Source organism: Larus michahellis, chromosome 1, assembly GCF_964199755.1.
Source record: "Larus michahellis chromosome 1, bLarMic1.1, whole genome shotgun sequence".
NCBI lineage: Eukaryota > Metazoa > Chordata > Aves > Charadriiformes > Laridae > Larus > Larus michahellis.
The window spans coordinates 150,424,191-150,487,817 of record NC_133896.1 but is presented as its reverse complement, the minus strand read 5'-3'; the positions used below and the strand labels follow the sequence as shown (position 1 = coordinate 150,487,817).

General features: G+C 38.9%; 1 protein-coding gene across 5 annotated transcripts; it reads right to left on the bottom strand.

Annotated features, from left to right (window-relative positions):
• Positions 1–3,318: 3,318 nt before the first annotated feature.
• On the bottom strand, positions 3,319–57,056 carry UBE3A (ubiquitin protein ligase E3A). Of its 5 annotated transcripts, XM_074608348.1 has the most exons (15): positions 56,530–56,912; positions 52,534–52,623; positions 48,145–48,212; positions 40,720–40,866; positions 39,983–40,101; positions 36,543–36,587; positions 25,663–25,973; positions 19,999–21,254; positions 12,258–12,402; positions 8,365–8,570; positions 6,055–6,219; positions 5,513–5,668; positions 5,345–5,418; positions 4,297–4,440; positions 3,319–4,060 (listed from the first exon to the last, which is right to left on the bottom strand). In XM_074608348.1, exons 5-15 carry the CDS (start codon positions 40,000–40,002, stop codon positions 3,940–3,942), a joined length of 2,643 nt encoding a protein of 880 aa, XP_074464449.1. In that variant the 5' UTR covers positions 40,003–40,101; positions 40,720–40,866; positions 48,145–48,212; positions 52,534–52,623; positions 56,530–56,912; the 3' UTR covers positions 3,319–3,939. The 5 variants fall into 5 exon arrangements, with proteins under 5 accessions (XP_074464449.1, XP_074464459.1, XP_074464439.1 ...); XM_074608358.1 differs by lacking the exon at positions 40,720–40,866; XM_074608338.1 differs by lacking the exon at positions 52,534–52,623.
• Between the last annotated feature and the right edge of the window lie 6,571 nt (positions 57,057–63,627).

Here is a 63,627-nt window from a genome sequence, read left to right as displayed (position 1 = left end):
ATTTTTACACTGAAAGGGTTGTTAAGCATTGGAACAGGCTGCCCAGGGCAGCGGTTGAGGCACCATCCCTGGAGGTATTTAAAAGACGGGTGGACACAGTGCTTAGAGATATGGTTTAGTGATGGTTCTTGTCAGACTTAGGTTGATGGCTGGACTAGATGATCTGAAATGTCCCTTCCAACCTAGACAACTCTATGATTCTACGATAATAAGGCACAGCTCAACTATTCAGCCTGACTGAAGTATCTTCATTCTGAAACTTCTTGAGACAATCAGGAAATTTTTAATCCCCTGGTGAGCTTAAAAATTTACTTGGAGGTACTAGGCAATAACAATGCTAGGGAAGCACCTTAAAGCAGATGCTGTGGGGGCTGTCCTCCTCCTGAGCATCAGCAGCGTGGAAACCTGTGCCCCACTCCACAGAGCAGAAACCTGGGCAAGCGTCTGGGTGGCCCACGCTGCAGGCTATCTGGAGGCTCAGCCCAGCAGGTACATCACACCCGTGTGGCAGGACATGTGGTATGAAGCTCCTGCTTCAACAGTGAAGACCGCTGTTGGATGTCTCATGGCACGGGTTGACTACTGTAACACAGAGCTGCTTGGAGGCCCAGGCTCATTGCCAGCCCATTCCTGCATCAGCTTTCCTCAAAGCACAGGGCTGGAGAGGGTCTCCTTGGCTGCCCACAGTCCTGTCTCAGGCTACTGCCTGCTGAATCGAAGAAACCCAGTTAGAAGTTTACAAAACACTATTCCTTAGTTAGATGAACTCTTCTCACTCCTGACGGCTGTTCCTGAAATCTTTTTATCAACAAGAGCCTTCATCTTTGAAAAGGTGATGCTCTGTTCTTGCACTCACCTGCCAACGTACCTTTAGAGCTAAACAAAACTATTCCTTCACTCCTAATAAAATCTGAAAAAATACCATATTTTTTCAGTACTTAAGATGATTCTTTCAGGGCATCTGGCATTACTGTCATTTGAGGCTCATGATACTAAAAAATACAGCTAAAACTCTGATGTCCCCTTTGCACTGAGGTTGGAAGCATTTTGGCAGTCTATTAGGGTGCAGAAGGAAATGCTCAAAGAGGCATTTGTCACTTGTCAAATGAGACAATGCTGAGATGCGCAAAATACTTGCTTGTTAACATATTAAGGACACCCTGAGGAGAGAGCACCAGCATCCTGGCATCAGACTGCTACCTTGGAAGAGGAGTTTTCTGGCTCACTTGAGAGGTATTTCAGTGACCCATAAGTACACCTAAGTTTTTGAGGTAAGTTTCATGGACCTAAAATTTGCTAAATGCTATGAAAATGTGAGGGTGAAAGACATTCTGTGTGTACCTGGAGCCCAGAAAAAACAACCCAAACAAACAAAAACAGCATTTTTCTCCACTTTGACAAACCTTTCAAGCAACAGAAGACTGACTGGAACTTCTGCAGGGCAGGAGGGCAGCTTGCAGCTACAAGACCTCAAGATTTATTTATTTTAAGCCTTATCAACTGCTGCTGCTGGACAATTAGCACATTTATAACACCACAAATGAGATAAGGTTTCAATACAGTGGCATTTTGAGGGAGGCGGTATATACTTAAATGGGAAATCTGTCAAATATAAAGTACTTGTATCTTACCTGAGAATGATTCCTTGAAAAATCACTTATGCTTTTAAAGGCCAATACAATTATGTATTATTTTAATCTTAATGCTAAAGGAAGACAGAAAAAGCATATTTACAATGTCAACAATTCAGTCAGAGAACTTTGTATTGCTATCCGATTACGCTGTCTGCCCAGCTTTTGGACCTATATAAAAAACCAGCATGAATTTCATACACTTGTCAGCTGGGTATAACCACCATCCATAGCTACATCAAAATAAAACAAGGTACAGGGCGATAGCTTAACAGCATTAGACTACTGATGTAGTACATACCACACAGCATTATCATGATGTGGTTCATACTTGTAACAAAACACCTCAAGGTTCTCGGCAAACCTTGATCTCACCACTTACAGTCAAAGACGCCCCAAACCTGAAGGAAATTGGCAAGAACTGTTGTTAACCGCCCTACTGAGAGGCAGGGGATCTATCTTGTTTTTTCCTCTTCAAGGACAGGCAACGAGGTGGACATTCAAAAAGGCATACCCTAAGTGCCACCTCGAGATCCAAGACCAGGGGCCAGCCAGCGCCTCTCCCTCCCCAGCAAGTTCCAGTCCCCAAGTCCAGACCAGCAGCTTGGATTTGAGAGGGGAAGACAGCTGGATCCCGCATCACTAGAGCTCACTTCTGGTGAGTTTTACATACCTGTAACCCTCAAATTATGCTGTACTACAACGTTTTCTAATTAAATGATTTAATATCCAATTTGTCAAAGTAAGGAAGTCACTTGTTTTCTTTTTCACTGAACCGTGGTGAAAAAAAGGTCACCGTTTTATTCAGCATCATAGTTACATAACAGTTGTCTGTTTCTATTACTAGAAAGAATTTATTAAAATAGTCCTGAAAGACATCTTTTCTTTCTCCAATGATTTCAAAACTATCCCTTTTAATGCCAATTCCACACAGTCACGGGTTTGATCGGTAGTAGTCAGTTATAGCAGTTGTCAAGGCACAAGCTCAGCTCTGCACATCCGCTGCAGCTTGTATTATAAAAGAGATATGCCAGCTATGTCTTCTCTTAAAAACGCATGATCCCTTTATCAGAATATTGCAACAGGAGAAATTAACATTAAACACAGACTACGAAAGGTAAAGGATTTATTTCTGATATGGTTTGTAGAGTTAAATTAAAAACCTACTGAATACTTTATGTAGCAGATGAACATAACCTTAGTACTTGCTTTCTAACAGTTTATTTAATGGTTGGAAGTGTACAACATGAAGTAGGCCTTACGTTTAATATTGTTCAATTTTGCTTATTGTTAGATGATATTAAAATACAGTAGCCATCCCTTTAGATTATGTTGCAACACTGATCATGTGCCTTGATAAGTAGGAACAACGATTCATTAAATAAACGGTGATGACATAACACGTAGGGAAGACTTTGGATTGTCTATTTAAAATGTCAACATAATAGGCAGTTAAGAATAAAACTTCATTTTAAGTGCACTTCCACATGCTTTGTTTATAATATAGCAAAAACTTCCTATCTTTTTTCCAAACACTTCACTCCCTACTCTAAAGCTGTTCAGTTGAAAATGCACTTTCCCCAGTAAACTTTTTTTAAAAAAGTAACTAAAATTTCTACCCTTTCATATGCTAAGAAATGTTTCCTAATTAAAAACACAGTTTATTACAAGACATGTGAAGACAACATATAGTGAAATGAATTTTAATTGTTGTGCTGTGACTAAAGTAAAGTTCTCAAGGCTGCAATTTAACATTCCAAGTTCTCCCTTCCATCTTTATTGATTCTTAAGATTTTGCACAGAAACTCTTTGGGGGCTAGAACAGCAGTAATTGCATCACACTGTTTTCCAAGACTTCAAGTTTCAAAAGCAAACTCTTCAAAAAGTACAGTTCTTGATTTGATTAGATACAGGGACAAAAATATAGCACATACTTGAAGGTTACATGGTCTACAAATGATGGCAATATTTTCCTTGGGAGAGTACAGTTTGTTTTCTTGTAAATACTCAAAAAGGCTCAACTTCAAGCAGTAATAAACACAAGCAAAAGTGATTTAACCCTTAAAATAAATATTCAGGAAAACCTCTCTGTACATACAAGTGAAAGAATATGTAACACTTTCACGCTAAAAGAAAAAATAAAGATTTTGTTCATATAAGCAGCTGAAATCTGCTGTTCCAGCCCAATGTCCCCAGTAAAGAAGGGAGGCACAAAACACAGGTGACTACTGTAGCTCACTATCTTATGGCCTTTTTGGACAGGGACATCATCACCATCATTTTTTTTTAATCCCTTTTGTTATATTTATTACAGCATGCCAAATCCTTTGGCATATGTGATGGCCTTCAATAATCTTTCTTTAAGCTTTTCTTTGCTTGAATACTCCGGAAGCAAAAGTACATTAAAGCATGTGTGAGATGTAGGTAACCTGTGGGGAGAACAAAAAAGATGAATTCAGGTTTGGGAACATGCAAACTGCATGCAAAGAAATACAACGCTATTTCACAAATCCAAGGGAATGAATTTAAAGAGAAAATTTAAAGAGAATCTACTTCGCTTAATGATTCAACTTTCAGATTTAACTAAGCTAATAAATTAGAAGCACAGAAGTTGCTTCCATTTATAAACAAAGAAGCATAATGTAGATTTTTTTTTTTTTTTTACCTCTCTGTATCTGGGCCATTTTTGGCTATGATCATCTTTAATTTTCCAAGACCTCCCACCGGGGCTCTGTCTGTGCCTGTTGTAAACTGTAAGAATAGTCTTTTCTGTTCATCTGTAAATGAATGGACTATTTCCCAGAATTCCCTATCAAGGAAGAAATCAAAAAGTAAGTAAAATGAAAACTTTCTTTGGTATAAACAAGACTTTCAAAAGCAATCAAACTTTGAAGGCTTAGTAATTCTAATCAACCTTAACATCAGTTTACAAGTTGCATTCATAAACCAAAACTAACGTATTTACCAATGGATGAAATTCAGAAGTAGAAATCAGAAGTATGACCAAAACACTGCAGTTTAACTGTTTTTAAATGTTAATTTGGCTGGTGAGTGATCTGCAAATATTCCTCCTTTATTTTATTATTCCTATTTCCTGAGGAATTATACTGGTTCCACTACACTGTCCATTTCTACCACCTTCTTAAACACCACAAGAAAGAAACGCAGCTGCTGTCAAAGGTTTTCTACCCTAGCAGGAACTAGTTAAGTAGTTGGCAAAGTCAAGAAGACCAAAGGTGCACACTTCTCTGACTCTCGTCTTCAGAGGTCTCTAATCAAAGGGGACAAGAGGGTAAAAACATTTTTCCCCTCTTAAAAACACTGAATTTACTTAATTTCTAGTTAGAGAAGAAAATTCTGCACATGCGACCTTTTCACACAATTCTGTGTTTTATTTTTTAAACAACAACAGAGCAGTGGTAATTTACTGAAACAGCCCTGTTTATGCTGGGAATTATTTATCTATATGATATGAGAGAGGCAAAAACCCAGGGAAAAATCCCTCTTAAGCTTTACCAAAGTTCACTGGAAGCTAAAGACAATGCTTCTACTATCTGCTCTTTCCTGATGACAGTACTTGAGAAAAGTGAAATTATACGTAAGACACTTGCATCTCCAGTACTACAAAAATACTACATCTTACAACATTGAATTCATTATGAAGAAACAGGCATGTGAAGTGCTTTTAATTTTTTGGAAATGAGAAAAATTACCTAATAATAAGAGAGTCTCTCGTATAGCCACCATCATATTCTGTAGTTTCTTCTAGTGCTTGAAAATCTAAATTCTGTAAGAAGATGACATTTTTAACAATGACCACTAATTACATACTTAGGATCAAAAGAGCTCCACTTTTTCTGGTGTAAATTCAGGATTCTTACCCTACTTCCACAAATAAGTAATTCAATTTCCTCTGGTCTAAATAAATATTTCAAAGGAGATTCATTGGTCACCATGTGGAATCCTCTCCGAAAGGCCTTGAACTGCTTTTCTACTGATTTATTGAGTATATAGTCAGCATACAGATTGACAAATTCCTGTAAGGAAACAATCCCAAAAAAAACCCTTAGTACTTCCACACATGCCACTTGAAGTATCTCCCAAAGATATAAGACCCCAAAATACATCTAATTCTATAATTCTACATAGATTATCTGGGCTCAGTTTCTACTCAGCAATAATAAAGAGCAAGTCTCAAACATTTCTCCAACAGGTCAAACACGACATCCAGAAGCAGTGTACGCGTGTATCAATGCTTTCTTTAAAAGAGAAGCCTTTTCTGCTTACAACTACATTGCTATGGCAATTTCCAAAGGCTTTTAAACTTAAATATAAGTGAGACCAAACCTTTATAGAGTCCTACATAATTCTGCACGGAATATCTGAAAATTACAGATTACGTTAAAAGAAATCATGAGCGTACCTTTCTATTTTCATTCGTAATAGGAATTTTATCACCGTTTTCCTTTAAATCATGCATCATTGGATTGCCAAAGAGATCCGTATGAGATATTTGAAACGTTATCATCATATCATCTTCCACACTTCCTTCATACTCTAGTAAGTCTCTCAAACTCTGGTAAAGAACCTAACAGAATAAGAAATATGTGTGTGTCATAAATAAGTTTCAACAGATTTCACCGAGTAACACCAGAAGACATGAAATCATCTGCCTCAAAAAGGGTTGTTACATTCTATGACACAAGTCACCTAAGATCTCCCCTAACAGTCCAAATAAAGGTATATTAAGATCAGTGTTTGTAAAAACAACCAATAGCAGATATTAAGGAAAGACAAAAAAGAAACACGGCAATAAGTGATAACTCCCTTAGAAGAGTCTACCAGTACCCAGGAATCTTCCTAAATGACACGGTCTGACCTGTAGCTTAAGAGCCACTGATTACCTCCTTCCTCTTTTAACTCTTTTGAAACTGTATTTGCTTTTGGCGTCCAGAACATGTTACACTAGTAAGATGAACACATAGGTGTTAAAAAAAAAATAAATCAAAGAAAGCACTGTATTTTATATCAGATAAAATTAAGGCAGCATGCTTTTATCTCCTAAATCTTGATTTAAAATCTGAACAAACTGGGAAGTAATCTTGAAACAACACAGATGGGGCAGTCATTAAAGTAAGAAAATGCACAAAAAAAGTAATAATCACAAGTTAGGTTAGAATTTGCCAAGTGAAACCTGAAATTATCTGTAAATTTGCTCTATTCAAAGGAGCAACCAGCCTTCCTCCCTACCATGCCTTAAGAAAAGCCCAAGATTCTCTGGGAAACCAAACGCTATATGGAAAAGGAACAATTCTTTGGCTGAGACAGAGGTGTAGGACTCAAAAATTCAAAGTGAAGGTAAAAGCAACAACGTATTTTTATAGTGAAGTAATAAAGTTACCCTCAATGTTTTAATTACTGAAAGTTTACATGTAAACCTCATCCTATCACCACCTGTATCCTTTTGACTCTTCCACAGCACCTTTAAAAAAATATCTTGCATTGGAAATTACTGGACTTCGAACTGTTGGTGGTGAGGGCTAGTGAACACCTTGTCCTCCATGCCCTATGGCATTAGCAATGGAAGGCTCGACTACTCCAAGCTTCATTTTTGGTTTCAGAAGCTCTGAAGTAAGTGTTTAAGTCATATTAGAATATAAAGAGTTTAAAAGGGATTATTTTAAAGTAAGTCAGTGTAGGTTTCAGAGGAGAAACATAAGAGTAGGGGAGAAAAATTAGAAACTGCTCTGACTGCCTTGTTCCAGAAAAATAAATGCACTTTTTCTGTCATAAAAAGCTTTGTGTAATAAAAGTTACAGGAAACTGAAAGCATTGTGTATTTCTCAACACCATTTTACAGACAAACTGGTCAAAGTTGGCATGCTGTTACACACAGCCACCCAAAGCAGACTGGATAACCTATTTTTTGATTACATATGCCTCATTTTCCAATTAAACAAAAAAAAAAAGGCAAGTTTTTTTTTTTAAACACTATCGTTTTACTCAGTTTTTGATTAGCTGAAGATTTTGCGTAACTGCTTGTGAAAAGGGAAACGTGCTACCATTTGAAATGAAATGAAGCATACTAATAACTCACACCAGCTAGCATGAGGAAAAGCTACTGGTGATCTTTGATTGAAGATGGAGCAGGGCCAAGACACCCTGCACGCATCCTTCTATGCTCTAGCTACTCAAGCATTTGTGTATGGGAGAAGGGGCTGGGGAGGGGTGGGGGAAGATGGGACACTGACCACTGCTCCCAGACTGTAGGGATATTCATGAACTGCCTTATCTGTCTTTTGGTTTAGAGAAAAACCAATACAAGGACCACACTTTTCCATGTCTACTGTTACTGTCACATTTTTTGTAAAAATCAACTTCTACAAACAGATATAAACAGCCTAATTTTAGAAGTCGCTTTGGGAAGGTAATAACAGTTTATGCTTAATAGTGCTTAGTGATATTAAGCAATTTAGGCAGTATGTAAAAAAACAGAACAAAGCTTTATAAATACCCAGCCCTATTTGTTGACTTGACAATTCTGCCTCCTCCAAACCAGATGTAGTAAGAGGTTTTCTTGCTTATGAATTTATTTTAACAAATACAGACTCTTCACACAAGTCACTGTTGTTTCACTTCCGCTTCTGACAGTGATCTTGTGTTTAATTTAAATGTAGATTAAGGTATTGCATGGAAAATGCATTAATAAACTCAAAGAACATAATGAACTTACAGGATGAGAGTCTGCCAGATCACGGAAAGTTCCTTTTTTGCCCATTAGCTTCCTGTAGACAACCATGGGAAAATGTACATCCAGTATACAGTTATTGTAAATAGCCAGACCCAGTACTATGCCAATCAGTGTAAACTGACCCTCAGTTTCAAAAGAGGACGGATTAAACCAAAACAGTTTTGTAGATTCATCATATGTGAACATCCCTGTAAAAAAAATGATGTTGAACAATTATGGTTACATTTCAATAAAAATTACAAGTAAAACACACCATTATAAACCCATTTGCATTAGAATGCCTCTAAAACATGTTTAGCTTAACGTACATTGAGTTTAACAGCAAAAAGAGAAGCTACTTACCTTAGAGTAATTGGAGCAGCTCAAAATATTGTTACTCACATTACCACTAAAAGCATGCAGGAGACTTGTGATATGACGTCCTGCAATGCCCACTGAAGCTGTACATACACAACCTTTCATGCCCCTTCCATTACTGAGGAAGCAGCAGCACATTGTCAACACAGATGGTAACTTTCATAAACACAACAGTGCAAGAAAAGAACACAAACCAAAAACCAGGTGGACGAAATAATCCTGAAGAACTCCAATTAAAGTGATAGCCTTTCTTCAAAGTTACATCAGATGCAGCCCTATTTCTGAACTGGAAGCTACAATGACGGAGCAGGGATTAACCATCATGTATAAACTTAGAGTTAGATACCTAACATATTTTTTTTTGTTCGTTTAAAGGTACTTGACAAGGTCCGCTGTTGCTGCAGCTACCACGTACATCCTAACTTGAGCGGAAAATGTAACACGGGACTGTTGTTTCACAGAAGGAGTTGCAATTTTAACAGCTCTTCACTGTTGAAAGGGGGAGGTTTTGCTTTGTTCTCCTACCCCTTCATCTCATTCAGCTCACTATTTCAAGTGACCAATTTCCTGCCAAGTTCAAAGGCTGAGTACCTTCACAGAAAGCTTCAAAAAACAGCTGAACTGGCACATGCCAGGAGCTGGAGGGAGCGCGTAGGACTGTACAGACAAGAGAAGGGCAGAGAGCCCCTTACCTGTACCAAGGCTCTTGTTCGTGAAACCAGAGTTTGTGTACAGGCTATAAACTATTTATATGAGTCCCCACAGTAAAACCCATTGCTCACCTGACTAGATACCAAAGCAAGATAAGTGCAAAACCCATACACATAAGGGGAGAGAGAGAGAGAGTCAGTCAGTCCACCCTGGACAAATATAGTCCCAGTGACCTGTTGCTTGCACGGTTAAGTATCACAATTTCCAGGCAGAACCTAAGTGAAAGTGCCCAAGCTCCTTCCTCCCAACACACCAGAAGTTAGATGCACGTGGTCAAGAACAGGAATTACATTTGCCACAAGGATTTACCTGTCAACTCTTAAGAGATATGCTTATTTACAGCCTATGGAGATGTACAACTTGATTACAGCGCCACACAAACAGACCCACAAAATTACTCCTAACACTGAAAATAGGATGCCACCTTCAGCCAAGAGATAAAGCCTGAATTCTCACTCAATGTAAGGAAATGAACAGCAAACTCATTCAGAGACACTGGCTATTCCCCAGAATTGAAGATTATTTATCTTAGTAAGGTACTAGGACAGGGGCAGCTATTAGGGGAGAACACAAATAACAGATGACACATCAGGTAAGCCAACTGGAAATCAGAAATGGATGAGCAACACAAGCATATATAGAAGAAACATTAAATAGAAGCCTGCATTCCATTTTCTGAATTGACTGAAGTAACTTCTGGATTACTGGCACAATAAAACCAATGACTTGTACTTTCTGGAAGGTGACGGAAGGGTTAAAATAGTCAAAACAAACAACTCCAGCAAATGTTAATAATGAAGGACTAACACTTTACCTAGATCCATATCTGGAAACACTTTAATGTGAAACACGGTATTTTATTCACTGACCAAAGTTTATTCACTGACCTATAGTACATTAAAATCATAATAAAACACTAAAAGAAACTGGAAGCTGCAATAAGGGAAAAACGATTGTATAGTGTTGCTAGGAATATTATATGAAATTATTCCTTCTTCTCTTTTACCATGGTGACTGTTGGTCATAAATCTAATAGTTTGAGTTATTGCCTCTTTTGGGTAAAACTTTAAGGTAGTTTAATATGAAAATACTTGAAATGTAATGGTAAAGAAACTATTACAGCAGTAAACATCACTCCACACATACCTATCAGAGGACAAACATTTTAAATTCCATTTAAGGGTTTTCCTTAATGTTCTCTGGTAAAGGAAGTGTTTGCAAATCAACAAAGTCACACTTGGTATATATGGTGTGTGAACTGTTATACTGCAGCGCATATAAATAGATGCAAAAGAAAAGACAACTGTGAATGAAAGCTACATATTCTGCCAAAATCCAATAAATGCTCCTTTTTTCCCCCCCACAAACTTGATATGAATATAAGAAGTGTACATACTTTTTTGTATTTTTGAATACAGAAGTAAAATTTAAAATATGCATGCACATCTAATCTATTACCCATCTTTACACACAGGAAGTGTATATACACAGGCTGGATTTTAGCTGAATCAGACTTCAATTACTAAACAGGAGTATTTCAATGTAGACACCCCACACAACTTCTGTTTAAATAAACTCAGGTTAAGAATGTATTTTGCATTGGAAATACAACTTTGTCCAAGTCCTAAGACTTCATTATTTTGCCATACTCTAATTTATTCCAAGTAACTTTGCTAATTCAGATTCCGAATCTCTGCAAGTTCATAGCAGTTTTCAGAGTGAGTAAGACTTGCCTATGGATCTGTATCACTTGTTACAAGAACTGGCTTGTGTATGGTGAAGGGCAACTGACAAGGTTCAGATTCTGTTGCAGAATTTGAAGACTTCCTCTTTAACCCGGTCAAAATGAATTCCTGTGTTCCTTCAACAATTTTCTAAGCTACAAACCCAAGAACAGCAGCTTCCTTTTTTAAAAAGGTTCTATGAACCCAAATTAACTAATGGCCATAAGCTGTTGAGCTTCTTTAATGGAAGCCATTACAGGAACTACAATGTGACATCGTATTTCACGAATTATGAAATTAGTACAGGAACCTTGTAGGTCTCATTTCTATTCTAACACAAAGTATTTGTAACATTTTAAAACATTTTAACCTTTTCAGAGCTGTAGACGAGCTGCATATTAAAAGCAGCAGGTCCTTGAACGTGTAAAGATGGAAGTATGTAAGACTGGTGCAGGGAGCAAGGGAAAAAACCACTAAGATGTAAATGTGACTGTTAAAGCACAAATATAAAACTTTGTCTCTGTGATGTATCAAATTACTCCTGGTTCTTAACTAACTACAATCAACTTTGACACTACTCCCACACTTTGGATCTATATCCCTTTTAGATGAAATCATTAGAAGAACTGAGACTATCGTGTTTTTTTATGCTGGAGGAAGGGGAGGAAATAACTCAAAAACTCACCATAGTCCTACTCTGGTTTTATTGCAGAAGCTTTTCCTCTTTGGTGTGATTACTAATTCTAGAAGCTAATCACAAAGCAAAGTGAGGAGAAAGGCAAGAGAACAAAGGAACCCTGCAAAGAAACCCTATGCTACTGATTTATATCTAAACAAGCAATGATAGCTTTCACTAACTATACACAAATAGGAGGATGACTGATAACATAGTGAGCCTCAATGGATCAAATACTCTCATGATCACCAAGAAACCTGGACAGCTTCAGAGAGAAGCAGCAGCAGATGTAGAAAGGCACTGCATCAACACAGAACAGCCCAGGTTGGAAGGGACCTTGAAAGATTGTCTGGTCCAGCCTTTCATGGGAAAAATATGATAAATTAGTAAATTATTAGAATACATACCAATATCTGGATTGAAGATTTCTTCCACAACCAGTTGAAAAAATTCTTTGGAAACACCTCCTTCATCTACCCCTTGCTCTCCTTCAAATTCAACATACAATTGCTTCTTCAAGTCTGCAGGATTTTCCATGGCAATCATCTCTAGCTATTGAGTGAACAGATAGAAGTATTTCATTAGTAAATCTGTTAAGCAGAAGAGTCAGTTGAGTATCAAATAATGAAATCAAAACTACCCTCCAAACCTTAGAAGAAAGCAAGTAACAGTAAAATATCAGAAACCAACAGTAATGCTAAATCAGTCTAAGCACGTATTAGAAGTTGGGGATTAACACAGCAAGAAACTTACCACAGATCTGATCTTTTAGCCAATTAAGTCTGTTAGCTTTCTCCATTTCTATTCTTTGAAGCACTTATTTAAAATAAGTTAGTATTGTGTTGCACAAAATTCACAGAAAACAGTATGAAAACAAGACGTATTACTGAGATAATTACATTCATCTGACAACGAAAAGAGACTGCAATCTGATCTACATGTTTGACAACGAACGGTTTTGTGAAGGGATTACAGAGATATGTTTTCAGAACCTTCATGTGATAATTTGCAGTGGAAGACAGAAGACAAGATTTTGACTAGCAGCTGCATCTCACAAACAAAGAGTTGGGGGAAAAAAACACCCCAGAAATAAAAAGACACTAATATTACAATCAAATCGATCCCCTTCCTGACCCTATCAAAGAAGTCTCAGAAATCTCTTGCTCTATTACTTCAGTGCCTTTAAACAGATCTACCGCATTGCTTCCAAGAAAGTGAACATTCAGTTAAGGTCAAATAGAAGGTCTGATATTTCATAGGAAAGGGTTTCATGTCTATACAGGAGGCCATTACAGATCTTTCACTTTCTTCCAACACAAATGTATCATTTCAATAAATTAAAAGTTATGCAAGAATATTTTGTAGCTGATAATAAATACGTTGCTTAAAAGCGTAAGCATATTGGTTAAACCTGTGCAGCATGATTACATTAAACATACCTATGTGCCAAAGAAAACTCAACAGCAGTAAAGTGAGGCACAGATGGATCTGTACATTCCTCTACAAAGACCATATTATTGGTGAGATTTGCCTCTAACCCAGGCTAGCGCAAACTGTACTTACCAGCACGTGTCCTTAATGTGCCAAACCATTTCTTTGTATTTCACTACCCTACCTTATCCAAACACACATGCCAACACATCCTTTACATCCCAGAATTTTACTGCAGAAGCATAAAAGGAAAACAGGAATAGAACGGAAAGGATAAAGGCAGCAATAATGACACCATCAACTCATAAAATGACACCACCAGCGACATACATTTTCTCCTGGTAACTGCCAAGTCAGCCAGCCACGTTGGAGATGGCACAGCAGGGGCAGATGGGTGACAGAGCTAAGGAGGTTAGCATAACACATTTGAAGACTTTGAAGCTCCTTATGCAAAAGGAGCACGTGGAGAAAGAATTGCACTAACTGGTATGGAAAACTAGTATCAGGAAGAGAGTGAGTTTAACTCCGTAGCATAAAAAGCTCAGTTTATAAAAAAAAAAAAGTGGCAAACCATGAAGACCTCAATAACAAGAGCAAGTCAGATTAGCTGATAGAGATATATATTAAATTACGAGATTAACTGGAAAACTTAGTTATGTACTAAAGCGTTCGGTATTCTACTGCCTATCATTTGCAATGAACTATTTTTGCTGATAAGGAGACCAAATAACACTTGATCTTTGAAATTCACTGTATTTTATCAACAATACTTCTGCAGCAAAAACATGCTGTAGTTCCCTCCGTTGTTATTCTCATCACGTTTCCCATAACAGTGTAGTTTTGCATCTTGCCTTTCATGTACATCTTAAAATTATGCATCTCACAGATGTGTAAAAAAATTTTGTTCCTGAATAGGAGGACAATGGAGCTTAAGCCATGTTCCAGATATAGCTGAGACTTTTTAAAAACAGAGAAGTAGCATTTTTAAGCCCGTAACTACAGTTATACATTCGAGAAATTCTCCTATTTGAACCCCTTCCACTTACAACTGGCACTAATAATGCTTTGGTTTTTTTCTCCCCAGTCATGACTTTGTACTATTTACCACCAGCGATTTACTATTTTCCAAGTTTTACGTATTTTGATGAATTCTGAGAAAGCAAGTAATGCCTCTGCATTTCTTTGGTGACAGCAATCCTTTGTCGTAGTGTAAATGCTTATGTTATAGAAATAAACTTAAGCTATGGAGAGTGCTCATATTTATATGTAATAAAACAATTAAAAAAGCCACTATTTCAAAATTATTTTTGTACTGAGAACTACACCACAATGAGTGACATAAAAGAAAAGCATTATTAAAAAAAGAGAAAAAAAAACCACTTTTAGCTGAGCAACACCAGCTGAGCAGATTGTAATGCTGTGCTGATTTCTGTGAGGGAGTCAGATAGAGGATTACCAAGAAGCCAGTATTTTGAGTCAAAGCCTAACGTTCCTTGAAGTAGATTCTATCTATAACCAGGACAATGTTGCTAAGCTGCTCAACTGAAGGTTGCGGATTTAGCTGCTCCTTTGAACATTTGTGTCTCTAAACACTGATGCTTCACAAGAAAACTGGAATTCAGTGGAAAACGCAGCAGTAGCTACGATAGTGGAGCGGCACTGAATTTTAGCAGAACTGCAGCAGTGTTTCTATAGCAAGGAAGTATGAACTTCAGTTTAAAGCTGTTTGGTTTTGGTTTTTGTTTTTTTTTAAATAATCAGAGCTGTCTCATGTCAACAGAGATGCTGCTGGATAGACCAGCGTTATGTGTGAATTCCCCAAAATTTTAAAAGCTAATATGGTCTCTGTCACGATGGTTTGACTGGCCAAGCAGATGAAGTCATTGTTCCATTTTCCAGGGACTTTCCAGAAAGCACGTATGTAGCATCTCTGAAGAAGCAGCATCAAAAATTGAGTATCTATGAATTGGAAAGCTGAAAGCTGAGATGGCATTATAAAGAATATCTGTATTTTGTTGGCTGAAACGTGATATTGTGCCACAGCATAAGAGACTGTAGGATTTACTTTGCTTACAGAACAACATCGCTCTTTCCTGAAAGGATTCTTCCATTGAATGAGAGAAATACGACAACATTTAAAAACAGCAGAGTTTGTTCACCTTCTTAAAATTGATAGCAACTGATCTAATTTCTATTCAGTTAAAACCGATCAAAAAGACCCCTCAAGTTCTACCAATAGAACAAAAGTTCTCTTTAAGGCAGTGGCAGGAATACTTTTCATGCTATAAGGCAAAACTGACAAAAGCACAACTAATACAAGTTTGAAAGTACTGGTGACACAGCATGACATAGTCGGTCACTACATTTTCTGCAAAACAGCATGTGAAGTAATACTTAAAGTGACTAAGACGCATCCTCTCAAGCTGTACTTTATGGTTCATGCATACACCACCAGTCAGACATATTCTGCATGCAAACAAGGCACACTAGCGCCAGGATTTTTCAACTCAACACACAAACATTGAACCTCAAAGCTCCTGAAGTATTTTGTTGCTAATGTAGTATGAGAGAATCTGCCTACTGGCTTCAGTTGTCACATAGAAGTTTTAGCTCAAAGTATTTTAGCAGAGCCTCGCAGCCACCTACATTCAATGTGAAATTTGTCAAAGTGAGTTTCTAATCTGTGAGCAAGTATCAGCCAGACTCGACTCTGCTGAAGCAGTCCACCACATTTTCATTCGTCAAACTCACATGTCGTAACCCACACCCTTTAAATTACTGCTACCTGAGAATAAATCCACATACAATCTGGGGAGCAGGGGAGGAGAGTAAACTCAGACGAAGGGGATGAAAGAAATAGCTGTTGGGGGATGAAAAGGCAGAAGAAGTAATTTAAGGATAAACTTCCTTTCATTACTACCACATATCCATGCAACATGACTCAGCAGGAGTCCAGCTAACCTCTTAAAAGAAATCTGTTAAACACAAAAAAGCATGTTAACTGTTTTCAAAAACTGTAAACTGAGCTACCAACTCCCAAATGTAAGGGCTCCTTAATAAAAGTGGGGATTAGCACCTTACCATTTCCAACACCCCACTCCCTCCGTGACTTTTCAGACTAAGATACATACAAATAAGTATATAATACAAAGAAAGCATGTTTCATAAGTCCATTTCAATAAAAAAAATGAAAAATAAGTTTCTGATGCAAGTTTCATACATGCAAAGAAATCGAACAATGACTCTGTAAATAAATTTTTTGCTTAGAAGTACTTGCTCCAAAATGAACTATGATTCTCTTAACAAGCAATTTTAAACAAGCTATTGGTTCAAAGGTATTTAAAAGGTACTGCTTCAAATTCTCGATAAAATAAAAAAATCCTATAGTAGTAGTAATAATAATAATAAAAAAAAAATCACTTACCAGTGCTCATATTTGTTTTAATAAAGTCCAAAAAGGGAGAAGATGCACATACTGAATTCTAAAAGTTTAAATATTAAGTATTGGTAAGAGAAAAACAGCTTGGTGGTAGCTTAATTAGCTCGACTAATTAGCAAAGACAGACCCATACTTATTCCACTTGCATGAAGAAATTATGAAAGCTGACCGATATACTTGATTGTAGTATCCAGCATGAATGAAGAGAATATGAATAAAACGATCTCAACCTCATTTTAATCACTATTTCTGAAAATGTTTTTATCATGAAATTATCACAGTTATATATAATCAAAATTCTGCAGTGGTTGTTCTGTAGAGACACAGGTCTAGTGACATGAGTATGTAATTACTTACAATTCAAACAAGTCTATATGTTTTCAAACCCCAGAAGTGAAAAACGCAATGCAAAAGTATCAGTAATCATAATTACTTAGTTGTAATTTAAGTGTGTTTGGAAACATTTTGTCACTGAACACTGCTTCTACTACTGAAGACTATTATCTCAGCAAGATCTTTCTGACAATTTTCAGGTGAGACACTTCCAAAGTTCAATACTGCACCCAAAACTACAACCGTCTCTGATGACAACTCATACAACATAGCTTTCACTTAGGCTTGATGCTGTCCGTGTTGCTACAGAAGCACATGGTGCCCGTCTTTGACCTGCAGTTCCAACTCTCACTTCAATCACAGACAGAGCAAGTCACTTCAAGCATTAGGACTTCCTGAGGTTTGTGTGTGGGTCACATCAAAATGCCTGTGATGCCCATAACCTTTTGATGGATCTTTCTTTCACGAAGAGCTACAAGTTCTGGGCAACAACATCCATAATTTTAAGGTACATTGTGTGGAAAAAAAATATGTCCTTTTGCTTATGTTAAGCCTGCTTCCTGATAACATGACTGGATGGTACCAGCTGAGAAAAACAGTATTTCCCATTCAGGTTCTCCATGCCATCTTTTATGTCTCCTCTATTGTAACTTTTAACATTAAGAGGACTTTACAGCCTCTCTGAAGAGAATCTGAACTCTCCAGATGTATTTATTGTATCCTTTTTGATATTAAAGTGAGAAGAAACAAATCAAAAAGAGAGGCATAGGCATACCATAGTAAACAGAGACACTGCATTGTTTCATTTGCTGCTTTCTTAACTCCTAACATTTCCTCAGGAATATTTAAAATCTCTTCCTTGAGCACTCATACTTCATATTATCAATTAAATCACATCAATAGTTAAAAGGTGACCTCTGTAGACACTACTTATATTTATCAACACAATTTTCTCTAAGTCTACACCATTTCACAACAGCTACCTTGTTGTACCTGTTTGAAGTGGCACATACAGCTCCCATCCCCCTGCTAGGGTGGCAAGCCTTCATTCATCTCCATTTTACTGAATATAATCTGTTTTCCGCTTTTGAGAAATGCCTGGGCCCCACTTGGTCTCGTTGACTAATGCTACAGTTCAGCTCAAACTACTTGATTTAGAATAATTGTATCTTTTTCCTTTATTTTCTGTCCCAGAATAAACAGTTTAAAATTCTTACTCTCCTTGGAGCTTTGACAGAGTCGGATCACCATAATTTAGCATGTTCTGACAGCTTAAATTAACAGCCATAAGAGGATCCATGGCAACTGCCCAGGCACGTACTTGTAGACTGCTAGGTGGTGCAAGGGCTGCTGCAAGTGCATCACAATTTAAATTAGTATGTTTGAGCTTTATCTGATTTAGATTACCTAGATTTCCAGCAGAGCAAGAGTGTGCAGAGTGATGACTGCTGTGGCCCCGTTGCGATACAGCAGCTGCACCTACTTGATGTCGCCTATGAGCTTTCTAAGCAACATTAAACCTTTTTTTTTTTTTTTAATCCTCAAGGATTTCGACTTCCTTCCACAACAAGAAATATGTAGAAGAATGCCTTTTCTCATATTTGCAGATTTTCCTTCCCCTCATCAGCATGAGGGGAAAGGTCTGCTGGTCCTCTTCTGGAACTGATGTTAAAACAAACATCTTCCCAAAACTAGCTCTTATCCTCTTTCAGCCCATCTTCTCCTAAAGAGACAGTACTATCCCTCCCCTTTTTTCAATATTTATGTATCCCAAAGCTGAACAGAATCAAGGAAATAAACTCTATTACATCAATGTGACAAAACATAACTGGATACAGCCATAAGTCTGATAGGTAGTAAAATTACATAGGGAATTCTTAAATTAGAAAACTGGTAGACAACAGGATTTAATCTTAGAACAGTATATTCCTCATTTGCCTAACAAAATTGGGTTTACAGACAGAAGTAATTTCTGCATTGCAATTTTGTTTGTCCTATTGGTACTGGAGACAAAGGTTTTGCCTGCTAAGTCATTATATCAGCAATTCCCATGAAGCAGCTAACCCATCTGGAAACTCAGAGGTACTTTCCCCAGAGTCTCCACAAATACCCGTCTGGCTGTAAAGCCATAGTTAAATTTAAAATTTTGCAAGCCTTGCTGTGTTTTAATAACAGAACACAGAAAAACGAGCTTCTGAAAAATAACAGCTTTAGGGAAAAAATAAAGGAAGAGTCCTAAAATTAAAGGACATATTTATGAAAAAACTTTACTGTGAAATATTCTTTATAGTTTGTACCTTGTATAATTCCCATCTTCCAAAAGTGTGTGAACAAATGGCTTTAAGTTTTACTGTAAGAAGCCAACATATTCAGAAACAGGCTGCTCTCACTGTTCTCAGGTCTTACTTCTTCTTTCTCAGCCATGTAAGTATTTACACCAAATTGCAACAACGCTTAGAGAAGCGGGAAGTTCTACTTGTCATGCAGTCACTCCACACACTTTGTATGCAGAAGTTCAGAAGTCCACAAGAAAAGTGGACAAAATAAAAGCTTTAATTCTAACTTCCATCTGAAAACGCCTACTATCAGAAGATGATCCAAGACAGTCCAGAGGACAAAGTACAGAAACAGAAGTTGGTCACTCTCACCTTTAAGAGCTATAACAGTGCAGAATCTGCTAATGGGGAATAAGAACTATTTGACACTTTAAAACAGCTAAGTCTGCAACCGTTATGAGTAGAAGTGATTCTGTGGAACATACAAATCTTCAGCAGCTAGCTCAGAATTCAAAATTAATACAGTAAGGCTATTTGAGTTTCTTCTAGAGGAACTCTAGTACATGAAACACTGCACTTGCATGCAGTCCTTTTCAGTTAGTCAAAGCCCACCAGGTTTGCACTAGTCAGAACCAACAAACCTAAGTTCCATGTTGCTGCATGACTTACCCGGACGAGCGCATCATCTATGATGTGATCACGTCGCACTTTAAGTCGCAAATAGGGGTTGAGCTGCTGTCCTTGAACTAAGCTGTAGAGTACAGTTATGCGTCTTTCACTGTACATCCGGATTCTATTGTCATAATACAATCCCAGGTTCTTGGTAACAGCATTCAATATGAAGGGACAGGTCATAAAAGAGAATTTATTTTCTGTTTCTACTTTGAAGAAAGTGTAGTCTTTGTCCATTTCTAGAACATCATTCAGTGGTTCATTAATAAATTCTTCAAAAGGGATAAGTGGTTTTCTGCAATCTATAGTTTTAACACCAAGTTCAGTTTCCAGTGGGTCCACTCGAGGACCCTTTTTATTTCTTCTTTCCTCACCCAACAGCTCTTGAAGAGTTAGTTCACTTGATTCTGGGATGGGTTCTTCATCTTCTTCTTCGTTATGATCTGTATCCACATCCCCTCCTACTACATTTGCATAGTAAACCATTTTCAAGCACTTTGAAGCAGCAACAACAGCATCATCATCATTCACTAGGTTACGACTATTGAACTCATTGCTTATGACTTTGTAAGTAATAAGCTGCTGAAATGTTTCCATCATTCTCCGAATTTGGTCTGCTCTATACTTAGACCACAATCTGACCAGTTTTGCTTGAGCTGCAAGGGGCAGTTTGCTCATTGCTTTGCAAAACAACGGTAGAGCCATTTCCAGATACTCTGGGCTATGAAGATTGCCATTCTCCATAACGATAATAAACAAATTCAGATAGTTAGGATCCCGAGAGTACACATTATGATAAGTCAAGTCACATTCCACATTAGGTGACAAGTACACAAGTGCATTTAAAAAGGCAGTTTCTATTTTTTCATTAGAAAGTAATCTATCATAGACCCGTCTGACTGCTTCAATATCTACAGACACTTCATCCGGGCCTAGTTTTTGGAGGTTATTATCTCCCTGTGGGTTATCACCTATTCTGGATGACGAAGACGATGATGCGCCTGAATCTTCTTCCATAGCAGCAGCCGAACAGGCAGCTTTTTCCTTCTCATCTTCATCTTTATCTTCATCCTTTCCTTGAAGAGACTTGAGCTCCTCCTTGGTGTGCTGCTTGGCTTTTCGGAAACTCTGCACCAATGCTTCAGCACTAGAAAATACTCTCCCGATCACCCGAATTAAAGGGGAATAATCCTCTTTCTCTCGACATAGTTCAAGAATTTCATATATCTTGTCTTCTGTTAGAAAAGTCACATCTATAAAAAGATAAAATATTAATTTTATTAAGATAAAACTAAAAAGATAAAATATTTTTATTTTTTTCTACTCAAGAAATCTGTATATTATCACATCATTAACACTTTGGAAGAAACAGTCAGTGCTGGATAAATTCAAGATGGATACTTTATAATTTCATAAACATGATAAATCATGACTTCATTCACTATGATTTTGTAAAACATTTTATTCATGGATGTTGATCACTGAACACGCTCAATGGCAAAACGGTTTTGCAGCCAATTAACTACATTGGGTAGTGCTTAACAGTATTGCATCATCTAAACAAGAGCAACTAAATCAATCAGTATGATGTTTAAACTTTAAATAACTTCACTAATCAGACTGTCTGATAATAAGGTCTTCTGGTAAATCTGCACAGTTAATGCACAAGTCAAACTCCAGACAAACTCCACTTTTTTCAAACATAGCACATACTTATGGACTTCACACACTTTTTCCCCCTTAAAACAGATCTCAAAGAAAAGATTCAATGATTTGTTTTGTTGTATATTAACTGGAATATAAAATTTCTTATTTCTGCTTAATGTTTTCTGCAACTGTTTTTATATTAAACTGATGCCTGAAAATCATCTGAAAAAAACACAATACAGGCTCAGAAATTTATGCTGCCTTCTAAATTACACACCCAGGTGGGCATGTGGGTTTGTACATTAAGGACATTAGGCCTCACAGAGATAAACAACTTCAGTATACTCATCAACTTGCTATTCAGAGGAACAAGCTGGTTAAAAAACATCATTTGTATGTGTTCCAAGTACCTGTCAATTCCCCCTCCCCTCCAAACCCCTGAAATGAAACACGTAATTTTGTGGTTGTCCTGGTTTCAATAGGATAGAGTTACTTTTCTTACTAGTAGCTGCTGTGTTTGGGATGTAGTATAAGAATAATGTTGATAACACATATTGTTTTAGTTCTTGCTAAGTAATGCTTATCTTAAGTCAAGGACTTTTTCAGCATCCCATAGAAGCTGAGAGAGACAGGACAAGCTGGCCAAAGGAATATTCGTAACATATTTGTCATGCTCAGTATATAAATGGGGTTGGCCAGGGGGCAGGAATCAGTGATCCAGCAATGGGCTGGGCATTGGTCAGCAGGTGGTGAGCAACCTGCATTGTGCATCACCTGTTTTGTATATTCTTTTATCATGATTATTGTTATTATTTTCTCTTCCTTCACAGTCCTATTAAGCTGTTTTTATCTCAACCCATGGATTTGACTTTTTTTTCCCCCTGATTCTCTCCCCCATCCCACTGAGGGGAGGGGGGAAGTGAGCAAACGGCTGTGTGATGTTTCACTGCCTGCTGGGTCAAACCACAACAGTGGTCCATTTGTTATTTAAAATCTTCCTTTCTCATTAGAAAAGAGAAGGAGAAAACATTATTTATATCTTTATATGCTACTTCTCGAACAGAACCCACAGTGCTTTCACATCAGGTCATGATTTGGAGTAGGATTACCACATGACCAGACCCTGAAAAGATGTTCTAGTTTAAGCGGATTCTTCTAAAGTGACACATAATTTAGAAATAAAACTGAATGTGTTTAATAGCATCTCTAGAGATCTAAAAAACACACAGCACTGTATTCACCAACCGTGCTAGAACAACTACCTCTGCAAAAAGTGTATCATTTTAATAAATACAGTTACATGTTAATGTATTTTGAAATGTGATTGCTTACACTAACATTCATTCCAAGTAGTCATTAAATTAAAAATACAAACTAAACAATGCAAAGACAGACAACCTATTGATTTTTGCAGAGCCCCAGGCCATTCTTAGAGCACCTACAACACAGGAAATATTAAGCTTGTGTCACGCTACTGAGATTGACTTTCACAATCTAAAGATAGCGAAAAAGCTTCAAAACTAAAATCTGTCCTGTTAAGAAAACCAACATCATTGAAAATATTTTGAAAGGATTCAAGCTTAGTGCAACATGTCCTAATTTCATCTGCTGCAGTGCACGGTCAAGAAACAAACTTGCCTGGAAGAAATTTAACTGCTGATACAGATGCTGTTCCATGCCATAGCTCCTCAAGTTCACTGATGCTGGATAACAGAGGTTATTCATAGCATAAAAGTTATCAGCAAAAGCTGACAATTTAACAATACAACACATTTCAATTTCCATACTTACAACAGGAATTCCCTAGTCATTCTTTTAAAGTTTTAAGTATTTAAGGAATTAACCATGTGCTATTTCTAGTTAAAATATTTAGTATTAGCATTAGCAGATTCCTAACAGTTTTAAGTCATATCCTGTGACCATCCTCTACTGAGCTGCCATAAGGTTCTGCCCCATTTTTACATTACAGCAGTGAGAAAAGCTGCAGAAAAACAAACCTAAGTGAAGCTTTCATCTAAGTCAAGTCAATTTTAGCTGACTTGTGTCTGAATACGTGAGCTTTTACATGCCTTGTCCTCTCGGCCTTTCTATTGCAACTAAGTGACCCAGCCAAGTAAATGATCTCCTCGCAGACCTTGTTCTCAGTAATGCTCCATGACAAATCTGTACATGAAGTAAAGCTTTAGCAGCGATCCTTGACTACGAAAAAGACTGTATGTAATCTATATATTGCCAACAACACACACCCTAATGAGAAAACTTATTAATTATCTTTTCGTTATCTCTTATGGAAGCTTTGTTATGACTGTGTGCTCACTGCCTGTCCACTGACCTTCTCTGTTCCCAATTTAACGTTTTGGTGATCAGAGTTGAAAATAGTTTCCCAGGTAATTACAACACTGATTTTGAAATGGCTCTCTCTATATATAACTACATTTGTAAGCCATGCTTGTTATATATTTGCAATTTCTCTATTTCCTTCCTCTTTTTGGACTGCCATCTAAGATATCACTGAGATGCTGACAACGGCCTCCAGATACATTTTTCCCCCCAAAGGTAAATAGTCTTAGGGCACAGCACTACAGAAAAGAAATTTAAGTAGTTCTTTCTGAAGGGCATTTCTTTCAACTTATTTAGAATTTACAATCCTATGTCAAGCATAAAAGCAAGATGCACATCTTTTTCCTTGGCTTTCTTAAACTTAACTGCAGTCTTCCCAGTAACTGTTGCTGCAGATGGATCTAAAAATTTCAGAGTGCTAGTCTCCTTCGACATCGTCCATTTCCAAAGGTAACTAAGAGTCTCAGATGAGCTTTAAGAATGCATTCACGCTCTCTGTCCATCCAACTACAAGACAGGTCAATACTTGTGATGCTGCAACAGATGAAGTCTGAGTCATAGCTTTAGAGAACAGACTGTCTCTGGAGATAGGTTGAGGAGACTCTTAGATATCTCTCTTGGGGAGAGGGAAGAAAATCCTGTACATGCACACGTTCATTAAAAATACACAAAACTAAGAGACAAATCACAAAACAGACTTAATGTGCCTCTTGTCCATTTAACACTACACTGGCTCCCCTTTCCCCTCCCTACCGTTTGTTTACTCTGATCATAAATAATTTGGGGACAGATTTATCCTTGCACCAGATAAAGAACAAACTGATTCAGATATCGACTGGAGCATCTTAGGTCACTTATAACACAGTGCTATGTTTTATTGCTGATTCTGTAGGCGTTTTTAATTCTCTGCTGTAAACAGTTTCACCTTCTTCAGCTAAAATGAGTGAACCTGAGCTTCTGTGTTTATACTACATACTGCAACGATACTTAAAAAAGGTCTGCTCAAAGGGTTAATGGCTTTAATTTCATTTAGCTTGCGATTTCTGTTCGCGGCACAGGCTTTGATGACAAAGTTATTCTTGTACTACGTATTTACTATTCTAGTGAGTTTGAAAAGCTAAACAGAAGTCAGAAAAGTCATACAGAAAAGTATTTCATTTTCGTACACTGACCTAGAAATCACTTTGCTTAAACTTTTTCTAGCTTGGTAGATCTATTGCCTATCATCCACTGTATCATTTTTTGTTCCTCTGTTAAGTTTCTTAACACAGAAACTGGAATTAGTTAAAGTATAACTTCTATAACTCATTAACTACAGAAGAGTTATGAAACAGTGAAACTAACACAGTCATACAACAGCACTTTAAAAAAACCTCCAATATTTGCAAAACCAGTAATCTCAGAAAGCAACAAATGCACACGGATTTTAATGGAGATGTGGTAAAGATCCACTGGATAAAAAATCCAATGATTTGGAATCGTCGTTCAGCATTAATCCAGCCATTTTTCAGAATCCATAGTAACATATTTGATTTCCCAGTATTGTATTTTACTTAAGAAGTCAGCAGAACACTACCACAGTCAGCAGAATACCACCACAGTGAATTCTGTAGGCTTATACTTATGCATATTAAACGTGTTCTATTTTAGGAAAATTCTAAAATAAAATCTTACCTTTAAAGTCATCTCTTGGGCCTTGCATTTCCTTCTTGTTCATTTTTCTGTCAGTGCAGGAATTGTTATGGGCACCTTTGGAATTGTTTTCTAGGTAAGCTGAGCTCGTTCCTTTCTTGGAGGGATGAGGATCACAGAGTTTTGCATTAATCTTATAAAGCTCGAGGGCCTTAATGGCTGCTGCATTGTTATCCATACGGAGAAAAGTTGGACAGGAAGCACAAAATTCATTCGTGCAGGCTTCATTTCCACAGCCCTCAGTTAACTGGTGGTAGTAGCGCTCTATTAGATGCTTTGCAGCTGCTCGCTTCCTGTAGCAAACATTCAAACAGTAAGTACATGGATTAGTAGAGCTTTCACATACAAAGCTCATTCAAAAGCATCAGCAAGGCAGAGATTAGTCAGGCACTGAAACACAAGATTTCTGTATCAGAGAGGACACATCAGGAGATTTTTCAAATGCAGGATTCTCATCTTGACAAATATAGTTAACACACCATTTAATTTGTGGGTCCTATGTAACTGAGAGATATATCCTGTTTACGCAGTTTTCAGCTTTACACTCTAGGGTTACAGTGGACACAATCTTGTTCAGTTCTGAACAATCTCAATTGTCACTGAAAAAAAGAGAGCAGTTCAGATGCAAAGCAAGGCTGCAAGTGAAACAGAACTGGATCTCATACAGGTGATCGAGTCTGATGTACAGTACTGAGGTGTGGTTGCCACTGACAGAGGGAAAAGGCATGAAATACAAACGATCCAGGCATCTATTTAATAATACTATCAAGACTACAGCAATAGGATATAAATGCTTTAAAAAGATAAACCATTTTTTAAACAAGATTCCAGATGACTAAATTATCTGATATTTAGTCTATTTAAATCTATAGGAAAAACATCCCTTGCTTAATTAAACTGATGACAAAACCATGATTAAAAAGATGAGCTCAGGGCTGAGCATATCTCTCCTCAGCTTAATAAGGTATATGGTTCTCTAAAAAAAGTATTTGCCAAATCCTCCCCTTTCTCCTGCAATTATACATGGCAAGTATGTATTTTGAAGAATTACAACTGTATTGCTATGTAAGTCAATGTGTTCAGCACTATATATATATACACACAGAAGAAAATTTAACTGGCAAATTAATAAGGTCACAGACTTTTACAGAAACATGCAAATGATAAAGAAATCGCCAGAAATCTGCAGGTAACTGTGACAGAAGCAGCTGCATGCAGCACCAAGAGCACCATATTTCACCACGTTTTGGAAGGAAATCCCCAAACCTGCACTTTGTTTAAGAAAACAAGCTATTAATGAAAAATATGAAACATTTCAAACATTATGATTAGGTGTAACATGCAGGCTTTTTACCTAACTTTAGTGATACAGTACTAGAAAGATTAGAACATGGGAAGCAAGTTTTCCATCAGAAATTGTGATATTTACCTAAAGTTGCCTTTTCAGATGTTGATGCACACACAGATTCTGCATACAACAATTATTTGAGAATTGAAGTGCTAGACCCACTGGTACTACTCGGCACTTGCTGCACCTAGCTTTTAATACTGGTTGGTTAAGTACCAGAGTTTCAATGCAGCTGCTTCAGAAGGGAAAATACCCTCAAGTTCTGGAAGTAACTATTGAAGTGTATATTATTCAGCAATAACACCTTTGCTCCTTCCCTTTCGCTCTTCAAGATCTCACGATCCTAGAGAACACCACATTTCTGACAAAGAAAACCATTACCTCAATGTCTAGCTGACCTTCCAAATGTCTTAGTGGGTTCCAAGACAAAAAATAAAATAAAAAAAAACTGGAGAGAAAGGTTTCCCCGGCACCTCAAGATGGATGTGGAAGACCATTTAAAAAAAAACCCCAAAACAAACAAGCAGCCCCAGCAATATAATCAAAACCGCTACTGCATAAACAGGGAATAGCTGTATTCTGATCCAAGCAGAGAGTTCTAGTTTCTCCAATTTTTATATGGGGACTTAGGAAAACCTGTCTCTCCCCATGTACGTATAAAAATATAAGGTTTTTTTGATCTTATCTTTCAATATAGAGGCTTTAAAAAAACAACAGTTTTTAAATACAGTTTAGACCACTACATAATTTCAGACTTCTGTTTCTGAATGCCAAGATTTCATGCTTTTATTATTCTTGACTTCCAGTCATTCCAGACCTTCAGATTTAGATTGTGAAATATTGTCATCTGCAACCAGATAAGTATATCACATGAAGGCCTTTCTTTGTTAATATTGAATTTTTACACCTGAGCTACGGCCACCTGTCTCACCAACACACTCCTTATTTACTCCTCTTGCAGTCTCTCCTACGCATTATCTTGATGCCTTCATGAAAGCTCTGTCCAACTCAAGTTGAAGCTTCCTGTTCCTTTAATTATATCCGCCCTCTCTCACTGACCACGTTTTCCACAGTGCATACAAAGAGGTGGTTATTTCATATACACATTGTCATTTCAACTTCATCCTTCCTCATTGCATTCTCCTTCCATCTTATTTCTCCATTGCAATCTACATGTAGATGACAATTTTTTTTTGCTGTAATTTTGGTGGTTTCTGACCTACGTGATACACCTATGGTTATATATGGATATATTAGGGTTATATGGATTATTTCTCACAGCTGTTTTAAGTGTGTATCTATTAGGGGTCCATGTGTTTATTTACCTAAAGCAGCTGGAGCTGTTACTCAGATTAAGTATATTGTGAAAAGCTGACCAATTCCCTAAAAAGAGGGAACTTAGTTTTCAAACTGGAGAAATTGTTAGTCTTAAAGAGGAACACACACCTTTCTAGCTTAGGTAACATCTACTTTGAATAAAGTTATTTCAACATATAAACATCATATATTAATAACATGTTTTATCATATTAAACACTCAACTTTAATCAGGTCATACCTGAGACACCAGGAGACAAAGCTCAGCTTAGACTTGTCTCTAACAGTTAACTTCCAAGGGACTCCAGTTGTTCCTTCCAATTTTTAGCTAGCAATTACTTCTCAAACTGTGTCATGCCTACAATAATGCTCTTTGTACAAACATTTTCATTTTGACTCATGGCTGCAGACTCACTGACTCAAGTTCTGGGAAATTCTATTAGAGACAGAAGGTCTGACAATACAATATACAACAATACAATACAATGTACAAGAATACAACAGTACTAGAATTCCCCCCCACCTCTCCCTAACAGCTATTCTGCAGACTTCTGACATGGCCTCAGATAACTTACTGAAGTAAGTAAAAAAAATAAAACCTGGAGACTTAAAGTGAGGATACAGACTTAAGAAAGTAGAAGAGAATTTACCGAGCCTTCCCCAAGAGCTACCCTTACTGAGGTCCATACATGAAAGCACTTACAGAGAATGCAGGTCCAAGTAAGCCAATGTGTGATTTTACACAACAGTAAAATATTCCATACCACATTCCCATTGGGGTACTTGAGGGATTATTGTCACTGTCTAGTGACAACAGCCCACGTTTCTGTGTTATTCAGAAAAAAAAAAAAAGTAGCATACCTTCCCCGTTCCCCAGAGCTGAAAACTTGATCCCTTTGTACATTCCTCAGCTCATTTAGTATGTAGAAAACTAAAACTGGTTCTTCAAGCGAGGTAACACAACCCCCCCTCTCTATTCTTAGCTCAGGCTACACAGTGAAGACCTGCAGCTCCTTTCCAGTTCCTACACAGGGATCTAGTAAAGAGTAACTGGTCCCTTATAAACTCAATGATTAGTTTACAGTACATCAGCACGCAGACACCTAGTGCGGCTAAGGCTGCAGTGACTGACTTGCATGTATGTTTGCAAAGAGTCACGTTGTTGTTGCACATCTGAGCAGGAAACTGCACTGGTGTGGCTGCAGTTGTAAACATTCCACAGGCATATCCTTAAGTCTTAAGGGCAACTTCCCACACAGGGGGCCTTGTATAACCTCCTCAAGCAAGACGCACTGCTTCAGTGAGGGGGAGAGGCACCTAAAATAGGCATCATCTTCCTTCCCCAAAGGGCAATAATTTCACAAGCATATTTTTTTCTGTTTAAAAAAAATAAAATATTTGTATTCACTGACTTACTTTCGTTGTACTTAAAGAAAAAAGAGCGCCTTTTTACTTTTTAATTGTTCTTTAACTAATAAAAAGCCAGATAATAAGTACTTTGTGTTTTTAAGTGAAATGCTGCCCAAACTGTGGAGTATCACTAGAAACGTACACCACTGAGCCTCTAGATACTTAGGCAATGGTGCATTGAGCTGCGTTTTGGGTTGTAAAGTAAATTTTTAATGTCTAAATCACATACAAAACAAGGGACTGAATGCACTGGTTCAAAAGTTCCTATGTAACAGCATCTAATTTACATTTCCCAAATATCTTAAACTAAATACAGAGAAATGCTACATAAAGGAAACTTTTGCGATAGAGAGAATCAGATGTTTAAACATTTAAGGAATTTTAGAAAAATCTGAAGCATATAATTCTTCAGAGCAAGGAACTTTCATCCAAGTTTCAAAACTTGCCTGAAGTTATAAATATCTGCATAAATGCATCATTTTTGCTTTAAGTTTACCTAAATTTTAGAAATATGTATGAAGGTTTCATACTTGTCTGGAAACATCAGTATGAAATGACATACTTCTGAATGGTTTCTGCTTGGGACACAACATCTTTTATATTATTTCTACACAGAAGTCTCACATTGCTCCAAGAGGGACAATTTTAATAACTGGAAATCTACAATGGCCTGTTTTAACAAAACTATTTGGGATTCAGAAGTGCCAGAATGTTCATAAGCTGTTTTCTTTCTCAACACAAACACACCAACAAAAGTACTAATTATTAAAAGTATTAAACTGGTGGAAAATTTGTGTTTGTCTTTTGGATAGGAAAAAAACATGGAGCAGATTTTTTTAGTACTAATAGCAAAACAACTTTCAGTATATGCCTTAACAGACAGGAGCATAGAGACTTATACACCTGCAACAATTACACCGCTGTGGAAACAAGACGACCACCAGATCAAAAACTGTTTAAAAATAAAGTGTGGGTTATGGATGGTCATCTTTGTGAAGTTAAATATTGCTTTCTGAGAGTTTCTGTTTCAAACCTTGCATGCTGGTTTCCTGCTACTGTTTAGTTAAGAGCAAGACCAACAGTGCTAGAGAAGACCAGATTCCAGTGAAAGCACTGCCTGCACAGACCCTTTTGAAGTGGCCTGCACGCTGCCAAATGCTCCACCCAGAGCTGGAGCCGAGTCCCCCGTTCTAGCAGTGTTGTAACACCTTTAGCCTGCCTTGGCCACTGTCATCCCAGTGAACGTATGTCTGCAAATGTGCATGGAGTCTGCATTTTCCGACCTCGTTCTTTCCAGTGTGGTGGCCCCCAATATCTGGGGTGCAGACTGTGAACTCCCTTGGACTATACTGGCTTCACCCAAGGAACCTCCCCTCCCCACCACGTATTCTAGATCCACTGTGCCTTTGGGAACGTTATGTGCTGACAAAGTCAGGCATGGCACTTCCTCAGGAAGGGTGAACCTGAGAACAGAAGAGTTGTCCTGGACTTAATGGAGCAATGCAGAAAGCTAGAGAGAGAGGATCAAGAACATAGTCAGCACACATCTCTTCATCTTGTCTCACAGACAAATTACCTTGCCACAGTCCTATTAGAAAAGCACCCTTCATTACTGCCCTTTCCCCTCTAAGTTATCAGCTCCAGGACTCTATAGAGATAACGTCATCCCACAGACCAACTGTTTTCATACCCCGGTTCCTATCTGTCCCTCTTAAGGCGGCATGCAGTGCCCTGTCACCTATGCGATTCCTTCAACATTCAATTACCCAAAAAAATTGAGAGATGAATAATGCATCAATTATACCCTGGCTTTTCAACCCAAGCAATTTCAGGAAAAATTCCTAATTCCAAGATGCCCTCCCAACATTACAGGCCTCAAGCCATTAAATAACTGATTATTGGGAGACAATTATTAGGCAATTATTGTAAGCAATCAACATATGTAAAAATGGTAATGACTGCAGGCAAACTTGACTGCATTTTAAATACTATGCTCATGGTTACAGCATCAGTGCCTTTTGAAAAGGCAGGGAGAAAAAAAAAAAAGCCCATAAGTGTATTTAACTACAGAAAGAAAAAGTAACTTGAATTACTGCTGGAATAAACATATTATGAAGCTTAAGACTGACTAAAAACTTACAAGATCTTACTTTCTTTGAACAAATGTGTTATTCTTAAAATTTTAAAGAAAAAAGTACACTATTGTTATCAGTTGTTAAACTTCCAAAGAATAATTGCATCTAACCACACAAAGCATTTCAACAGTTCTCCAAATTTTGTTTTAAATTATCAAGTAATGAGTCATAAATTCTAAATCTCTGTACTAGCTATGAGGCCACAAGAGGACCAATTTTGTCTTTATTGGAAAGAAATTAAATGACAGTAACTTCACATACTTGCAGGAATCCTTCAGTCTGTCTTTTATATTCATGCCAAAACAAATAATGAATATTTTATAAAATATTAAGCAAAATACATATTCTTGAGTACCTTCCATGTTGTTTTCCCCTTGGTTAAAGAAGCCCTGGCACTAAAGCAAACACAATTAAAATTCATGTTGTTCACTACTGAACTAGCTTACATTTGTCAAATATGAAATTTATACACTATACTCTAATCAGCAGCCCAACCAAAGAAAGGAGATTAACACTGCAGTGAGATATCAAAAGATATGGACAGTAACTTGGAGACACTGATTCCAATGGTCTGCTTCTGGACCACTGGAGCATTTCAGTAGAAAGCATGACAGAAGAGACAAACTATTTCAGACAAAAATACCGATATGAGAAGAGGACTGACCACTGCAATGCATAAGACTGACCTACAGACAGAAGAGACCTAAATGCTGATCAACCTTGTACTCTTCCTTGTATAACTTGAAGAAAAGAGGCGAAGTACAGGAAAGGGACAACCATACAACTCTGTTTTCAAGTTATTAAAAACTCCAGAACACTTTAAAGTTAGGTTTCCATGGTAGCATTCTTTTACCATGCCTTCATTCTGCATGACACTGTCCTAGAAGGATGACCATGATCACGCAGAAACTAAAGGCAAATAACATGGATGATGGATCATAAGACTTAAACACCTGAGTTTCCAGTTTAAGAACAGTCTAGCATATGTGGATTAGACAGATCCAGAGAGAAATATCTCTTTAAGCTTTCTTTTTGTTTATTTTTAACCGGTAAATTTACAGCATCCTCCAAGCTCCATGGGAACCAAGGTCTCTAATACATTTGCTTCAGTTATATTTTCTAGTGCAAAATCTAGAATTCCTCTTATTTCAGATCATTATAGAATCGGTCAACTTATCTCGTCTTTGCTCTTGGAAGCAGAGGTAAAACAGACACTTACAAGTAGTTGCTAAATTTAAGAAAGTAGTAATTCTTGAGTACAGTCAATACAGTCTTATTAACTGATGAAGTTTCCTCAAGGGAATCACTGCTTGGCTAAATGATGCATTGCAAGAGGCTCCAAGAAGAAGTTTTTTAATTCATCCTAGACAGCTCACAGTATAAAATAGTGCAAGGCTGCAGGCATACATAAAGATACTTCTTATATCTTTTCCTTCCAAGAATGGCAATAAAACAAGCAGCAAATGCTACAAAAATTCCTACATGTAGCAAGATTTGATACAGAGGCCACAATCAGCATGTCCCATGGTTACTGAGTTTCCAGTTTAAGAACAGCCTAATATATGTGGATCAGACAGATCTAGAGAGAAATCTCTCTTTAGGATTTCTTTTTGTTTATTTTTAATCTGTGTTTTCAGCTATGAGGAAAGTAATTTAAAGAATTCTATATGTCTAGAAAGCACTAGGATGGCATCAGAAAGTATGTACCACAAAATCCTAATACTTACACAGTTACTGTATATATTTGCCACAGTTACTGTATATATTTGCAAGGGCTGTAGTTTATTTTTCTGGCATGTTCTGAGACTGCTGCAGAATTTTTATTTTGCCATTCTTTTCAACAAACCAGCTATCAAATCTACCCCAATGTGAGATGACTATATATCAACTATAACTGTAACAACACTTTAAACGGGGGGGTGCTAAATGACTTTAAAAAGAGAAAGAGAAGCTTTGAAATTGCAAAACATCCCATCCTAAAAAGAGAAAGGAGAAATGAATGCACAAAAAGACATCATATCAAAATACCCAAACTTTTGCCTTGATATGTGACAACATATAATACACAGAGTGAAAATACATGAACTGAAAAGATACTATAAGAATACAATTACTGTTAACATAAGCAAAAATTATGTAACTTAATGAAAAAGAGATTTTAAGAAAGTTATACTAATTGAAGCTGAAAATTAATGCGGACCTGTGACAGGAGCAGACAGGAGAAGATGTTGACCTTAAAAATTCAAAGACTTGAACGAATGCTAAGGAAAAGAGACTCCTAATTCTGACCTAGCACCAAGATGTTCATCACGCATAGAGACAGAATCTGAAAAGCCTGGGATAAACAAGACTTAACTGTGGAAGAATTTGCTGCCTAAGAGTCTGGAAGAGTCAGTAGATTTTTTTTTTACTTATTTATTTTAATTCACATGTGAAACATATGTGACTATGCTCTTGGTATAAAGCTTTGCAATGCAAAACACAGTAACAAATAAAGCAATTATATCAGCCAGAGCAAAACTAACTTAACCATTCATTGTACAAGTAATGAAACACTTGCATAATTCCCCGCATTTACTGATGAATTATAGGCATCTAAATAACATAGTAACTATTTTAGCTACACAGAAGGCATGCCAGTCACACTGTATTACCCAGCCTGCCATTCCACCTTATGGGGCAAGAGCAACTATGCAGCAGGATTGCAGAAATTCTCTGCAACAGGTAATATACACATCACATTGTGATAGTTTTAAAAAATTTAGTTTTGCGAGTATACCATGCATTAATACTGTATAACTACTGCTCAAATATGTGAATCCCTACAACTTGACTGGTTTACATCTATTTTAGACAGATACCCGAAATCTACACGGTCAAGGCAACTCTGGCTGCACGAAAATAAAATAAAATAAGAAATACAGCTTTCACATAGGAAAACTTGCTACTGTAGATTACCTTTTCAGGTTCAGTTTTAAGGAGGGTAAAACACAAAAAAATTTGCCAAACTGCTAGAAGGAAAAAATAGTTGTACTGTCTTTTCCTTCTGATTTATCATAGGTCCTTATAGAGTCTTTGTTTTACACCAGTCAAGATCCTCGTTTCTGACACATCTTTCCTTACAACGTGTAAAAAGCTGACAATATCCTGAGTGGACTACAGCCAGTCTACAGCCTGATTTCCCCCGTTTGGCTAGGCCAGGGAAGCAAGAGAATACAACTCAACTTGCTGCAGGAACAATAAAACACAACGCAGCAGGGTTGCTACTGGAGCAGGAGAAGAGACCATGGCAGGCTTTTTGCGCTGCAACCTCTGTCTCTAATGCACATCCACGTAGCAACAGCCAGTCCCCTCTCAGGTCTGGATCCCTGCAATCCATACTCCTAAGGCGTCAGCTAGACAGCAGTTCTGTAACAGGTGGCATGAGAGGGAAAAGCAAATTCATCGTCCCAGGAGAAATGTTCCTCCTACTGCAAGAAAAGACTTCACTGCATCAAATTGCTAAAAACACATGAGAAAAGCATTCCTTGTTTGCTTCTCATCACTTTTAAGGTTAGGTACGCAGTCCAACGTGGAGGGGCTCACCTCAGCTTTGCTCCTCCCCAAGTTGGGTAACTACAGCAGAGTTGTCCTAGAGCAATTCACACCATGTCCCTAGCCTGCAAAACATCCTGAAACTGGCATTCAGCCCACAGTGCATAGAATGCTAGACCACTTGGGGGAAGGGTGTGGAGCAGACAGCTTAAAGTCAGAGAAGTCTGTGGCAGAAGAGAAACGAACCCAGGTCTTTCGAAGCCTTGGACAGTACCCTAACCACTGGGCTACGCTCCCTCTATTATTTTGGAACTTGTGCTGTAAGCCAGAAAAGCAGAGTTTGTGGTTTCCCTATTTGAGTTCTATGACAGGACAGTTTGAATAGCTAGAAAAGAACCTTTGTTTGCTAACTAACAGAACAATAAAGTCTCAAAAAACTATTCTTTTTTTAAAATGGTCCTCTCATTCCTGCAACCCTTTTGAATTTGAAATTTAAATTAACATTTCAGCCTATCATAATCTTGCTTCTAGGCTATTGAAGACAGACCAAAACAAGGTTCAGAACTGTGAGCAAGGTACTACATGAATACTGTTTAGTGAAAGAACGACAGTTTTCTGCTTCTAGAACTAACTAGCATATAAATTTGCCAAATTAAGTCAGAATTGGTTTTTTTCTTTGTAGTTCAGCAATCCATCTGCCACAACATATTAGAGGTATTGTGCCTTAGTACTGAAGTGTCTTCAAACCCATGCAAGATGTTAGTGAATAGCAGGTAGAAATTACACCCGTACTGTCAAGTCTGAATATAGGCCTGAAGATTTCTGACACTGTATTATGCTACCATCTACTGGTTTACATTAAATTAAACTTCTGAACTTTACCTTCAACCCATTCACCCTCCAAAAAAAAAAAAAAAAGAAAAAAGAATCATCACAGTTTCTACAGAGGCTTAAAATTATTTTTCCATAGCAAAATACTAACTTGAAATTTTCTAAGGTGATTCTGCAGTTCTACTCAGCTTTTGTCTTCTTTATTAAGGCAGGCGCAAGAGTAACTGTTACATGTGTTCAGAACATTTTTAAACAAGATACACCAAACTCATCCACTCATTTACTTACATTCGGCTAGTTTCAATGTTTTCAGAGTGAGGTTCTCCTGGTGATCTGCAAATACAGATACGAAACCTTAAGCATTGTTTGTTATTTTAAATCATTACAATATGAAAAGTTAGGAAAGATGGAAAGTGATGATAATGTATTATTGACACTAAATTATGCACTTGCACATTGAAATTTGTTTGACCAAACTCTAAAAGACAGTTTATAACATAAAATCTAACAATACAATTAAGCCAGACTTCTCTAAGGAGGACAGCGCTGTTTCCCTACAGCTTACGCAACAGCAGCCATTAGCGGAGAGTTCTGCTGGCAGCACTTCCGTATTCAGGTTGCCTAGTGCACCAGTTCTGGGCTAATTCTTCACAACCACTTCAGTAACCAAAATGTATACTTAAAGTTTATCAGGGATCAACTGTTACAAACAGATTCTCTGCACACTTGGACTCTAAGCAGTAGCTCAAAAGCAGGTCTCAGCAGAATGTCAAAACAAAATTCACATCTCTACTTGAATTTATGGACATAATCTCACAGAGCATAAGCGTTAAAGGCAGCTTTCTGTTTCTTCCTTGTAGCCACCAGGTCAGCCAGTAATATTCAGAATTAGGTGTTATTGCCTGGCTTTTTTTAATACACAAGCAGCACCTGTGTTCAGCATGCCAACCCCCTTGACTTAATTTGCAGAGTAATTTAAGGGGTATAGTAAGCTAAATTACAGCTGTTTAGCTCCTCCTTATTCCCATCTTCTTCCTTATGCCAGCATTGATTCAAGTGCCTTTTTTTTTTTTTTGAAACATTATTTTTCTCCCTCCCTTCTGGACTTCCCCCTGCCCAGTGACTTTGTAGCCAGATGAGCCAGGAGACTAGGCACTACAAATGCAGCAGTTTTGACTTCAATCACCTTAAGCTGCCTTGAAATGATATCCTGAAGAACCTTATCCAACCTTCACTTGGGTATAGATTTTGGTACAGCTGACCAGAACTGCCACGCTGGATATACTGCATAAGGAGTGGAAATAGAGCACAGCCATTACAGTAAAACTCTGTAGCTTACATGAACAAATACGTCTTTCATGACAGAGCTTTCTCAAAACAGAAGTGAGCTAAAATCTGCAAAGAGAACTCACTTTGTAGGTTTCCACAGAGTTTGCTAGGGGACTTCAGTTAGCACAGCTGAGCAGGCTTTGCCATAGCTTTACTGGGAAAAATCTTTCTTTACAGGAATAGAATTTCTAATTTTTTCTATTTATTATATGACTATCTGTACTATTCTAAATACTATTGGAAGTCTCCACCTGTAGCCTGTAACATGTCCTTTCTTCCTATGTTTCATTGTACTACCTTCCTGGATGGTCCCTCCTATTAAAACCTGGACTATTCTCCAAATTCCCTATTAAAATCTTAGTTCCTCTACTGACATACCAGATTTTAGCAACTTTCTGGATTTTACCAAACTGTAGTATATTAACAGATCCAGTGCCTAGAAAGCATTTCTGGCGGATAACTTAAAATTCCTAGGCTAGCTGGATACTATGCAGCAACAGATGATGCAGAACACAGGAAGTTATTTGTTTATATTCCACTAAGTTATGAAATTCAACTGACACTATGACAGAATTCTGCGCTTACTATCCAACCAACTTAATGCTTAAAATGCAAATAACCTCTAACTGGAAAATAGCAAAACCTGCCAAAATTTGGTCTCTATTTATTCCCTCACTCATTAAAGTTCATGACTGATGAGATAGTTGCTGTCAAAAATAACGCTCAACAGCAAAACAAGTAAAAAATTAATTTCCCTTCAACTCCCCTGACCAAAATAAGTCACTAAATACTTAGCAGAGATAAAAGAACCTCAATTATTTTTTTCCTGGTTATTCACCTAAGCATGCAAGTGCTAGAAGCCATACAACCTGAGAAGCAGTGGAAAAGAGAGTATTTATATTCATACTGGCTAGCTCCTCTATTCACACCCAGGACTTCAGAAACTGATAGCGAAGAGCTTGGAAGTTTGAGGCGGTTGCTATCTTTGTTTTGGTCACAGAAAGTACAACACAATGAGGCTTTGGGTAAGAGTACTGCTTTAAGTCTCTATGCAAATGCAAGTTAAATAGCGGTGTTAAAAAAAACCCACCACGAGTATTAATCACTTTGAGCCTTTAAGATACATATCAGTATGAAAAGTTACAGAAAAAGAGCAGACTGGGACCTAAACTTAGCGTGTAAAAAAGGCAGCCCAGTGATTTGTACTCCAAACATAGCTATCAGTATAGCCAAAATCTTTTCCTGTCCTTATCATTTGTATGAGTTTTATCTGGGCTTTGAACAGACAGTGCAGTTCAGTACATGCTATTTCACAAAAATGTTTCTTCTATAAGACAAACAATGTAAGAGAAGACACACTTTCAGGAAAGTTCAGAAAAAATGAAACCTGAGTCAAAAAAGGTTTGGTCCTCTAAAGTAAGTGGTTCTACAGAAAACAGGGACGAAATTCCTTCAGCTTACTGTTTTCTATAACATGAGCAGACCTACCACAACTATGATTTGCAGAACCTATTGATGTACTTATTAACCAGATTTTAAGAGGTTTCAAATGACAATATGAGTACCAAATAAAAAGAACTTTCAGTACTCATTAAAACAAGTGGAAGATCAATCCAATTATACGAATTGTAGTTGTTTGTTGAGAAGCTATTTATTCTGCAATACCCAATTGTTTACAAACAAGATACCTTGTTATTCCTCTGAGCAGGCAACAGTACTGAAATACAACTATATAGCATGGCAAGACATCCCTTCATCATGCTTAAAATCTGAAACAAGAGTTCTGTTCAGAGAAAATCTCAGAGCAAATGCTCTTACAAATTTCAGCTTTGAATTAGATCGTAGATACTGATCACAAGACACCAACTAATCTGAATACTGCAGTATGAGCTAGCAAATTCAAATGATGGCTCACTTCCAATAACACAGGGAACAACTTCTCCATTCTGCAAGCCACTCCTTTTACCTCCACTGTACCTCCCTAGGAGAGAAAAGTAGAGGTATGCAAGCCTAGAAATTTTAACATCAAACCTCCTCGACAGATACATTAAAAAAATTGAACAAATTGCTTAAATAAGTATGCTAAACAATTTATACAGAATTTTAGTATGACAGTAAAGCACACGAGAGACTTAAGTGACAGTATTGCTCTTAAGAGGCATACCACGGAACACCACGGTCCTCGTATTTTAAAAACGAGGCAGGGACAAGGTAAGTTGCTTTGAAATCACTCTAAGCAAAAGGATAAGTCAACTTTGCAAGCTGACTTATCTTGAACAAACAATATACCTTAATACTATTTATAAAACTAACTGCAAGCCATACAAATGAAATACTTTTAAAATAAACATTATACTAAAAGTGATCCTGAGAAACAACACTACATGCTTTATGCTTACCTTTTACAAGCTGTGGCCATTCGGTGACATCAGGGTGATCACAATTTTGAGTCACTGATTAAAAACGAGTTGTCACACCAATCCTGTATCACGCTGGGCTAAGCATAAGCTTAACAACTCTAAATAAGTAAAAATAATTTAGTTAAAAGTCCTTAAAAATTATTTTCAGCCAGTCCGCTAAATAAAACCCATAAAACAGAAGAAAAATATTGATGCTAAATATTGTTTTATCTGCGAGATTAAGACCTACAGCACAAAAATTAGTTCATTTTTGAATGCATTCTAAGGCTTCTGGAGTAACTCACTACAGCACACTCAACTGGTAAACTTGAAAATTCATCAACTTCTTTTCCGCCTCTCTAAAAAAAAACAAAACAAAACCCATCTCTTGGACCAGGGGAAAGCAACCGACATCAAGACAATGAGCATTCAAAGATTTGGAACCATGTGCGTAAATACGAACTGGAATTTCTAACTACAATAAAATTATGTTAGTTGTTTCCCTGCTACAACTCAATTAATACTGACATTCTAATGAGGCTCCATGTTTTCAGGGGAGCAACATGTAGCTTGCGCTTTGCTGTGTGTGCCTCTTCCTAAAATGAAGCAAGCTAAAGGTATGTAAAAGTTTCAGAGAAGCAACCTTTGCTATCTGTGGCCCATCTTTTAGGTTCTTTGTTCCATTCACACCGCATGTAGTCTCTCCTCTCCCTTAAATTTTCAAAAGTGTATTTTACCTGTCAATTGTTTCCCGTGATCTGGCTCCACTGGTATAAATTGAAGGGTTGGTCCTTTACTTTGTCACGCAGGTGGCAGCCAATGATCACTCAGCAATACTCGTGCCCAGAGCGCCCTGGGACCACCCCAGCTGATTACTTCCATGGCTGAAAAGGAACCAGTTAGTCTCTTACCTACTGCTATTATCTACTCTAAACTAAAGTTAACTGATCATATATTTCCAAACATAACCCTCAACACACAATTCACCCCGTTCTCTCTCCCACCCAAGCTCCTAGGTGCACTGCACAAAGACTGTAAAGAAAAAAGGCCTCAGATGGAGAGTCAGATCACAAACAGCATTATTCACTTTTTGTTAATATAAAGTCTTGATTAAAGTGTTATTACTGTATTTAGTAAATAAAAAGTTGACTTACTTTCTCTAAACAACCAGTAGCTACAAAGACACGGACCCCTGTACAGTATCGGAGAAGTTTACTCCTGTGGTTCTAGCCCAGATGAAACCCCACATTGGTAGGTTGCCATGCAGCAGACGCCTCACACAGAAGCAAGGTGCACAACGGGTACCGAGCTATTTAGGGCACACCTGCAGTCACAAAGATCTGGTGCAAATACTAACAGAGCACATCCAACAGCTTCAAATGGTTCAGTAAAGAAAGCTTTTGTGCTTCAGTCCAACCTATTACAAGAGTCTTTCAGTAAGGTCTTAGGTTTGAGGGGCAATCAAGCATTCTCAATGCTAACTTCTATCTGTTGACTTGTCAGAGATATGGAATCACTGATCAGTAAGCAAGGCCAGTGATTTTCTAAAGTTTGTCAGAAACGCTGCTCACTTTTGCCATTCTACTACAATTTGACACTCTGCAATGGAACAAAATTTGTATTAGTTTCGGGATGATGCTTATTAGTTTTATTGGGTACATTCCTTGAAGTAGGAAAAGTGCCATTTAATTATTTTAACATCAGTAATATTTGACTCTTCTCGTCTAAACGCAAGTGCATTTAACATAAGTAAAAAAGAAGCAGGCTACCCTCTGAAACAAAACAGAGGTTCTCTGGTACCTATCTGTTAGGGGAGTAAATTGTCAAAGTTTAACTGAGTCAATGCCAGGAACACAGTACAATGAATGAAAGTCAGTTGGAAAGGTTCCTCATCTGTCAACATTAAATGACAAACAAGGTAAAGATTTTCAAAATAATGTTTGCTGACCATCAGCTGTACAGAAAAGCAAACAGCAAAACCCAAGATGCTGATGCAAAACTAAGAAGCCTTAAAGACACTGCTTATGGCATTGTCATTGTTTAAGACCTGACAATGTCTACTTTCAGGCAAGCATTAGCTTTAAAGAAACAGATGCCTATTCTAAGGCAATGCTTTCTCCTCAAGTTAAATCTAAATTCTTGCTGCTTTCTGAACTGATGTGAAATGGCTCTGTAAAAATGCATTTAGAAATTAAAGCCTCCTCTAGCTCTTTGTCCAAGTAACTTTTAGTATGCTGGTCAAAGAGGACAGTGGTGTAATCTCTAATGCCTCGTTGGTTGGGAAACCCACATTCTGTCTGACTGATGGAAGTACCAGCTCACATTCTGGAGCGCACTGAATCAATCACTCCCTACCTAGGCTTGTGCCCTGTATCACCCAGACCATCTGCAAGAGCTAATTACGGCAGCCTTCCATTCAAATGGAAGCATGTTTGAACAACAGGCTGACAGCAACCTTAGTAAAACAGGGTTTTCCTGAGGCTGTTTCATATAGGAGAAGTCATGAACATGACGGTCAACAGTGAAGGAACACATGAAGTGTCGGTGCTGGATTCAAAAAACATCAGATCTTGGAATGTTAAAGAATATGCATTGAGGTGGCAGCTCCACAATCACGGCCAAGACAAGTTTGTGCCCAGGCCTGACACAGATACAACTCTGTTAGTCAGGTTTACTATGCCGCCTAACATAGTATCTACAGCAGCTTCGTGAGGAGAGGCAGTATCTGAACTGGCACGAACCTCACCGAGCTGAAGTTAACTCATCTAAGTATTGTAGTGAAATTTGTATCTATAAATTGAATTTATTGTGGATCAGAGCTTTGAATGAGGTAGTTGCAGCATTTCTGATCTGTTACAAGACACATTAAAACTGGATTTACTGTACTGGGGTCTAAAAATCTCATGCTACTTTTCAACAATCCAGATACAAGAAATAATTTTCCCTTTTATCTCCTTCTCATCCTACCTTCCCCACCTATCCTTTCTGCCACTCCTGTGGGACAGAATATGATTAGCAAGGATTCCCTAGCACAGATGAAAGAATTCACTTTTTCTAAAACTTCACTCATTCATGCATCAGCAGAGTACTGTCTGCTGGCAAAGAGTCCAGCACGTTGAAACATGGGGTGGGTGGTGAAGGAGAGTGCCATCAAAGATCCCTTATTCTGAATCTAGTTTGAACAAAGGACATCTTGACTGCTGGATCCAAACAAGGCAGGAAAAAAAAAGAATGGTAAGAGAGTCAAAGGACACTACTTGATCTGGAAAGGGAAACCACACTGATGAACAGACTAATGTGTTAGAAAAGGGGATTATGAAAAATAGGAAACTGACCTAAACCAGATGCTTTTCTGTCACAGGAATTCCTTTACAAAATATCTTGGCATGTAACTTACTTTCTAGAAGGCAGGACCCTACAACAGCAGCCCCAGAACAAATATTTATTCTTAGAACAGAGTTACTCAAACAGATTTCTGGGGTCTTCACTGTCATGATTAGCACGGCTTACAGTTTAGGCTTTCACGGACACACAGAGAAGCTGAAGGCATCAAACGCAGTTTGTGCCTGTGAAATATGTCCAAGAAACCCAAGATGGCTGCTACAGGCTCTTTGGGACTGGGCAGGCTCCAGTACAGCCACATCTACATCTGCCTAGTGACTATTTACAAGAGGTAGATTCAACCAGGACTGCAGCAACCCCTGTTATAATTAGCAAGACAATACACAAGACCCATGGCTTTAAACCATATATCTGAAGAACCCTGTATGGCATGGGGTAGCACTCATCAAGAGGGAGTGGGATAAATAATGTTTATGCAGTAATTTGAGACTACACACATTTCTCCAAGGTGACAAAAGAGCAGATTTTCTGAAAAGGATGTTCCTATCATCTGAAAAAGAGGAAATAAAACAGTGAAGGAACAAGAAGCCAGAAACCAATTTCAGATGCATAAAAAGGGGCTAAAACCCAACTTTGTTGCATATCCTGATGAGATCTTCTTTGTGCATTTCATTTAATCTTGAAAGTCTGGAATCACAAAAATGAGCCAATAAGAGGCCCCCAGTTTCAAAACACAGAACCTAAAGACATACCATGGAGAATTTAACTATCTATTTGTCAGCAATCAAAAACAAAGCCAAAAAACTTACAGATACAAATCATTTAATTGCAATTTGTCACTTACATGGATTTTGTACACCTATTACTTTCCCTATATTCTATGATGTACAGGTGTTCAGTTTCTGTGACAGCACAGCCACCTGGCACACAGTATTTGAGGTCTAGGAAGATCCTTGACTGAAGGAACGCTTTTCTTATTTAATCTATGACGACTTATTGACCTTACTGAATGATGGGTGCCCTGGCAGATGGCATTTTTAAGAATTTATGTTTCCTTTACGAAAGAATTTAAGTTTCCACCCAAGCAATCTTTGATCCAATTTTTTCTTTAAGATTCTTTTTGACAGATGATCTAATGAAAAAGGGGGTGTGATTCACCTGTACAAAAGTAGTACCATGACCCTCCTCACCTTTCAGTGGTGGAACTGGAGCTTCTTAATTAAAAATAACCATCTCAAGATACAACTAAAGACAGCTTTTGCATCTTTTCTGAAGAATCCCTCTGAACTTTCCAAGAATGAACGCTTTTCTCAAATTTGATATATTTTCAAAATAACTTTGAGTACCATGATGAAACAGACAGTCATCATCTATACAGTAAAGGGCGCCCTCAGAACTACCCTAGCTAGCTTACTACTTCAAAAAAAGGAACTGCCAACTAATAAGAACACTGGCCTTTTATAACTTGAGATTGATTCATCAAATGACTTGGAGGAAACTGTAGAATATGCTCCAAATCCTTAAATTCAATCTTATCTGTCACTTGCAGAAAAAAAACGCAATATGCATGCTTGAGACTTTCAATTGCTTTTGTTGCCTGCATGTGGCTTCCAACACAGAAAACATCAAAAGACATAAGATTCCAGAAGTTTTCTTCACGCAACTAATAGCACATCAAATTACCAATGACCCTAAAGTAAAATAAACCAGCCACTACTCAAACCTCATTACATAAATCCTAATGGAGCTGCAAAAAAAACCCCAGACAACAGTAATAAGGCATCTATATGATTTTTTTTTTCCACTGCCTGGTAAACCAAACCATTCAACTAATAACAACAAATGCAAAATCACATAGATCAAAGACCAAAAGAATTGGGTTCTATCCTGTAAAATGCCAACCTAAAGCGATTAAGGCACTCACAACTGATAAGCAAACACACGCTTACTCCCAGTATTACAGCTAGAATGACAGATATTACTCATGAAGGGCTCCTGGAAAGGTGTTCATCTGCACAAAATACTTCTGAGATGTTCAAAACTTGAGCCCAGTTCTCCAATTACTCAATATTCTTCAAAAGTATTCCAGAAGTAGCAGAAAAGAGGCATAAAGACAACATGAGGAAAGGAGAAAGTGCCTTGCGATTAGATAGTGGAAAAAGTTCAAAGTTAATCAAGCTAATCAATATGGATACTAGAAGAAATGAAGTCCTCTCATAGCCCCAAAAGAATACATTAAAAAGGACCTCCAATTAAAAGCAAGCATATAAGCCCCCCCCAAGACTAGAAACTGAAGACTGACAAATTCAAATTACAGTAGGAACACAAGCATGCAGGACAGCTAAGACAATTAACACTTGAACAAATTATTTGGGGTGGGGATCTGAATTTGCTAATACCTTCAAATTAAAGCTGGTGCCATTCTGGAATTTACACTTCAGTAAAAACACAACTTACTGAGTTTAATAAAGGTAGAATTTCGTGCATCTCAATATACAGAGATCAACTGTATATAGATCAAACTTATATAAAAGTTTCATCCTATAATATCTGTATACTTGCTCTGCCTTGATGTCAATGTCACAAATCACATAGTAACACAAAAAGGTCTAGTGTTTGCTCCGATTCCCTCCTCCGACCCCAAAACTAAAGGCCTGTGTGTTATTCTCATTTTCTACAAATGCCCCCACAACTCTGGACACTATATTTTCCCTTCAACACTTGTTTTGGGTTTGAGAACATAGATGTACTTAATTCACCTCTGTAAGAGGGAAAGACCTGAAATTATCCTTAGCTTCTGCATTTTTCACTTAGACCATAGCTGATATTTATTCCACTACATACATTCCTTATTTTTTCGCAGCAGAACCATGCGTTTCTAATCTCAGTTATGCCTGCTACTTCAGGCTCCCTCCAAAATGATATACAGATATGAATGGAAAGCCCCACCTACATCAGGAGATGAAATCCAATCATCTATTTAAATTTCTTTTAGTAGCTCTCCTTTTACTGGTTAGGTATCACATTAAATTATACAGGTAAACAGGTAAGTTTTACAGCTTCACTTCAGCTTTAATATTTAAACTTTCATTCCATCTGTCCTTTTGCTTATGCTGTTATTTTACTTTCTTTTGCCACGCATCTTCCACACAGCCTTACATGTAAAGTACCTTTCTGTTCACCAAGTTCTCCAGTGTCACCAGCATGTTTGTTTATACATAGTTCATATTAAGACCAAGCAATCATGCAATTCCATAGCATAATATTCAGTTTTTCTGATGTTACATTAGTATCCATTACTCAAGTTGTGGGGGATTAGAGGGGAATTCTTGTTCATCAATTTATGAAGCGCAAACCATTACAAAGACTCTATGCATACATACGGTGGCAAGCAGTTAAACATTCAGAGAAAAAGCAGCCAGCAGAAATAATGGCAATAAAGAAGTAACAGCTTCAGTTTGAAGAAGAGCCATCATACACAAAACTGGCACTGAAACTAGAGAGCAAGAAGCAGGTGGGTGGTCCCAGTGGTGCTGTGGGTGCAAAAATGAATATACACTACCTGCCAGATGCCTGCTAGAGTAAAGGACCAATCTATATAATTCTCTCAGGAACATCTGGATTGTGATAATGTTACATTATGGCTTTTTAAGAGATTTACAGTTTTTAATTAGCACACATTATATTTACAGTTTCAGCTTAGAATCCATCATTTTAGCTCCTGCCTGTAGCTTCCTACAAAATAGAACTTAAAAAACAAAAGAAACCCCACCCAACAACTCTTCTGTGAGGTTGAGATTTCAAAACTTTATGTATGTTCTTATGTTAAGTATCTTCAAAAGAAAAAAATCTAGACATAAAGACACAGGGTATAAAACTTGTATCAACAGTTACTGAGTTCTTCCCCACATTTTAAGCGGTTAAAGAAAGTACACACATAGCTTAGAAGTAGCTTCTAAGAAGTAGCTTAGAAGTATACAATTGTATAAATGCATTAACAGACGTATTTAATATGGTAGAAAAATTAACTTAAGCAAAAATTGGTTTTCTGAATGCAGCAATGCAAAAAGTTTGAAAAATCCCCTATGTACCAAGTTGCAGAACTACAGACCTTAAGAGATACTACAAAGTGGCGCGGTTATTCCGTACTACCAGGTATGTCCGCTGGACTACACCAGAATAAAGTTAGAAAATGGCAATTAAAATAACTACAAGCTAAGGTTCCAACCTTGCTGTACTGCATGTATTTTTAAGCTGGCTGGACATTTAAGAGCCTAGACAAAAACACATACCATGTGCCATGGGCTCATGTTAGCACTGCTACTGAAAGTCACATTTCTGTATTTCCTAACATTCGAATTTGCAAGTTTGACTTATACTGATGTCTGCTTAACTTTTCTAGTAGTTCTGAACTTACTTTGCAAGTCATACTTAAAAAGCTGTATAAGCCTTGGTATAAATACGCTCAGCAGCAAGAAAAAAAAACTTTGAGAAACAGCACTGATTCTTATCCAGTCTACGGATAAATATATGGATGGTAGCAGTGTGATGCTGAGCTTGTAAAACAAATTAAAAGGGTATTCAATGTTGTATCATCAGTATTTATTTTCCCCAAGAAAAACCAAGTAACTCAGTTTTCTAGAGAACTATGCCTAAGTAACAGACACTGCAGTAAAAAAAAAAAAAATAGGAAAAAAGAATGTGTGTGTTTCTTCCTGAATTTATTTACAACTTTTTTTTTTAAATCAGGGAACAAAAGTATAAATATTTGTTATTATGATTATTAGCATATACACAATTAAGTGAAAACATAAACGTACCATATCTTTCCAGAGATGCAGAAACTTGTTCTTTCAAATTCTAAAGTGGGCTTCTACAGTTCTTGTACCTATAATGCAAAACATTACATTTCAGTTTTTGCACTATGCTCCATACCAATCTGAAACTCAATGCAACTTCAAAGCAATACATTCAAGAATGGCCATTCACAAGTTTACAACTGAAGGAAACATATACTTTGAATTATAGAATAGAATCATAGAATATGTCAAATTGGAAGCATCATGAAGTCTAACTCCCCCCTCCTCAAAGGAGTACCTAAAACTAAATCGTATGACTTCCGAAACTAAATCATACTTCTCATAAAAACCAAAACAGAAAATACTTAGTATGTTAGGGAACCTACAAAAGTAGAAAGTCCATACACACAACGTTCCCTATTCTTTGCTCTATAGTGATGCAACTGAGTTTTACAATTCCATTCATCCAGTTCATTACAAATATCCATTTCCTTCTTCTGGAAGATTCTGACAAGGTTTTTCTCCTCCACCCCCCCCCCCCCAAAAAAATAATTTAAAAAATTGGTACTTGTAATAAAAAATAAAAAAAATGCCAAACCACAAACACCAAGTCACAGATAGAACCCCATCTCGTCCTGGCTGCTGGAGTTTGATAAGCTTTTCTATAAATGGTTCATTTTCAGGGAAGCCATAATTAAACAAGGGACACATGACTAAAACATACTCCAAACATTTTCAACAAACACCTAAAAGCACAACCAATGTAGTTAGGTATATAACTAAAGAAATCTAGTAATTACTTTCCAAAAAGTTACTCACTTGGCACAGAGTATCACATTTTCAGTACTGTGAAGATTTAATACTTAGTTTCTTGGTTCTAAAACTCTACTAACAACAAACAAATCCAATGCAGCTGATTTAGGCTGATCTCCAATATAGATCATAGTTCCCACCAAGGAAACCCTGATCTGATTACCTTAAGAGTACATTCAGGTTTGTCTTCAAAGATGTCAAACCATAGAGAACCTGTCCCCATTCTTTATCAGATACGTGAAATGGGGTGATCCTGGACTGACAAAGTCATGCCAGTAAAGCTCTACAGCACTAACAGTTTGTGTACAATTTTTTGTATTTAAAGAAAAAAAAAGTTAAATAGGGCATCCTACCTGTTTCATGAAACAAGACTGCTATTTCAACACACAATTACGATAATTATGTGGATTTATGTATAATTAGGATTAATGAGTTAATGTTATGCAACTGTGTCAATAAAACTTTACCACCATTCAGAAGAAAAAAAAAAGAATAATTGTATCTGAACAATATAAGACAGTAAGTGATGATCTTCCTGTTTGGAGGTGGCACTTCCGCTCCGTACCAATAGCAGAAATCCAGAATATCTCTCTTATATTCTATTAGAGAATAATTCTTCATTCACCGTGATGCCATTAGGCAAACTCAGTTAAAAGTATTCTGACAAATCTGACCAATATTTTCACACCTTGTATCACAGGGCTTCCAGCTTAACTGCCAATGTATGTATTTGTTCATCTAAACACAGTGCAGCGTCACCTATATAAAATTCACTCACTCTCCTCTAAGGTACAAAAGAGCCAACAGAGTATGAGCAGAGTACGAAGTACAGCATGAAAAAGTATCAAAAATATATCTATCAGGGATCTTATGATTATTGCCCATCAAAAAGAAAAAAGAAAACAAAGGTTCCAAATACAACTGAAGCTATGTAGTTTAAGACAGTACAATTTACAGAAGAAATATGACCACAGTGGAGGAGATGGGGACAGGGGATTTGCTTAGTAACATGTCACTAGCAGCAGAAGAGCAAGTAATTCCAATAGCACAAAACCGAAGCTCCTGGACTTCTAGTTCTTCCACCTCCCCCCATCAGCTACCAAGGCAGAGTAGGAGTTCAGCAGTCTAGTAAAAGAAAAAATTGCTCAAAGGCCACATGGACGACAACAAAATGAAATATGGAATCTGTAATGCTTGTCTAAAAGGAATGAAAATAATTCCATGAAGTCAGATGTGCTTCAACATCCACCTTTAGTATACTTATTAATTAGCATTAAGCCACATCTGCCTAAAAAAATGCGAGTGACAAACGTGACTAAAAGCATTGCTAACACTATTGCTTCCACTCAACATAAAGAAATCTTGATCTGTCACATGACCAGAACCAAAAGAGCTGCTTTTTTACAACTGCCATACATTTTCAATACAAAAAACAGACTTCAAGGCACACTGAATGATATTAACGAAGATGGTAAGATACTGAATTAATTAAACTGTAGTGTATGGAATCACAAAATATTTAAGAAATTAATTATAAATTATGAAAAATAGTTTGCAACTCTCATGTCTGGCCTGACGAAAGACATTGTGAAGTCACCTCTATCAGGTGCTTAAATGACGTTTTCCACTTTTTTTGGGGCAATAACTATCACGAGACAGAAGCAGAATAAAAAATTCTGTCAGTGCTACCCTAATGAAAATGGTAAGTGTTTTACCTAGTATTATAGATTATCTCACACAATTTCAAATATGTAAGTTCAAATAAAAATAGTTTTCTTCCACGACTGACATCCTTAATATAACATTAATCAAAAAAACCCCCAAGTATTCACAAACATCCTTCTTTCAATAAGACATCCAGGTCATAAGAACCATGCAAACAGAGTATTTATCACCACCTTAAAACTTAAAGAACTCAACCTTTGCAACCAAGAAATACCAGTACTTCACAAAAGTGACATGCTCTCTTAAGAGCTCCTGCGTTCTTGAACTCTCATGAGACTTGCAGGTTGTGTGGACTATAAGTATGTATTCCTCTGGTGCACAATAGGCGAGTTTTGCTACAACAGCTGAAATATATCTAAGTGCTGCTACTGCAGCCAGTTGTACGCTAGTATACCTTGGACGTTCTAAAAATAAAATAGGGTGTATATACACATATTAAACCACAATATTAATTACTAAGACTTTGGACATGAGATGTCACTATGAAATAAAAAATAATCATTATCTGAATAAGGCTATAGAAATAAGAAAGATGAAAACATTGCATTGGAAACAGAAATTCTGAAGAAGTGATAGACCTCTTCAGCATTACCTAGCTTTGTAGAAGTTTTTGATACCTTTTAAGAAAACCAAAAATACCATACTGTAAAATGAAAATATTTTAAATGTTAAAGGAGTCAGCTGAAACACATGACTAACCACAATGCCAAAGAAAAACTTGACTACAACTACTGTAGCATTTCCTGAAGTATTTTGACCTGCAGCCCATTTTAGAAGTTCAGCTCCTTTAAGAGCGACTTCACCACCCTCTAACATCCCAAGCCTGCTGAACTGCAGCTGCTCCAACCTGGGTCCCACAGAGCATACCAGAGCAGGAGTACACAAGTAGTGCCAGAGCCTGGCTGCCTGGACAAGTCTGGCATCTCTCAGCACCACACAAGCTTGGCAACACATTACAGATAGCTCTTGTGCCTCCCCTGCACACAGCTCCCAAAGGCAAGGGAAAAGGGATGTTTATTTGTCATTCTAACCTCCTCATTTCACCAATTCCTTTGGTGTAACCATTATCAAGGAAGTATCAACAAGTCCAAAAAGGGGTTCATCAAAGTAAGGAAGAGTGTGGTCTCCTCTATGAAGCAGAGACGAAGAACTAGCTTCACCCCTAGAACTCTAGCTTGGTCAAGACAGCAGAAGTCCTGACACAGTCCTCACAGAACACTAGAATGAAAAGTAAACGATGCGGACTAATTGTTAACAGAAAATTATGCAACAACCACCAAACCCAAATGCAGGTTCTGTAATTTTCTGCTTGTGATCCCACTGGTTGATGCAAAGCCCACCAAGGCCAAATTTCCATCGGGTTTCAAACTGGGATACTGTACCTTTACAGTTTTTGAGACACTTAAATTTTGAGTTATTTAGTTACTTAGGCCACCGCTTTGAAATTATGGCATAGAAGGATTAAACATGAAAAAAAGCAGCACTCTCCATATCAAGCAGAGAACTGGTACATTAGTTTAAGTTTGTGCCAAAACATTGCTGCTATAATTCAACTCTGGTACAGTCCCACTGTTGACACACTACACAAGACAAGCACGATTCTCAAAGGTAAAGTGTGTGAATATAGAGCATATTTTTGAAGCTACGTGGACGGATGCAAACAGTAACGCTTTTTGATGAAAAGCCTTGAACAGCTACATACTGTGAATATCCTTTTCAAGGCTTTTACCAAAAAAAAAAACCAAACCAAAACAAGCCAAAAAAAGGAGTCCAAACCTCTGCTTCACTAGCTAGAAGTTTCTCTTAAAACACACATACCTCTGCTCTATGGAAATGCAAGTTGCTTCAGAAGAAGCAGGTGAGCCCTCTTACCTAAGACAGTGAAGTGAGGGTCCAGAGGGAAGCCACCCATTTAGTTCCACTCAGCGGAACAACTGCAGCTTCTCCTAATTCTTCACCACCCTGTAAAACATGGGCAAAGAACCATGCAGTATGGTAACGGGAAGAGTATCGGTAAAGACTGACTTCCGCCCCCTTCCTCCATTCAGCAGTTTGCATAATACAGGGAAGCAGGCTCAACCTATTAAAAGTAAGAAGTAGTTAATGCTTCCTTTAAGAGATTCATTCGTAAGAGTATTTGTGAGACAGAACACTACAGTAATATTTAATTTATAATGTAATTTTGCAACCAGTAGGTTATTTTGTCATCAATAAGTTCTGTCACTCCTAGCCACAAGAAGGTGGAACTATTCAAAAATAGCAATTTAAACTGCTACTTGTTCATGTGTTACATTGCTAAGCATGAATCCTGGATCTCAATGTTATTTATCTTTTTTTGTATTTCTCATATGAGGTTATTTTCCTGAAGAAATGTCTCACCAACTGGTATAGCTACTGAAGTGTTTCTTCATTACAAAGTATTACCTTTACTCTGTATTTGCTGACTTTCTGCTAACGAACCAGATACATTACACACATTACTATTCATATGAATTAGCTTTTTTCCAAACTTTCATTCATGGACAATACAGCCTTACGAGGCTGTCAGGCACTGCCTGTAAATACAGGAAATCAACGCAATAAATGTTAAGGTCAAAGCATTTAAGGTGACTAAAGTAACTTCAAGCATGCAATTTGCTCATTGCTGTTGTCTCTGAGAACCAACTAGTTAGCAAAGCTTACAGCACTCTCCTGGGGAGGAGAGGGGACATTATTTTTTAAAAAAGTAAATCTCATATTCTAAATCATTTGTTACAGACCGCTCTTCTTCCACGTCCAAATCAGAATTTGATCAATGACAGAAAATCTTTCAACACTGCTTCTCTATAAAACTCATAACTACCTTAAATATGCTGGATACTTCAGAAAAAGTGTAAAACATACCTCCTTTGTTTAAAAATCAGTATCAATTCATTAACTAAAGTAAAGCAAAGACCTGGCTTACAGTATCAGAAATTAAGATTGACACTGGAAATGAGATACATGCCTACATACTTTAGGAATTCTCTCCTCTTGTCCCTTAATTGTATATTCTATTTTTAAGAATTAGTGGCTTTTACCTTCAGGTATATGAATAACTGGTGTGGGGAGGAAGAAAGATATTTCCTGCGGTTTTTTGTTTTTTTTTAAAAAAAAAAAAAGATGAATTTTCTCTGGGCATTCACTAAGTAAACTGAAACCAAAAGTTGCAGAGGCAAAAAAAAAAATCTTTCCTATGGGAAAAACTAAGATGATGCGTATTTACAAAAATGTAAACACTAAATTTGTTCCATGATAAGCGGCATATCATGTACTATACTAATTATTGTTTATACAAAACTTTATATGCTTAAACATACTTATGACTATTAAAACTTGACTTAAAGATATTTTCCCCTTTAGTTATGGATTTGGTCAAGTGGAACCTGTGAATTCATGGAGAACTAGTGAAGAACACATCAACAAAGAACACCTTCATAATGAAATACACATGATTTTCCACTGGGGTACATGTCATATTTCCAAAGCGGCTTTTCTCCTACAAAAAGTGAAGTTAAATGAAAAGAAAGATAATCTGTTTATTTTCTCAAGTCCACGAGAACAGGAACAAACTCAAGGTGCTCTAACAAAGACTAACAAGCTGAGAACATCACTAGATGTATTTAAAAAATACACAGTTTTAAAGTCCATTCAGAAAAGAATCAACTTTTGCATATGGCTTTAAGCAGCAGCAGTAATTAAAAAAAAGACTAAAAGTTTTGTTTGCTATTTAAAATAGGATAAAACCCACACAATGCTAGAGTTTTGAAGAGGACTGGACTAAAAGATCTAGGCTCTGAAAAAGTTAAACATCTCTGCTTTTTCAAGCCTCCCTTCCTTCAAACACTTTTTTTTTTTTTTTTTTTTTTTTTTTTTTTTTACACAGTCACACAATCATAACCCTAAAACCCCGCAAAGAAATCAAACCAAATTTTGCCATCTAACTTGGTGCTTTTATTTCTAAGTTCTTGGGAGATACTCAGGATACTCCAGTGAGGCAAAATAGCAAACAACTCTGGTAAATGGAAAAAGAACTTGTTAATCCCAGTATGAAAGATGACACATTAAATAGCAAGCATTTAGAGTGGAGTGGAAGGTATTCATAAAAGAGAGATGAAATATCTGTAATATTGCATGGAAATAATTTCAATTAAAGGTATTTTTCACCCCTATAAACCTAAGTAGTGGTCTAGCTCTTCTTCCAAGGTTGTCTGTATTGAATTGACAGAACATTACTGTTACAAAGACTAGTCATAAGCACTGCAAACTGCATCCGTTTTAAAAGACAAATGTATGTGAAGAAAACTATGAAATACCCACAGCAATCTGGTAATGCACATATTTTCAATTCAACACACTCACTGAACACTGAGTTTCACAGTATTTTCAAATTTTAAAAAAAGTACCTTTAACTGTTTACAAAATAAAAGGGCACAAAGCATTTAGTGCCATCACACAAACCAATCAGCTTGTTAAAACTGTAAAGCCCATTTTCCAGCAGTTTGCATTCTTATCAAGAGGTATCTCTCACCATCTCCGTTATTCTCCCACCCAGTCATAAATGTCTAACAATGGAGTTAAACTTACTTCTCCCTTAGCACGGAATCTCTCTCTAACTGGATGCTATTTGCATGAATTAGGAACTTAATCTTATCTTTTAGACCTCTCCTTTTCAAATCAGTCAAAAAAAAAAATAAAACTGACAATACAAACACATAGCTTTTACTTCCTTAGGAAATCAAAGCTAAAATCAGGTGCAATTTCACACTGAGCAACTTTTCAGTAGACATGCAAGAGACACAGTAAAACTAATCTGACAAGTTGATTCTCACAGAGCCTCAGGTTTGCACAGCCTCCTACCGAGGTAGGGAAGTTTCCATACAGACACAGAAGGACCAACTCTGAAGTGATGCGCAAGACAGTCTTTGTCTCAGAATTAGAACATCACTTACACAGAAAGAAAAATAAACACGTATTTCCATTAACCAGACAAAAAAAGCATAACTACAAGCCCATAGATTACAGGTTCTTGCCACTTAAAGGAGAGTTGTGGAACATGTTTTGTTTCCTAAGCACTAGTAACTTCTGAATGACCATGTCATGTCATCTTAGGCATCCAGTTTACAAATTGACTGTGAACCATAAGAACCCATAGCGTTCCTTTGAAAGAAATACTGGGGGTACACTGAAAAACTGAAACCCAGCAAGTCCTGTAGTCAGGAGTGACAGATGACACTGACAGGCAGGGCAGCCTGTTCACAGGTGAGCAGATCCAACTCTCCGGACTGGACAGAAGGTAACAGGAGCCAGCGAACATGCCTAATTCGTTAAGCAGGCCTTGCACACTAGTTATGCCCCCTCGCAGTACTTCACGTCCTCCCACCTCCCCGACTGCCACAGCCGGCCATACCGAAGGCACCCAGGCGCTCCCTGCCACCAGCAGCAGCCCCGGGCAGAGGGTACCGCCGCTGCGCCGAGCCCAGCCGGCAAACTGAGGCGGGGGCAGGCTGGGTTCACCCAAGGTCGCCCAGTAAGCCCGGTCTCCCCGGGGGGGCGGGGGGCGGGCTGAAGCCCGGAGCCGCCCGGCCTTCCCGCTTCTGGGGAGGGACGGGGCGGCCCCGCACCCATGTGCCCGACGGCGAGCGAGGGAGACGACCACCGAGGCCACGCACCCCGGCTGCCGGCGCCTCCCGCCCGCCTTTCCCACCCCAGGCCAGGGATCTGCCGGGCGACGGGAAGCGGGCAAGGGCCGCCTCCCGGCCCCCTCCCCTTGAGGGCCGGCGTCAGGCGGGCGCCATCCCCCCCCTCCCCGCTCTCCCCCGGGCCGGGCGCTGCGCAGCGCCTACCGACCTGGGCGCCGCGGCCTGCTGCTCCCGGTCACTCCCGCCGCCGCCGCCGCCTGGGCTCATGCGGGGGCCGCGCCGCGCTCGGGGCCGGGCCGCAGGCGAGGATGAGGAGGCGCCGCTGCTGCTGCCGGTAGAGCCGCCGGGGCGGAGAGAGACAGGGCCGCGGCCTCGCGGGGCGGGGAAGGGAGAGGCGAGCGGCCTTGGCGAGGCCGGCGGGGCGGGAGGGCGGGCCGGGCCCGCGGGTGGCGCCTCCTCTCGCCGAACTCGTTCGCTCTCAGCCCGAGCCCCACGCCACCATCTTGGGAGCAACGCGGATATCGGCGCGGCGCAGGCTCGGAGGACTGGCGGCGGGCGGGGGTGGGCAGGAAGGAGGACCCACTGTGTCCCGGCGTGCAACGCGGGCGGGAAGGGAGGGGGGGGTGCGTCGGGAGGGGGGCGGGCGGATGAGGCGGCAGCGCCGCGCTACCCACCGCGCGAAACCATAGAGTTCCCGGGGCCGATTCCTTCCTGCCTCTTTCACCCGCGGCGCCCGGCGGAAGGGCGGAGAGGCGGCGCCTACGTGCCCGCAGGCGTGAGGCGGGCGCCGCCATCTTGGAAGAGGGCAGCGGGGCCGAGGGGAGCTCCCCTCCCTATGGCGCGGCGCTCCGCCGGGAGGTGACGCGGCGGGGGTGGGGGGGCTGGGGGGCGGAGCTCCGAGTCGCGCGTGCGCGGGGTGGGGGTGGGGGGTAGGGGGAGGTGAGCCCCCCGGGCGGGGTCGGCGGGAGCGGGTAGGGGTGCGTATGCACACGCGTACGGGCACATATGTGTGCGTGTATGTAGGGGGGCACAGACACGTGAACGCGTGTATGGAGACGTACGCGAGGCGCGTACGTGTATTTAAACGTAAATATATTTTTTTTTGGGGGGGAAGGGGAGTTTAGAGGGAGTTTTGAGGGAGTTTTAAAAACAGCAGTAAAATTTGCGTGCCGGCGTCAGAAGCGGGCGGACCAAATAATTTCCGAATTGGGCAACGCGAGGGAAAAATCGACTTTCTGGGATGTTGGCTCGTTTTAGGTATTAAAAATGTGGAGCTGCGACCATGGCGGGGGGAGAGGACTAAGTAGAGAAAAAAGGAAAGCAGATCTGAGTCTTTTTTACATTATCCCAAACCACAACATCCCTCAATAAAGGGAATTAAATAGAGGTGATTCTACCCTGGCAGAGAGTATATATATATTTTTTTTAAAGTATAATCGAGAAGCATGAGTTCTTAAATGTTAGGATAAGCTGTTAAAACCATAAACGTAAATCCTCAAAAGCGTGATACTGAAGCCAAGTATTTGTTCCGGGCCAGGAAATGAGTGTTTTAAGATCTTTTTAAGAAGAGATGGATACGTTACAGCTTTTAGCACAATTTTGGAAGACCTACAGGGTAATAATGGCTGGTGAGACCAGTGGGCTCAAACCACATCGTCATAAATCAGCGCGGAGAGGCCGGGGACTCATGAGGAACATGGTGGGCAGGTGTGTCGTGGAAATATTAAGGCTAAACAAAGGGCTCTCCTGACTGCAGTGTGGTCTGAGAGCTGGGTGCGTGGTGGCGCTCAGATGGACATCGCTCTTCATCTAAAAATAGTCGCCGAAGGGAACACTGACTTCTGCGCCTGGAGGCTCACTCCCATGCAGCAGCGAAACCCGCCAGCTCGGATGTATTAAAATTTCGGACCCAGGACAAGGTTTATTGTGCCATGAGCTTTCCTGTCACTTCAGAAGTAATGAGAAAACTGGGTCTGGAAGATGCACCCTCTCGCTGCTCTCTTGCTCTCTCGCAGAGCCTGCGTGTCCAGTCCCTATTCCTGCTTGACTATAAGGATGCTATGGGGAAGCATGTCACAGGCTGAAGTCCGAGTAAGCGATGTCTTCTGCTCTTCCCCTGCCTACAGAGCCAGGCTTCTCATCACAGAGTTGCTCAGGCTGGTCAGGCGTGTTTGGTTTTGATAAATCCATGCTGGCTGTTCCCAGTCACCTTCCTGCTCTGAGTCTGGCAAAAACCTCACAGAGTTTTAGGTGAAGCTGGTAGGCCATAAGTTGCTCAGATCCTCCTTGCCTCCAGCCCCTGGAGACCTCCCACGAATACCACAGTCATTCAGAGATGACAGAAGGTGGCCTCACAATGACATTGGCCAGCTTTCAGTCTGCTTAGTTGCTTCCCATCTGATCCCATGAGCTTACATATGTCCAGTTTCTCGAAATAGTCCCAAACTTCATCCTCTTCTGTGAGCAGCACCTTTCTCCCCCAAGCTTTGCTGCTACCCATAGGGATCTGGGAGGACCAAGAGCCCACCTGGCCAGTAGCGACAGCACTGGCATAGTCTTTTCTGTGTCCTGTGCCACTAGCGTGCTCTGCACCATTAAGCAGCAACGCCACAGTTTCCTTAGTCCTTTTGCTGCTGATGTACCTACAGATGGCTCTTACTGTCTTTCACATCCCTGACCAGTTTCAACTCTGGCCTAGCTTTAGCCGTCACAATTTTATCCTTGCATGCTTAGATGATGTTTCTAAAGCCCTTTCTGGAAGATATCCCACTTCATCCTTGCATGGAAGCTGTCTCCATACCTTTTATCAGGACGTTTGGTCATCTTGCATCCTTATAGCAGGAAGGACCAGCACTGCTCAAACTATCCAAGATAGGGACACCGTGGATTTATACGGTGACGGTCTTTACCCCTTTTTCTTTCCAAATAGTAGCTGACACTTGGTTTGGAGTTGGGTTTTTTGATCCTTGCAGAGCATCAAGTGCATTTTTGTCTATGGAACTATTGATTGCAATCCTGTGATCTTGTCCCTGATTATTACTGGGCAGCTCGTGGCCCATCACTGCTCTGAGGTAATCATAGAATCATAGAATTGTCTAGGTTGGAAGGGACCTTTAAGATCATCAAGTCCAACCATTAACCTAACGCCGCCAAAACCATTGGTAAACCATGTCCCTAAGCACCACGTCTACCCATCTTGTAGATACCTCCAGGGATGATGATATTGCTTAGACATGTCAAGGGTTTTCCTCTGAAGAAACCGATGCAATTGTGAGGAAGAGGCAGATGACAGCAGATGGAGGAAATGTGCAGGATGGATCCAGCTGGTGTGGATGCTGGGGTTTGTGTGTTGCACTGGCTGGATGCAGAGGTACGGGAAGGAGACTTCTCGGAGTAGGACACAGGTATGAGAAGATCTAGCCTTCCTTCTGCTTTGAGGAGGTGTGAGACAAATCACATTGGCTATGGATGTGCGAAGAATGGTATGTTAAGGAATATACCCAGGACAAATCGCTCTATAGCAGTGTTGCACAGGTGACCAAGCTGCCTGATGGATTTCACTTTGATTCTGCTGGGGATAAATTGCTATTTTGGGGGGAAGTATTACGTCACACTTAATTTTTATATCATGTGCTTGCAACTTTTTACTCTGAAGTAGCTCTACTAGCCGTAGATTAACTGTGGCCATCGGTGTGCCCAAGTTATTTCTGCCACAAAGGGGATAATTGTACGTTCCTGCCTCGTTTATGTATGTTACATATTCTGAAGCGCTCGGATATTAGGCTACAGAAATGCTTTTGCTGCCTTGAGTGCTTTCAGCTACTTTACATTGGCACAGCCAGCTGCTGGAAGGCAACTGGATCTGCCCAGCTGGGCAGACTCTGAATTTGGAGAAATCGGATTGCAATTCCCAGTGGAAAAGCCGCCGCTCCCTCCCTGCTTCCTCGCTAATCCCTGCGGCAGCTCGAGGGCCTGGGTGTGGACTGCAGCTGAGGAGAACAAGTGGTGGCACTGTGTTTCGCAGCAATCCCCTCCACAGGGCAGGCTCCAGTGAGATGCTTCACTTGCGTGACTGAAGGAATGCTCGGTGGAAAAGTAAAAGTCAACAATTCTAGCTAATAACTTGGTCGCTAAGTAGAAGCCCTGCAGAAAATCTAATCTTAGCGCCTGAACATTTGGAAACAAGTGTCTTTTTTTAACTGCTGAAAGGGAACGAATACAACTGGCCTCATACACAAGTTGTGTGGAACGGGCAGCGGTTTCCAGCAGGAGGAAAAGGACATTAAAAATAGAATCCCCAGCCTCATTCACCCTTTACTTGTGACGCTGGACAAATGCCAGGATGAGCCAAGACTGCTGCGTATTAATTTCAGTAGATGTTGATGTCTCACTTCAGAGCTTTGTAGAAAATAGATTCCTCTGGAGATGTCTTTGTAAACACACACACAACATTGCCTGTTCTCATTTCATGTGAAAACCCCAGTACAAATGACCTGATAGTACCTTTTTTTTTGCTGTTGATTTCAAATAATTATGTGAGTGAAAATTAGATTGTGAAGCTCTGTAAGTGTAACCCCTTAGATGATAGGCATCTTTTTGTGAGCAATCTACCTTAGTTAATCCTCTTTAGACAGAGGGAGTACACTGAAGTGTTGGGAGCCTTTGGGCGCCAAGCCAAATGCTACAGCTTGCTGATAGCTCAAGCTTTTGTACCTCCCTTTGCAGATAAAAAAGATAAAGAAGGGGAAAAGATCATCAGCAATATAATGAAATACTGAAGTTGTGAGTTAGAGCTTAATCTGGGCAACAGGGAGATAAAAAATCCCTGTAGTGGCTGGGTGGTGATGATAGACTGTGTTGGTCTGTCCTCTCTTCTGTTCCTCTCTTTTTCCCTGGCAGAAATTTGGCGGCGAGGATGACACTCTTGACTCAGATCTCGTTGTTTTCAATGCAGACATCAGGGACTTGAGCTCGTAAGGCTGTCCGTAGGGGACTGCAAGTCAGTTGTCTTAATACAGTGTAATCCTTATTTTAAGCAGGCAGTGAATCCAAGACTGTGTGGTGGAGGCTGCGTGGCCAGGAAAGCAGGCAAGTGAGGTGCTTTGAGCTGAAGCCCCAGATGTAGGAGAAGGCAGGTCACAACTGAAGTGGGTGTTGTTTCTAACCTTTTCTCCTCTGAGTCCTGTCATGATGGCGAGGAGTTAAATTAAAGTGGTTAGTTATGTGCCCCCAAAACCTTAAAACCTGTCCAGCCCCTTCTTCCAGCCCACTCTGCCCTTTGCCACTTATGGTAAATGTGACCTTCCTTGTACTAAGAGCTGTGGTAAAACTCTTAGTGGGGTCGGACACGAGTGAAGCAAGTGGAAATAGGGAAAGAGGCACTTTGCTTTTCAAAGGCCTCTGGGGATGGCCCAGATATGATTCCCCCTACCTCCCATATGTTTTTATACCTCCCGTATGTTTGTGTGGTTTTTTTCCCAGTGTTGATTTTTAATGTCTGAAACCAGTCTTAGCTTTGATGTGTAGCAATAGCAAGGAGCATATTTAAACTCTACCAAATTACTGCACTTTTTATTCCCAAGATAGAAACATTAGTTTGAAAATTACAGAAGCTAAATGCAAGCAATATTCAGAAAAGTTTGTTTCCTTCCTTGACTAAACTCGATATCCACTTTTGTCTGGTATGCCTCCAGTTAACTTAAATTCCCACTGGAGAACGAAAAGGTGATGAGTGATCAGTGAACATACTATTGAGAGGGGTTTTCAATATTTCATTCTGGGACCTGAACTACTTACGTATAGTTCTTCATTTTAACCTGAAGGATTGAACTTTTCCGGGGTCATTTCTGAAGGGCCGTGCATGCTTCTGAGTCCTGAGAAGCATACTTGTTCTCCCCTTTCCCCACACGAACAGGCGAACCGGTCTCTTGGTTAAGGTGTGATGTGGAGGTTCATGTTACCTTGGAGCAGTTCCCACTTCTGTCTCAAAGACTAATCTTGATCGAGTGAGGGTGTTTCGGTTCCTCCCTGCGAGCTGACGGAGATTTCCCACTGCATTTTGCTGAAATAAGCTTGTCGTGAGAGAGTCTTTTTTTCCCTGAATGCTTTGCCCGGCACAGTGGCCTCTGGAAAGAAATAGGGTGAAAGGAGAAGCAGCTCGTGCGCACCCCTCCGTCTCCAACTCTAGTGTACCACCTTTCTGCCAGCCTTGCACTTACCTCCTCCAGTCTTCTCGAAGGAGCAGAATATAGACATTTCTGTTCTTCCTCATGGGATGAGGGGTGTGCGCTTCGCTGCAGGTCTCCACGGTATTTCCTTTGGTCATCTCTGCAAATGAGCTGGAAATGCTCTTTTTTTTTTTTTTTTTTTTTTTGACCATTCTACATTCTTTCTGGTTCTGTGCCGTGAGGATGCCAGCACTGCAGAGATTTTCAACCCGTTTTTTTTCTGCCTTTTTTCTCTCTGCTGCACCGTATCGCGCACTTTTTTACATTCACAGCTTGGCCCTGGTGCCTGACGTGGTGTCTGGTTTCAGGAAGAAGTTGAGACCAGTAGATGTGAAAGATGCTTGGGAGCAGTGCTTTTCTTTACTCGAAGATTTCATGGGGACATCTTAGTATGTTCTGCAGCACGCAGCGCAGCTGAAACCGCCTTGCTTCACATCGCTATGCAGTTTGGGTTAACTGTTGTTTCGGTTGTAAAAGAGAAGCCTGACTGACAGCTGTTTTTCTGACCACATGCCTACATTATTTTTCCAAGATATATATAGCAGTCTGACTTGCTGAGCAGAGCAAAATGACTTTGTGCAATTAATGTGACATGCTTAATAATGCTTGGAAGGGTGCAGGCATCTGCAGTTATCAACCTGACATGGCTAAAAAAAAATATCTGACAAGCAATCCCAGCGCAAACACAGCATATGTTTTTATAAAACAAGGGACCGCACAATGCCCAATTGGTAATATTGCTTTTGAGATGAGACACACTATTTTTCCAAGAGAAACTTGTTTCATGCCAGAAACTCACTTTACCCTTGGGTTATACTACAGGGTGACAAATTCAATGTACTTTTTTTTTTTTTCTTCCTTTGGCATTGTAATGTCATAATTACTTTCCTATTTAAACAGCTCGTTCCTTGAATACAAAGTATGGTTTGGTTATTAGCACTGCAGTGGCACCTTGGTGAAATCAGGTCCAACCAGCTATCCATATTTTTTCCAGTTGATAAATGATTTTTAAAAGGTCATCATGACATAATTGAAAAGTTGAAGTCTCAAGTAATTAGCATACAATATGCAGCTTTCCA

Coding starts and splice junctions, on each gene's coding strand:
- UBE3A (XM_074608328.1), bottom strand. CDS start 40,002: ATGGCCACAGCTTGTAAAAG. Junction 8,571..12,257: donor AATCTTCAATCCAGATATTG/GTATGTATTCTA, acceptor TTTTTTTTACAG/GGATGTTCACATATGATGAA. Junction 4,061..4,296: donor AATGGCCCAGATACAGAGAG/GTAAAAAAAAAA, acceptor TTCTCCCCACAG/GTTACCTACATCTCACACAT.